The sequence below is a fragment of the Gossypium raimondii genome, chromosome 8 (genome assembly GCF_025698545.1).
Source record: "Gossypium raimondii isolate GPD5lz chromosome 8, ASM2569854v1, whole genome shotgun sequence".
Taxonomy (NCBI): Eukaryota; Viridiplantae; Streptophyta; class Magnoliopsida; order Malvales; family Malvaceae; genus Gossypium; species Gossypium raimondii.
The window spans coordinates 34,904,888-34,976,976 of record NC_068572.1 but is presented as its reverse complement, the minus strand read 5'-3'; the positions used below and the strand labels follow the sequence as shown (position 1 = coordinate 34,976,976).

The 72,089-nt window shown below is 34.1% G+C and overlaps 2 protein-coding genes and 1 non-coding gene across 3 annotated transcripts; 1 reads left to right on the top strand and 2 right to left on the bottom strand.

The window, feature by feature from the left end:
* Positions 1-35,959: 35,959 nt before the first annotated feature.
* Positions 35,960-36,066, bottom strand: LOC128032126 (small nucleolar RNA R71). Its single transcript, XR_008188256.1, has one exon. It is a non-coding gene; the product is annotated as a small nucleolar RNA R71 (small nucleolar RNA).
* A 14,380-nt stretch (positions 36,067-50,446) lies between these two features.
* LOC128043033 (uncharacterized) lies at positions 50,447-53,366 on the bottom strand. The gene is made up of 4 exons (XM_052634827.1): positions 53,018-53,366; positions 52,223-52,401; positions 51,110-51,190; positions 50,447-50,887 (listed from the first exon to the last, which is right to left on the bottom strand). Exons 1-4 carry the CDS (start codon positions 53,364-53,366, stop codon positions 50,447-50,449), a joined length of 1,050 nt encoding a protein of 349 aa, XP_052490787.1.
* A 13,590-nt stretch (positions 53,367-66,956) lies between these two features.
* Positions 66,957-68,780, top strand: LOC105791300 (transcription factor MYC2). The gene has a single exon (XM_012619320.2). The coding sequence runs from the start codon at positions 67,178-67,180 to the stop codon at positions 68,567-68,569; it is 1,392 nt and encodes a 463-aa protein (XP_012474774.1). The 5' UTR covers positions 66,957-67,177; the 3' UTR covers positions 68,570-68,780.
* The last annotated feature ends 3,309 nt before the right edge of the window (positions 68,781-72,089 follow it).

Genomic DNA, 72,089 nt, shown 5'->3' with positions numbered 1-72,089 from the left:
TTTATATATATGCATCGATAATTAAACATTATAATATCGGCAATACTATATCTTTTGTTATAAACTACAATAAAATAAAAGTTATAAATCATAGTAGTATATTATATATTAATTATTATCATATATTATTATTTATTGTTATCTTGGTTGAAATATGTTCTAAAATCCTATACTTATTGTACATTTAAAAGTTAACCTTACTACTATATTATAAAATGTTATATCATATCAAATAGTATATAATAAACAAATAGTTTATATATATGTATCAATGATTAAACATTATAATATCAAGTAATATTATATCTTTTATTATAATCTATAATATAATAGTTATATATGATAATGTACATTATATACTATTATTTATTATATTGTTTGAAATATGCTCTAAGTCCCTATATTTTCATACATTTGAAAGTTAGCCCTCTTACCAAAGTATATAACGTTATATCATATCATATCATATAGTATATAATATATAATATATTAAAAGTTTAAATATATGCATAAATGATTAAACATTATCATATCATGTAATATTATATTTTTATTATAATCTATAATATAATAATAGTTATATATACTAGTAGTACATTACATTTTATTGTTTATTATCATCTTGTTTGGAATATGCTTTAAGTCCTTATACTTTTCACAATATAAAAGTTAATACTCCTACTATATAACACCGTAAACCCACCTAGACGTCTAGACCAAGTTGGAGAGTTACATCATCAATACCAAAATACCACAATTATAATGCAATAAATAAACCATTCATCACATAATATCTATCACAACAATTAACTAAGCAAATAATCTTCACAAATACCATAACATCATCGAATAGCGAAGTTTCTAGTATTAATACTTAAAATAAAGATAAAAGCTTGACCGAGCTCTGCGGTAGCAACATTCAAATCGAGAACCACCGAAAAACAATTAATAACGAGTGAGTTGTGAACTTAGCGTAAAAGAAGTTGGTTTAATTAGAACACATTTATAAGATAGTTTCCAATTTCCAAGAATCGGTTTAGTATGAAGCAATTTGATTCGGATCCGGATGATTAATACATCTGCTGAAGCAATTTCAGTATCAATACAGAACAGATCAGATGCCGATACAAATATTCCTACCCCCATCTGCTACACTCCGTCTTCAGCCATCCCAACACACCGTTAAGGGCGTTCAATGCCCATCCAACCCTACACACCACAGTGATCGTCGACACGGTTATAGAGACTAACTTAGTCATTAGATCGAAATGCAACAAAGCGCCAGATTCAGATATTTAGATTTATACGCATTGTGGCTTAGCCACCAATTCAGAACAAATTACTTCCTTCTTCACAATATCCCAACCCATGCAAATGCAAAAAAAAAAAAATATCCACAATATATGCTCAGTCACTCTAAGTTATCTCACGATTAGATAATACAATTTAGTATCAGAATAACTACCTCATTACACATACAGTTATGTTATTCGTACATCTGTCACAGAGTATCAAAGAGTGCTCGTTCAGTCAAATTCAGATAATTCATATAATGGGGGAAACCAATATCAATCTTAGACAACATTTACGACCTTAAAAACGAGTTTTGGGCCATTTTTACATGCCACACGGCCTAAGCACATGCCCATGTCCTTGCCTGTGTGGCTCACAAAGTTTGGACACATACTTGTGTCCTTATCCGTGTTACTCACACGGCCTGGGCACACACCTATGTCCTCTGCTCGTGTGGTTCTGAATCGTAAACAAAAAGTTACACGGCCTGGACACACGCCCATTATAACACCCCTTACTCGTATTTGACACCGAAATAGGGTACGAGGCATTACCAGAACACATACACTTATAAACATGTTAAACCGAGTTATAAAATTTCATTCAAATTTAAACTCTTCAAATTTTTAACATGCTTTTATAAATCTTCACGTTATAATTTCAAAATACTATATTTGTAACAAATAGGGCTTCGAGACCCAATACATACTCATGCAATTTAATACTTCATTTCCATTTCATTTAATTCACGATTTTCATGTTCACGATTCAATTCAATTTCTCAATCCAATATACATTTCAATACCATAATAGTTCATTTAATTCAAATCATATCATTTGCAATTTCCATTTAATTCACATACAGTTTAATTTCATTAAGTTCAATACTAATACATATTTATCGTTTAACTTAACATCCCCTTTTTGCGTCATTTTACACTTCAAGCATGAACTTAGTATTTCATTACCTTTCCACTCTCGTTTCCTATGCATATCACGCAAGATATAAACATTACACTCAACCATAGTTGCAAGCTAGTTCTTTTTGAAGACTAACCACATGATAAACCATTTTAATAAAGATTACAAACTTTAAACCTTACCACCCTTTTATGATCACAAGCATATTTCCATCTAGGCATTTACCATCTCAATGCATAATTTTATAAATTTAATGTGGCGTAATCCAGCCACAACTTGGCCAAGGCCTAAGCATACAGACCAAACATGCTAGCCAAATAAACATATAGTATAAGTATTATAAGCATGGATAAGCACCACATTTATTTATGTATCAAACTTATCAACATGAGTTAATTCATAAACCATTTCTAACATTGCTACATACCAAATCATATACCAAGTATACCACATACACATACTATGAAACTTTATTTTCTCACATGAACTTTAACCATAACTAATAATGCACAATTATAAACATCATTTCTTTTCAATCGTTTATCGATTATAATCGAGCGTATGGCCAATTATGCACAAATCATTCATATGTACTTCCAATTTTCCTCCTCCTCCTCTCCATTCCATATCCTTAATGTACATAACACTCTTAGAAATAACATTTTCTATAGTTTCACTATTCACTTACATGTATACTCAAAACTATCTCTTCGAATCAGAGTCACTAAATTATTTTTACCCAGAGCTACAGAGCTCCAAATTAAGCACCGTTAATTTTCCCCGAAACTAAATTCACATATCTTCTTGCCATAAAATTTTCAGAATTTTTGGTTTAGCCAAATAGTACAGTTTATTCTTTAAAGTTTCCCTTGTTTCACTGCTTGATAGTTCTAACCTCTCTTCACTAAAAATTAATTATCTCATTGTACAGAATTCGGATATTGTTTGCATTTGTTTCTCTTAAAAATAGATTCACTGAAGATTCTAAACGTATAAACTTTATCCATAATTATTTTTTTACAATTTTTGAAAATTTTCCAAATTTATAATAGGGGATTCCAAACTCATTCTGACTCTGTCTAACTAAACATCAAATATCTCAAGATATGTAACTCTTTTGCTTTCTCTGTTTCTTTTATGTGAAAATAGACTCATTCAGCTTCAATTTCATATATTATTCAGCCTCTAATTCAATTTCCACCATTTTTGGTGATTTTTCAAAGTCACACAACTATTGTTGTCTAAAACTGTTTTATTGCTAAATGTACACTTTCATAATTTCACTTTTTCACTTTCAATCAAAATTCACTTTTCCATTTCTAGGTCGATATTCAATTCAATTCCACACCTATATTCATTATTCAATTACACTTAGTCAATTTCCCGATGAACACTTCAGAATAATAACAGATACTCGGTGGATTCAGCACATAGCAACCACCTTATTAATCAATGATGTCCGGTGGAATCAGCACATAATGTAATAGCCCGATTTTAGGCCTAGTCAGAACAGTGGTTTCGGGACCACAAATCTGACGAGGAAAAATTTATTTTTTATTATATTTTTATGGTCTAAAATTTCACGGAATGATTTTGTGAAAATTTTGTTCAAAAATTTCGACGTTTGGGCTCTCAATTTAGCCAAAAGGACTAAATTGTAAAAAGTGCAAAAGTTGAGTTCTACATGTTAGAAGTGTCCAATTGTTATGAAATTTTAAATTGGATGTCCTTAAATGGTAATTAGACCATTGGTTAACTTGTTGGACAAAAATGGACAAGAGATAAGTGAAATAGGAAATTTTTAAGTTGGGGGCATTTTGGTCATTTAGTAATTAAAAGAATTAAAAAGGCCAAAATAGCAAAAAATTTGTCCATCTTCTCCATGGTGAATGAAATCAGCAAGGGGGAAGCCATATTTAGGGTTTTCAAGCTTCCAAGCTCCATAGTAAGTGATTCCAATCCTCGTTTTTAATGTTCTTTACGTTTTTAGAGTCCCGGTAACTTGATTTAGCTTATTCTAGCAATAATTTAACCTAGGGTTCATATTTGGAAAAATACCCATAGGTGAAATGTGTTTATTTTGCTATTTTATGGTAGAATATGAAGCTTAAAATTATGTTAAATAACTTTTGCTAGCCGATTTTAAGTGAAAACGAGTAAATTGACATAATTAGTAAAAATACCTAATGTTCATAAGTAAGTGTTAGAGTGAGAATTTAATGTTGCCATAAAAGGGAAAAATGTTCAGCATGTCATAAAACATAAGAAAAAGGAATAAAGTTTAATTTCCGAGCCTAGGGGCATAATCATAATTTTGTGAAACTTTAGAGGCAAAACTATAATTTTTCCAAAATGTGATTTTTGGACTGGATTGAATAATGTGAGTGTTAAATAAGTTAAATGTGTTATTATAAGTCAAGAAAGACAAGGAATTGACTTTGATTTGTGAAAAAGGAAAAAAATGAGAAAAAGTGAGAAATTTCCCGATTTAATATTCGAAATAAAAAGGGATACGAATGAAGTGACAGAAATGATCACATGTGTGGCATGGAATGTGTGTAGGCCACTATGTGAAAGTGAAAGTGATGGTCACGTATGTAGTGCTATTTGCAGGCTACTACGTGTACCAGAATGATAGGTCGCATGTGTAGTACTATGTGCAGGCTACTATGCGTACTGGATAGCTTCGATCACGTGTGTAGTACTATATGCAGGCTACTACGTGTATCGGATAGTGATGGTCACATGTGTAGTACTATGTATAGGCTACTATGTGATCCGGTATCATTAATTATAAGGTGGTTGCTATGTGCTGATCCCACCAGATATCATTGATTACAAAGGGTGGTTGCTGTGTGCTGAATCCACCGTGTATCTGTTATTATTCCGAAGTGTTCATCGAAAAATTGACTAAGTGAAAATACATGAGATCATGTAACGATTAAGTGTTACTGAATGATGAATATATGTGTGGAATTGAATTGAATGATGATTGAAAGTGAAAAAGTGAAATTATGAAAAAGTAAAATTAGCAACAAAACAGTTTTGGACAGTAACAATAGTGTGAGTTTGAAAAATCACCAAAAATGGTGGAAATTGAATTAGAGAGTGAATAAGATACGAAATGAAATCTTAATGAGTTTATTTTATATAAAAGAAACAGAGAAAGTAAAAGAGTTATATATTTTAGATATTTGAATTTTAGTGAGGCAGGTTTGGATTGATTTCGGAATCCCCTATTCTGAATTTGGAAAATAATTAAAAATTTTACAAAGATAATTATGAGTTATAATTTATATTATTATAATCCTTAATGAGTCTATTTTCAAAGAAAATAAATAGAAATATCATTTGAATTCTGTACAATGAGATAACTCATTTTTAGTGAAGAGAGGTCAGAGATGTTGAGCAGTGAAATAGGAGTGACTTTAAAGAATAAACTGAACTAATTGGCCAAGCAAAAAATTATGAAAATTTTATGGTAAAAATATATGTGAGTTTAGTTTCAAGAAAAATTAACGGAACTTAATTTGAAGCTCTGTATCTCTAGATAAAAATAATTTAGTGACTGTAACTCGACTAGACAGCTTTGAAGTTAAATATAAGTAAATAGTAAAATTATGTATAATGCTATTTAAGCATGTTATATACATAAAGGATGTGGGATGGAGAGGAGGAGGAGGACAATAAAGTATATGAATGAATTGTGTATAATTTGTTAAATGTCTGATTATAATCGATAAAATGTTGAAATATGAGTGATGCTTATATTGGTGCATTACTGGTCATGGTAAGCTCATGAGAGAAAATAAAGTTTCATAGCATATACGTGTGGTATATTTGGCATGAAATGATGTCATCAGTGGCTCATGAATTAACTCATGTTTTTAATTTATAGTATTCAAATATATACATATTTGTAATATTTTGCTATGTGATTCGGAAAAAGGGGAATAAATAGCATACTGAAAATTCGGCCATGGTGCTAGTTTATATTAAAGGAGTGTTTTATAACGTATCTTAAGTAATGGAATGTTATGAATTTTGAGATTAATTTGCTAGTCAAATAAATGACAAATGAATTGATTGCGTATTCGTAATTTTGACATATGCTTGGTATATGAAACGTAATAATATATGCTTGAATAAACTTTAACTATTCAAATGACATGGATTTGATGGTGATAAGATTCGAACATTGAATTCATGAAGCACAGGTGATGTATTATTGTTGTGTGATAGCTTGGTTCGAGAAATTGGTTAGGTAAATGGTAAGTGAAAGCATTTATTGATATAGAAGAAATTTTGGAGTGAATATGAAATTTAGCTCAATTAAATGATTTCATCAATTAAACATTGTGTATACCAGAATGTGTTAGTGAATAACATATTCGTAAATTGAAATTCGAAGTTCAGTTAGTGATATATGAAAATAACATGAAAATATTTATGATTGTGATTAATATTGATTCTGACTTAAAGTGGATTCTTCAATATTGGATTGATTTAACGGATATATTGAGCATATGAATGGGTATGTATTGGGCCTCGTAAACCCTAATTAGCGACTTGAAGATAATAATTTGAAATTTTTTAATTTGGATGAAATTTTATAACTCGGTTTAATATGTTTATAAGTGTATTTATTCTGGTAATGCCTCGTACCCTATTCCAGCGTAGAATACGGGTAAGGGGTGTTACAATGTGACATCACCAGATTCGACCCTAATGTTTAGGTCGGGTTCGGGGTGTTACACATAACAGCCACCTTACTAATCAATGATGTTCGGTTCACATAGTAGCCTGCACATAGTACTACACACGTGATCGAAACTATCTGGTACGCATAGTAGTCTGCACATAGTACTACACATGCGACCTATCATTCATGCAGCGTAGTAGCCGCACATAGTACTACATACGTGACCATCACTTTCACTTTTACATAGTGGTCTACACAATGCATGCCACACATGTGATCATTTATGTCACTTCATTCGTATCCTTTTTTATTCCAAAGGTTCATTCAGGAATTTTTCACTTTTTCTCACTTTTCTTTTATCGATCAATTTCAATTTCTCGTCTTTCTTGATTTATAACAATACATTTAACTTATATAACATTCACACTATTCATTCCAGTTCAAAATCATACTTTGGAAAAATTACATTTTGCCCTAAAGTTTCACAAAATTATGATTTTGCCCTAGGCTCGTAAAATAATTTTATTCAATTTCCTTGTATTTTAGGCCTAGATGAACCATTTTCATAACTATAGCAGTGCACAACACTCACTTATTCACACACTTGTGACATATTTTATAACTTTTCCAAATTAATCCTTTTAGGCATTTTAATCGAAAATTACTTAGTACAAATCGTTTATCACACTCCAAACATTCATATTTTCCCATAGAACATCAAAATACATGCATATTCTCCATAGGTAAATTTTAAACATCAAATCTAGCTCAAATAAATGGTAGAAATCGAAATCATATTACGGTAATCTAAAAACGTAAAATCATTAAAAATGGGGTAAGGATGGACTTACTATTGAGCTTGGAAGCTTGAAAACCCTAACCATGGCTTCCCCTTGCTAAATTCGCCTATACGGAGAAGATGGACAAAAATTGGCTTTTAATTTTGTTTTTAATTCATTTTAATAACTAAATGACCAAAATGCCTTTAATGAAAAACTTTGGAAACATGCCTAACCATACCCATTTTTGTCCACCAACTTAACCAATGGTCTAATTCCATATAAAGACCTCCAATTTAAGATTTCATAACAATTGGACACATCTAAATATAGAACTCAACTTTTGCAGGTTTTATAATTTAGTCCTTTTGACTAAATTGAGTAGCCAAACGTCAAAATTTTCAAACGAAATTTTTACGAAATCATTTTGTGAAATTGTAGACCATAAAAATATAATGAAAATAAATTATTTTCTCGTCGAATTTGTGATCCCGAAACCACTATTCCGACTAGCCCCAAATTTGGGCTGTTACACCCGTGTCCTGCCGTGTGACTCGCACGACCTGGACACACGCCCGTGTGGCCTTAAGTCACAAACAGTGAGTTACACGGCCTAGACACATGCCCGTATCCTTTGCTCGTGTGAACCCTGCACTAACATGGCCACACACAACCTGGACACAAGCCTGTGTGCCTCTCCCGTGTGGCTCCAAATTGATGAACAGTGAGTTACACGACCACCCACACGCCTGTGTGCCTGGTCGTATGGCGTCGACAACCATGTTTTTTGGGGACCAAAATTTGCAAAAAAAAAAAAAAGGTTTTCGCCACGCACCTAAAGAGATTTTGAAGTAGAAACAATAAGAAAAAAATCCCGAAACTGAAAATTCGACACCACTAATTCGAAACAGTACGTGAAGGACCACTTCCCTCCGTATTCATACCTAAGGAACGTATTAATGACTGAAACTGACAATTCGACACCACTAATTCGAAACGTCGCAGAGACATAAGGTTTTCTGACAGAACTTACACAAAAACCTTCTAGTTGTACTCCGAACAACTTAGGAGATAAAATGTTGAAATATGAGTGATGCTTATATTGGTGCATTCTTGGTCATGGTAAGCTCATGAGAGAAAATAAAGTTTCATAGCATATCGTGTGGTATATTTGGCATGAAATGATGTCATCATGGCTCATGAATTAACTCATGTTTTAATTTATAGTATTCAAATATATACATATTTGTAATATTTTGCTATGTGATTGGAAAAGGGAATAAATAGCATCTGAAAATTCGCCATGGTGCTAGTTTATATTAAAGGAGTGTTTTATAACGTATCTTAAGTAATGGAATGTTATGAATTTTGAGATTAATTTGCTAGTCAAATAAATGACAAATGAATTGATTGAGTATTCGTAATTTTGACATATGCTTGGTATATGAAACGTAATAATATATGCTTGAATAAACTTTAACTATTCAAATGACATGGATTTGATGGTGATAAGATTCGAACATTGAATTCATGAAGCACAGGTGATGTATTATTGTTGTGTGATAGCTTGGTTCGAGAAATTGGTTAGGTAAATGGTAAGTGAAAGCATTTATTGATATAGAAGAAATTTTGGAGTGAATATGAAATTTAGCTCAATTAAATGATTTCATCAATTAAACATTGTGTATACCAGAATGTGTTAGTGAATAACATATTATAAATTGAAATTCGAAGTTCGATTAGTGATATATGAAAATAACATGAAAATATTTATGATTGTGATTAATATTGATTACGACTTAAAGTGGATTCTTCAATATTGGATTGATTTAACGGATATATTGAGCATATGAATGGGTATGTATTGGGCCTCGTAAACCCTAATTAGCGACTTGAAGATAATAATTTGAAATTTTTAATTTGGATGAAATTTTATAACTCGGTTTAATATGTTTATAAGTGTATTTATTACGGTAATGCCTCGTACCTATTCCACAGTAGAATACGGGTAAGGGTGTTACAATGTGACATCACCGATTCGACCCTAATGTTTAGGTCGGGTTGGGTGTTACATAATGACCACCTTACTAATCAATGATGTTCGGTTCACATAGTAGCCTGCACATAGTACTACACACGTGATCGAAACTATCTGGTACGCATAGTAGTCTGCACATAGTACTACACATGCGACCTATCATTCTGGTACGCGTAGTAGCCTGCACATAGTACTACATACGTGACCATCACTTTCACTTTTACATAGTGGTCTACACACAATCTGTGCCACACATGTGATCATTTATGTCACTTCATTCGTATCCTTTTTTATTCCAAAGGTTCATTCAGGAATTTTTCACTTTTTCTCACTTTTCTTTTTATCGATCAATTTCAATTTCTCGTCTTTCTTGATTTATAACAATACATTTAACTTATATAACATTCACACTATTCATTCCAGTTCAAAAATCATACTTTGGAAAAATTACATTTTTGCCCCTAAAGTTTCACAAAATTATGATTTTGCCCCTAGGCTCGTAAAATAATTTTTATTCAATTTCCTTGTATTTTAGGCCTAGATGAACCATTTTCATAACTATAGCAGTGCACAACACTCACTTATTCACACACTTGTGACATATTTTATAACTTTTCCAAATTAATCCTTTTAGGCATTTTAATCGAAAATTACTTAGTACAAATCGTTTATCACACTCCAAACATTCATATTTTCCCATAGAACATCAAAATACATGCATATTCTCCATAGGTAAATTTTTAAACATCAAATCTAGCTCAAATAAATGGTAGAAATCAGTAAATCATATTACGGTAATCTAAAAAACGTAAAAATCATTAAAAATGGGGTAAGGATGGACTTACTATTGAGCTTGGAAGCTTGAAAACCCTAACCATGGCTTCCCCCTTGCTAAATTCGGCCTTCTGGAGAAGATGGACAAAAATTGGCTTTTAATTTTGTTTTTAATTCATTTTAATAACTAAATGACCAAAATGCCTTTAATGAAAAACTTTGGAAACATGCCTAACCATACCCATTTTTGTCCACCAACTTAACCAATGGTCTAATTCCATATAAAGACCTCCAATTTAAGATTTCATAACAATTGGACACATCTAAATATAGAACTCAACTTTTGCAGGTTTTATAATTTAGTCCTTTTGACTAAATTGAGTAGCCAAACGTCAAAATTTTCAAACGAAATTTTTACGAAATCATTTTGTGAAATTGTAGACCATAAAAATATAATGAAAATAAATTATTTTCTCGTCGAATTTGTGATCCCGAAACCACTATTCCGACTAGCCCCAAATTTGGAATTTATTACACCGTGTCTGTGTGTGACTTCATACGACCTGGACACAGCCTGCATGGCCTTAAGTCACAAGCAGTGAGTTACACGGCCTAGACACATGCCCGTATCCTTTGCTCGTGTGAACCCTGCACTAACATGGCCACACACAACCTGGACACAAGCCTGTGTGCCTCTCCCGTGTGGCTCCAAATTGATGAACAGTGAGTTACACGACCACCCACACCTGTGTGCTCGGTCGATATGCGCGACAACCATGTTTTTGGGGACCAAAATTTGCAAAAAAAAAAAGGTTTTCACGCACCTAAAGAGATTTTGAAGTAGAAACAATAAGAAAAAATCCAAACGAAAATTCGACACCACTAATTGAAAAGATGCGTGAAGGACCACTTCCTCCGTATTCATACCTAAGGAACGTATTAATGACTGAAACTGACAATTCGACACCACTAATTCGAAACGTCGCAGAGACATAAGGTTTTCTGACAGAACTTACACAAAAACCTTCTAGTTGTACTCCGAACAACTTAGGAGTCGTAACTATTCCGATACTCACTCTTCAAACTTAACCGAAAAAGAAAACTTCAACGAAGTAAAAACAAAAAGAGAAAAAATAAAAAAAAATAAAAGAAGGGAAAGGGAAAAGGAATTAACGTTAATTGAAAATTAACTTCTAGGTAGATTTCTAGCGTTTGCCAAAAATATTCCCTATCGTCCTCTCCGGGACTCGAACACAAAACCTAACAGAATATAGACACTCAACCAGTGAACCAGCAGGCTCATTCTTGACATAGATTTACCCTAAATTAAACTTAAATGTGTCATTCCACGATAGCAGTTACCTTAAATTAAAACAACAAAATTCTTAAAGATGCAACTCGAACTCCTGACCTCATACACATAAGCAGGGCACAGAACCATAGATACAAGGATTTAATTACGACAGAATTTAATAGTCAAACCTTAAAATTTTGGGGGTTACATACTATATTACATAATGTTATATCATTTCATATAGTATATAATATATTAATAGTTTATATATATGCATCAATAATCCAACATTATAATGTCATGTAATACTATATCTTTTATTATAATATGTAATATAATCGTAGTTATATAATAGTAGTAGATTATATATTATTTATTTATTGCTATACTGTTTGAAATATGCTCTAAGTTCCTCTACTTTTCGTAAATTTGAAAGTTAGCAGTCCTATTATATTATATAATGTTATATAATATCATATAGTGTAACACCTCTTGCCCAACCTGATCAGCAGGTTTGAGATACAAGATGCCACATCTATTGTCAGAACAACTGTTAAATAAAGCGTAAATAAATCATTCACACATACATTCGTATTATAAATACATTCACATCATGATATACAATTAATCAGAGCCTTAATCGAGCTTACAAAGCTTTTTTGTTGACCTGAGCACGAAATATGACCAAATTACACTGCCTCTACATCGTGACGTCGCCAAACAGTTTGTCACTTCGTGACCTCAAGCCACTTTACGTTACGACGTGACTCACTGTCGGTTGACGTTGCGACGAGAAAGATTGCTCGTCGGGACTAGGACTCTGTATTTTGTTAAAATTTTGGTCATTTGGTATCTATTTTATGGTTACCTCACAAATTACACAATTGGTGCATATTTTCCTAACTTTTCCTACATAAAACATTAAATTTAACTATTTCCAATCAACCAATCCAATATACTTCAACCTGACATCAAAACATATCAATTCAACTTGTTCAATTTCAACCTATTCATCCTTTCAATGCCATCTCCTTAACCAAGCCAATTCATACTCAAACATGCCATTTTAAGTACCATTCACATTTATCAACATGTTACCAAAACATACATATGCAATTAGGCTTTAACCTTACCAAAATGAAACATTAAAATGTGTTTCAAACTAAAACTATCATATCAAGATTCTACAATACATGATACCTATATATATGCCACAAAATCAAGTTTAAACAATTGAAAGACTACCAAATCAATAATGGGATAGTGTGAGCTTCCCGTTGATCCGCTAGACACATTCCACAAGTTGACAATGTACAAGGAAGAAGGGAGGTAATAGAGTAAGCATATTGAATGCTTAGTGAGTTCATAGGCATTAAATAAAAAACTTACCTTGATAAACAATCACATACAGTAAGCTACCAAAATGTTCGCATAGTTTGGCTAAACATAACATATCACTAAAATAAATAAGGTGAGTATTTATCATACCATTAATGTCACTATAGGTAACAAGTTTAAATCTCATTCCAATCGGGAATAATGAAATCACATCTATACTATAAACTTTATTTTCACAACATTCAATAATTCATCATTTGAATACAGAATTCATTCCATGTCATTTAAAGTTCTCATTTCTTATAATCGTTATCTCCGTATGAAACCTAGTAAACGGATTCGATTACACAAATATCTTTGATAATATTAATTGCTTGTCCGAGCTGAAAACATATTTGTGACAAGTTACTAGTTCAGACTAAACATTTACAGCGACATTAGGTTACAGGTTTAGGCTAAACCTATGTCACATGTATCTTCATGTCACATCCCAAAAATCAAGTTAGTAGAATCGAGTTTGAAGATCAAGGGTTAGCGAATTGAAAACTGGGGTTAGGTTAGATAATTAAAATAAATAGGAATATATAAAACAAAATGCTAAAATAATTAGAATTAAAAATTAAGGTTAAGAAATTAGCATTAGGTGTCTGAGAATAAATTTCCTTAAAATGTATTTTTTAAAACATGATCAGATTTGAAAATAATATTAAAAATAAATTTTAATTTAAAACAAAGACTGTTTTGTAAAATGGAAGAAACAGGAGGTGACAAAAAAGGGCAATTACACAATTTTTAAAATTTGGTTGGCTCTTTAAAGACCACTCACGTCTTCAAATTTCTTTTAAACTCTAAATATGAGGTTTCTCTCTCAAATTTATTTATCCTTTTTGGTTTCCTAGCCATCTAAACACAATTTCCTTCCTCAATTTTAAAGAGAACTCATATTTTCTCGTTCAATTTCACCATTGTTCTCCAACACATTTTTGGCTGAATTAGCTCCATAACTTGTTGTTTTGTCCAAATTGAGGTAACATTCTTACTTTTTATGGTTAAACTAAATGTGTTGTTATTTCAATTCGAGTTTTAATTGATTTAGTCAAGATCTCCAAAGATCTAATGAATTTAAATCGATTTTTAGCTTAAAAATGGAAGATCTTGTATTACAAATCTAAGCTTCTATTTTAAAGTGATTTCTAACTCATTTTATCTAATTAAAATCTATTTGATCTCAATTTAACAAATCCTTAAGCAATTTAAACAAATTGAATGTTTTCCTTTTCAAATGATCACATAAGCTTAATTTTCCTAGAAAAATTAGATCCGTGTAATTAGAAAATATTGATGGTTTAGATATGTAATTAGATGATATTTAGGATATATGATGTCTACATTTAAGCTTAAAATGAGATTTGAGTGGTTAAATATCTATTTCAGTAAAACTAGCTAAGTTTTCGGTATTGTGAATGAGAGCTTTTGTTCTGTTATTTTGGAGTAATTTAATTGTGTGCTTTTATTTAAGATATGGTGTGCTTTTATTTGGGATGTGTTTAAGATATATGAATTTTCCATGTATGTTCTATACTCTGTTAATTTTGATGGCACGTTTTTGTGTACCTTGCTGAAAGAAAACATGTGATATTTGAATATGTTAATTCGTTTAATATTGATTCTGATATGAAACCATGCATGTAATTTCATGGAAAATCTGATATGATTCATTGACATCTGAGAAATTTGTTCTGCATAACGTGGATTACCATGCCTTTTCTTCTGTTATTGTACGATAGCATGTCTTACATGCTTATCACTCTGATTCTAAATATGCATGCCATGATACATTGCATGGGGTTGGGATAATATGAAAGGAGGAAGTTTCTGGCAGTTTAATGATCTGCATTATTTGGTGGTTTATCCACAATACTATCTGGCGGCTTCTCTGCAATTCTGGTGGCACTGCCCACAATTATCTGTTGGTGTGATTTGGTTGGATGAGTTCTGGGGAAACTCTATTTTGGTGTGTAGCGGAGTTGGGTAGGATGCTTTCTGATAAATCTGCAGTCCGATTTTTTAATAACTCCGCATTTGCATAAACATACATCCTCCATTTGGTTATACGATCATTATGAAAATCTCTGTGATACTCTGATTAGTTCCACTATGGTCATATGATGTTATGAAATTCTCTACATTACTCTATTTTGTATATTGTGAGTGTTTAATCTCTGTTTGTGTTTTGTTATACATTGAGATTTATAGCTCACCCCTTTGTTTTATCTCTATCTATTCAGATAAACATCCGATATAGGACTGAATAGTGTGTGGGAGCTCAGATTATTTTTGCACTTAATGTAAATATGGTGAATTTCGAAATTAACTATGTTGATCTTTTAGGTTTGTAATCTGTTCCTGAACTCATTTTGGGTTTTGTTTAATTCGTCGATAATTGACATATTTTAATGCGAGAACTGCAAAATCACTTAAGTCGACAAAACATATTTCGATTTTAAAAACTAAAACTCTGAAAAAGGTTTTTCGCTGCAAATTTAGAAATTTCTTAAGTGTTTTCTGAAAAAGAATAAATAATTTCTAGTGAATGTTTATGAAAGTCATATTTGCTACCTACTTACTGAAATCAATTTTCCAAACGAGTTGATGTAATTTCTCCGGATTCGGTCATAACTTCTAGGCCGAGTTTGGGGTGTTACATTTAGCCTTAGTAATGTACTAGCGAAAGAAGGTAGAAAGGTCAAGAAATAGTCCAAAGATACGCGAAACAATATATGCCATGTAGAATAAATGAAAAAGATATCTTAGTTTAGCTCACTAAGTTCTTACGAACTTTCTAAAGTTATTTCTATTTTCGGTCTATAAAGGAATGTACGCAAGAGAGCGATGCCAAGGCTACGACAAGGAAGTGGCGTGCTGGGTTGTTATGTATACAAAGGAAATCAACTGGCATATCTAAGTCTGCACATAAGTCAATTGAGTATAAATTCAATATGCTTATAGTTAGCGCCTGTGCCTAAATAAATAAGTAGTACTCCATGATGTACACAGTAGGCTAAGAGAGAAAGTAGGAAAGTATGATATTTTTTGTTTCAAAATGATAACCATACATTGTATTTTGACAAGAAACTCTATAGTAGTCATAGATAGTAGTTTGTACATAGGCAAATGTAAATGTACGCCAATAAGAAATTATTACATTTATAGAGACATTTACATGAATAAGAAAGAGGAATTTTTCAATGACATTTGTAAGAAGGACATAACACTCAAGATTCGGATCCGTAGATTAGGTCGGGTTAAGGGCGCTACATTACTTCTTTACAAAATGGTCTTATCAATGTCTACAACTCCGATAAATCTAATTGAGTGTTTCTCTTTCTTTTAACAAACCTAGTTCATTTCGGTTTGTTCTTAACCATCTTACTTTGTAACTTAACGGTATGGGACCATAATTACGGGGTACCATACTATCGATAACTCATATCCTAGAAATCATGTTACTTACTCACAATTCTCATTCTTTTAACCTTAGTAATCTGACATGGGACCTTCATTCTCTTCTATTCATTTTGTAGTTCATCCACACTATACGCCAGAATGCATTTGGGTGAATACTACTCCACCAATCGTACTTTTCTAAGACTATGTGCCAAATCTTGTGTCCACCAACGCTGAGGCGTCATAACATGCTCAAGGAACATATATTCTGTGTAAGTTTCCAACACTACACACCCTCAAAACTTTCCCTTAATGTCTTATTTATCATGAATGGTATTCAAACATTAGGGCTTCATCGGACGGGATGTTATGGTGGGCACTTCTTTAAACACTAAATGAATAATAGTAAGTTCAAAAGACACAAGGAGATGACTAAGTAGTTCAGTTTCCCTATGTCTGGAGAGCCTAGATCAGTGAGAAATATGCACTCTATTTAACAATTACAAAGTGAACCTACTCAATCACACACACATTGTGATAATTTTTCACACTATTGTAATTTGAAGCCAAAATATTCTCATCATTATGAAAATCTCGTGATACTCGATTAGTTCCACTATGGTCATATGATGTTATGAAATTCTCTACATTACTCTATTTTGTATATTGTGAGTGTTTAATCTCTGTTTGTGTTTTGTTATACATTGAGATTTATAGCTCACCCTTTGTTTTATCTCTATCTATTCGGATAAACATCCGATATAGGATTTGAATAGTGTGTGGGAGCTCAGATTATTTTTGCACTTAATGTAAATATGGTGAATTTGAAATTAACTATGTTGATCTTTTAGGTTTGTAATCATTCTGAACTCATTTTGGGTTTTGTTTAATTAAATCGATAATTGACATATTTTAATGCGAGAAGCGCAAAATCACTTAAGTCGACAAAACATATTTCGATTTTAAAAACTAAAACTACGAAAAAGGTTTTTTTTGCAAATTTAGAAATTTCTTAAGTGTTTTCGAAAAAGAATAAATAATTTCTAGTGAATGTTTATGAAAGTCATATTTGCTACCTACTTACTGAAATCAATTTTCCAAACGAGTTGATGTAATTTCTCCGGATTCGGTCATAACTTCTAGGCCGAGTTTGGGGTGTTACATTTAGCCTTAGTAATGTACTAGCGAAAGAAGGTAGAAAGGTCAAGAAATAGTCCAAAGATACGCGAAACAATATATGCCATGTAGAATAAATGAAAAAGATATCTTAAGGTTTAGCTCACTAAGTTCTTACGAACTTTCTAAAGTTATTTCTATTTTCAGGTCTATAAAGGAATGTACGCCAAGAGACGATGCCAAGGCTACGACAAGGAAGTGGCGCGCTGGGTTGTTATGTATACAAAGGAAATCAACTGGCATATCTAAGTCTGCACATAAGTCAATTGAGTATAAATTCAATATGCTTATAGTTAGCGCCTGTGCCTAAATAAATAAGTAGTACTCCATGATGTACACAGTAGGCTAAGAGAGAAAGTAGGAAAGTATGATATTTTTTGTTTCAAAATGATAACCATACATTGTATTTTGACAAGAAACTCTATAGTAGTCATAGATAGTAGTTTGTACATAGGCGAAATGTAAATGTACGCCAATAAGAAATTCTGTTACATTTATAGAGACATTTACATGAATAAGAAAGAGGAATTTTTCAGCGACATTTGTAAGAAGGACATAACACTCAAGATTCGGATCCGGTAGATTAGGTCGGGTTAAGGGCGCTACATTACTTCTTTACAAAATGGTCTTATCAATGTCTACAACTCCCGATAAATCTAATTGAGTGTTTCTCTTTCTCTTTTAACAAACCTAGTTCATTTCTGGTTTGTTCTTAACCATCTTACTTTGTAACTTAACTGGTATGGGACCATAATTACGGGGGTACCATACTATCGGAGTAACTCATATCCTAGAAATCATGTTACTTACTCACAATTCTCATTCTTTTAACCTTAGTAATCTGACATGGGACCTTCATTCTCTTCTATTCATTTTGTAGTTCATCCACACTATACGCCAGAATGCATTTGGGTGAATACTACTCCACCAATCGTACTTTTCTAAGACTATGTGCCAAATCTTGTGTCCACCAACGCTGAGGCGTCATAACATGCTCAAGGAACATATATTCTGTGTAAGTTTCCAACACTACACACCCTCAAAACTTTCCCTTAATGTCTTATTTATCATGAATGGTATTCAAACATTAGGGCTTCATCGGACGGGATGTTATGGTGGGCACTTCTTTAAACACTAAATGAATAATAGTAAGTTCAAAAGACACAAGGAGATGACTAAGTAGTTCAGTTTCCCTATGTCTGTAGAGCCTAGATCAGTGAGAAATATGCACTCTATTTAACAATTACAAAGTGAACCTACTCAATCACACACACATTGTGATAATTTTTCACACTATTGTAATTTGAAGCCAAAATATTCTCACCACTATGATCACCCCTTTGTGATCGTAGTACATAAAACCACAACAGAAGGTTTTTGCTGTAACGCCTCAATAATCTTAAGTTGGAATGGTTAAATTCTGTCATAGTTGAGTGCTTGGTTTGGTGGCTAGAGGTGTAGGGTGTAAGGTGTGGGTTACAGGTTCAAGTCTTGGTCAAGTCGTTCTATAGTTTTTGTTAATTGTGGCGTCAGGGGTAGTCTTTGAGTTAAACTCAAAGACGTGGTTGGATGGAGAGAGTAGTTAAGGGTAGTAGGTTAATGGTTCGTTAGGATTAGATTTTATTTATTATTTGTTTTATTTGAAAAACAAAGAAATAGATTTGATAAACCCAAAATCCCTCCCCTTTCCTTCACGTTGCTTTTTGTTTCCCATAGTCCTATTTTCTTTTCTTTTTTTCTTTTTCCATTCTTTACGTGAGTTTTGAGAAGAAATTGGCAAATTGTCCATTTGAGTACTTGGTCTGTAGTGCCTTGCTTTCTTTAATTTTTGTTATTCAATTCGGTAGGGGGTTTTCGATTGTTTAGTTTTCTACGTGGTTGGTAAAATCGTCTCTCTTTTTAAGGGTTATGGAATGGTTCTTTTTAAACTTTCGTTTTTGTTAAGATGCGATGGATAAAGTGTAATCGATTGATTGGCTTTTAGGTGGGGTTCACAAAACGAACGATCTACCGGCAAGTTAGGAGTTGTGTGGCGTTGTTCGCTCAAGGGTAAGTGTTTCCTATTGATTTGGAGAGTTGTTAAGGGTTGAAAATAGGTTGAGTTAATTGTAACATTTTTGTGAATCGGTTTTGGTATTTATTTAAGTGACTGATTTGGCGAACTAATGGTCGTTTTTAGGTTTTGTTTTGGATGACTCGTGGGAGTTCTGGCATCAAAATCAAGTCAGGTGTGTAACGAGAATCTCAAAAAATGATGACCGATGAAAGCCAAAATTGGGGCCTATCGACGCCATACGACCATTTTCCAAGTCGTGTAGTAAGTCGTGTGCAACACACGACCGTGTGCGAGGCTGTGTGTGACACATGACCAAGGTCATTTTACGCCGTGTAGGCCACACGGACGTGTGTGAGCCGTGTGCCAGACCATGTGGGCCACATGGGCTAGGCTATTTTGGGCATGTGAGCCCACACCGGTAAACCACACGGATATGTGGGCTCAAATTTCAAAATTTTTCCCTAAGGTTTTACAGGTCGTCTCGATCGACTGTGGGCTTTTTGTAGGGTCTGTATGTGTGGGATTAACCTTAAAGCATGAAATATGTTACTCTGTTAGATTGATTTTGATATAAATAACGTCTATATAAGTATTATGTAATACGGTATGTATGATCTATTCTGTTAAGTATAAATATGTGTAATATATGTTATATGAGCATGCATGACATATTAATTCTGGTATCTGTTATTAATGTTTGTATTTGGTTAGGGGTGGGATATGTGTTATGTGGAGGAAGTATGCTGTTTGAGGCGATGTCTTACCAATATACTGGCAGCGCTATTGCGATTATTCTGAAAAGTGTCATGTGGACACTATGTGGTGTGAAGGGCTGGGACGGTGTTTTATACCCCACATGGTGTGTTGGGATGCTCAGAGTTAGTGTATAAAAGATGCGGGTTTAGGGTTTAGGGTTTAGAGTCGTATGGACATTATGTTATGAATCTGGTTCTATAAAAGATTTATATTTGTATCTGTTTTGTCATGTGATTGAATCTGAATTTATGTTTATGTTGAGTTACGCACTGAGTTTATAAAACTCACATTCTGTTGTTTGTTACTTTCAGGTAATCTTCAGACTTAGGCGGGTCACTGCGACGAGAGCTCGGATATGCCACAATTGCGTAAAACCTTATAGACATAATTTTTTTAATTGAAATTTTAGTTATGAGAGTTTTGTAATTTTAGGACTTTCTGGACATTTGGGTTTTTAATTTTGATTTGGATTTTAATTTGGCATATCTTGCGATGACGTTTGATAAAATGATTTTTGAAAACAACTGATTTTCTACAATCAATTATTTTAGTGGAAATAAACTCATATTTTCAAAATACAATGATTTAAGCACTTTCGCTACAAATTATTTGATTTACTTGAAAAGATAAACAGTTGACGGTTTTAACTGATAAGTATAACAACACGTTTTTTCCTTAAATAAGTGGACTCTTTTAGTAACAAAAATATACAATGTTTCCAAAATGATAAGGTTAGATTTATACTTTTTCTTCGTAACATTCTCAGATTTAGCCATAACATCTAGGCAAGGTTTGGGGTATTACATTTAGAAGTATTAGAGCCATGTTGCAAAACTCGGGCTGTGAATTTGGGTTCAAGAATTGTAAAAACTGTATTTTCGAGTAAAGTTTATTTTTGAAATCTGAAAAACAAGTTTATAATATACTGAGTCTCCGGCGGTGATCCTGTAAGTACTTCTAACTTAGAAATACTTTTGTTTAAAAACTTTCCGAACTTTCTGAAACTATTGAAACTACTTCTGGTGATTAAAAATGCATTGAGTTAGTTAGAGGCTAAAATTTCCGAACTTTCTGAAACTACTTCTGGTGATTATTTGAAGCATAAGATACTGCTAATAAATTTTGAAACTAATTCATAAAACTTCGTAATGTAGATAAAACTTTGAATATGATGAGTACTTTTAGAATACGTGGTTGTGGTCATCGTGGGTGCGGCAAGTGCCATAGAGAGACTCAAGTTGAGTCATCCTCGATAGGCAGTACGTCTAATCTAGAAAGGAGTGAGACACAGGCTACACCTACTACTAAGACTGGGTCTCAAAGCCGTTCAGCTAGGGACGATGCATTGTCCCAAGCCATGCTGAGAGTATTGGAGAAGGTCGTCAGACCCCATTCTGGTTTTGAGAGCCGTGGGTCATTAAGTGATCGACTTCGACATAATGGTGTTGAGCTGTTTAGGGGCGTTACTGGATTTGCCCCGACTATGGCCGAATATTGGTTTGAGGCCACCGAGAGGATAATGAATGATATTGACTGCACCCCTATGCAGAAATTGAAGGGTGCAGTATCTCTAGTTCGCGATAAGGCATACCAGTGGTGGTTAATGGTTGAGGAGGGTACTCAGCCGGATCGGGTTAACTGAGAATATTTTAAGATCACCTTCCGAATGAAATATGTGAGGGAGAGTTGTGTGGATGCTCGTAAACGCGAGTTCATGAGCCTCACTCGGGGGGATAGAATTGTGGCTGAGTATGAGGCCGAATTTTTTAGATTGAGTCGCTACGCTCGTGGGATGATGGTGACTGAGTATGTGAAATGTATCCGTTTTGAGGATGATCTAAGAATGAGAGGGATTCAGAGCCTTTTAATTCTGTTCAGAGGCCTAAAAAATAAGTTATATCTAATGGGCCTTGTAGAGTTAGAGTTTCAATTACTCCTATTGTGGCTCAGCTGTGTAGTAATTGTGGTAGACGCCATCCGGACAAGTGTTGGAGGAGGTTAGGAGCGTGTTTGCGATGTTGGTCAATGGAGCACCGTATTAGAGATTGCCCATAGTGTTCCAATCAGATGCAAGCTCCAACTTCGGGTTTTTTTCAGCCTCAGAGGGTAGTTCAACAGCTTCCTAGAGGTCATGCTCTGGGTAAGGGTGGTAATGGTATGGGTAGAGGACAAAGAGCACCGGAAAAAAATACTAATTAAATTGAGGCGAGGTAGCCTGCATTGGTTTATGCTGCTCGAGGTCGCGAGGACAAAGATGTCGCTTGTGTGATTACGATTACGTTTTTATATTTGATGCCCCTTATTTTGCACTGATAGACATAGGATCAATACACTCCTATGTAGCTAGTTCTGTTTCTGTAAACTTAGGGGTTCCTGTTGAGAGCACTTCTGGTAATATTTCTATACTATGTCCTTTGGGTTAATCTATTCGGGTGAATAAAGTGTATAGGACTATACCGTTGGAGGTACAAAGGGTTGGGTTTTCGACTAATTTGATGGAATTATCGTTTGAAGAATTTGATCTGATTTTGGGAATGGACTGGCTTGTGAACGAGCGTATTTGGCTTTTGTAAGTGATTCAGCTTCTTTGGACTCTTCTGTTGGGAACATCTGAACAGTCAAGGAATTTTCAGATGTTTTTCCCAAGAAATTACCAGGTTTGCCTCCGACTCAGAAAGTTGAGTTCGGTATCGAGCTTCTACCAAGTACAGTTCTGGTGTCCATCACTCCTTATCTCATGGCACCGAAGGAGCTGATGGAGCTAAAGGCTCAACTTCAAGAACTCTTTGATCGTGGGTTCATACGTCCTAGTATGTCTCCATGGGGGCACCGGTTTCTTTTCTAAAGAAAAAGGATGGTACCATGAGAATGTGTATCAACTATGGTCAGTTGAACAAGTTAACGGTGAAAACAAGTACCCACTTCGGATGATCGAAAACCTGTTTGATCAGTTTCGTGGGGTTTCTGTGTTTTCTAAAATAGATTTCCGTTCTGGGTATGATCAGGATAAGGTTAAGGAAGTTGATGTTCATAAGATAACATTTAGAACTCATTATGGGCACTACGAGTTCTTAGTCATGCCTTTTAGTTTGACGAATACTCTGGCTGCATTCATGGATCTGATGAACCGGGTTTTCCAACCGTACTTGGATCAGTTCAACGTAGTCTTTATCAACGATATTTTGGCGTACTCTAAGACCAAAGATGATCATGATGAGCATCTTAGAGTAGTCCTTCAGATACTTCCTGAGAAACGGCTCTACACTAAGTTAAGTAAGTGTGAATTCTGGTTAAGAGAGGTATCTTGTCTAGGGTATGTGGTTTCTGCGGAGGGGATCTGAGTTGATTCTAGAAAGATCGAGGCTATACTTGATTGGAAACAGCTTAGGAATGTTTCTGAGATCCGCAGTTTTTTGGATTTATTGGGCTATTATCGGAGGTTTGTCGAGGGTTTCTTGTTAATTGCAGCTCTTCTAACTAAGTTATTGCATAAGAATGCCCCTTTAGTTTTGACTGATGAGCAACAATTGAGCTTTGAGAAGCTCAAATCTATTTTGACTCAGGCTCCTATTCTGATACAACCTGAATCTGGTAAGAAGTTCGTGGTATATAGTGATACATCGCATGTTGATTTGGATTGTGTTCTGATGTAAGATGGTAAGGTTGTGGTTTATGCGTTCCAACAACTTAAGTCGCACAAGAGGAATTATCTGACGCAAGATCTCGAGTTTGTTGTCGTTTTTTTTGCCTTAAAGACCTAGAGGCACTATCTGTAAGGTAAGAGGTGTATCATCTATATCAATATAAGAGCCTTAAGTAGCTCCTTAGCCAAAAGGAGTTAAACCTTAGGTAGCGTAAATGGATTGAACTGCTCAAAGATTACGACTGCACTATAGAGTATCATCCCAGTAAAGTCAATATGGTCGTTGTCACTCTTAGTCATAGAGTTATGTCTGATTTGAGGGCAATGTTTGCTTACCTAAGTTTGTTTGATGATAGGAGTCTATTAGCCGAGTTGTAAATTAAGCCGACTTGGATATATCAGATTCGGGAGAAACAGTTGGGAGATGATTCATTGATTTTGCATTTTCGTCAAGTGAAGGATGGTAGTACTTCAGATTTTAGGTTAAATAGTGATGAGATTCTGTGTTTCCGAAGACGGGTTTGTATGCCTAACAACTATAATTTGAGATAGTCTATTTTGAGGGAGGCACATAATAACCTTTATGTTATACATCCCGGTGAAAATAAGATGTATCGAGATATTTGTGAACTGTACTAGTGGCCTAGTTTGAACTGTATTGGGTTCAAGTTTGGACTTCTATACTGCGTTCCATCCTCAGACAGATGGTCAATCTGAGAGGGTAATTTAGATACTGAAGGATATGCTTCGAAGTTGTATGATTGATTTCTGAAGTAGTTGGAAAGATTTTCTGCCATTAATCGAGTTCGCCTACAATAACAGTTTCAGTCTAGTATTCAAATGGCACCTTACGATACCCTGTATGGTCGTAAGTGTTGTACTCCTTTGTGTTAGACTGAGTTGGGTGAGTGACAGATTTTGGGTCCTGAATTAGTTTCTGAGACTGAAGATAAAGTTAGACTGATTTAGGATTGTCTTAAGGCAGCTTCTGATAGACAAAAGTACTATGCAGATCTGAAAAGGAGGGACATTTAGTACTCTGTGGGTGATTTCGTATTCCTTAAGGTATCTCTGTGGAAAAAGGTTCTACGATTTGGACGTAAGAGCAAGTTGAACCCTAGATTCATTGGGCCGTATCAAATTCTAAAGCATGTAGGACCAGTTACTTATCAGTTAGAGCTACCTCTAGAGTTAAACCATAGTCATGATGTGTTTCACGTCTCCATGTTGAGGTGGTATTGGTCTGATCTCTCTCATGTTGTTTCTATTAAAAAGATTGAGGTTAGACCAGACTAGACTTTTGAGAAGGAATCGGTTAAGATTCTGGATCGAGAAATTAATTTTTTGAGGAGGAAATTTATTCTGTTAGTGAAGGTTTTGTGGCGGAATCATGGCACCCAGGAAGCCATGTGGGAACCTCAAGGCGCGTTTCATCAACAATATCCACATTTGTTTAAATCAGGTAAATTTCGAGACCGATTCGAGACCGAATTTTCTTTTAAGGGGTAGATTTGTAACGTCCCAATAATCTTAAGTTGGATTGGTTAAATTCTGTCATAGTTGAGTGTTTGGTTTGGTGGCTAGAGGTGTAGGGTGTAAGGTGTGGGTTGCAGGTTCAAGTCTTGGTGAAGTCATTTTGTAGTTTTTGTTAATTGTGGCGTCAGGGGTAGTGTTTGAGTTAGACTCTAAGAGGTGGTTGGATGGAGAGAGGAGTTAGGGGGTAGTGGGTTAGTGGTTGGTTAGGATTAGATTTTATTTGTTATTTTTATTATTTGTTTTATAAAAAAAAGAAATAAATCTAATAAACCCAAAATCTCCCCACTTTCCCTCACGTTGCTTTTTGTTTCCCATAGTCCTATTTTCTTTTCTTTTTTTTTCCATTCTTCGCTTGAGTTTTGAGAAGAAATTGGAAAATTGTCCATTTTAGTACTTGGTCTGTAGTGCCTTGCTTTCTTTAATTATTGTTATTCAATTCAGTAGGGGGTGTTCAATTGTTTAGTTTTCTACATTGTTGGTAAGTTTGTCTCCTTTTTTAGGGTTATGGAATAGTTCTTCTTAAACTTTTGTTTTTGTTAAGATGTAGTGGATAAAGTGTAATATATTGATTTGCTTTTAGGTGGGGTTCGCGAGACAGACGATCTACCGGCAAGTTAGGAGTTGTGTGGCGCTATTCGCTCAAGGGTAAGTGTTTCCTATCTATTTGAGGAGTTGTTAAGGGTTGAAAATAGGTTGAGTTGATTGTAACATTTTTGTGAGTCAATTTTGGTTTTGATTTAAGTGACTGATTTGGTGAACTAATGGTCGTTTTTAGGTCTGGATGACTCGTAGGAGTTTTAGCATCAAAATCGCTTCAGGTGTGTAACGAGAAACTCAAAAAATGGCGATTGGTGAAAGTCGAAATTAGGGCCTATCGACGCCAGATGGTCGTGTGCTAGGCCTTGTGCGAGACCGTGTGTGACATACGACCAAAGCCATTTTGGGCGTGTGGGCCCACACAGGCATGTGGGCCCAAATTTCAATTTTTTTCCCTAGGGTTGTACATGTTGTCTCGATCGACTGTGGGCTTTCTGTGGGGGTCAGTATGTGTGGTATAAACCTTAAAGCATGAAATTTGTGACTCTATTAGATTGATTTCGACGTAAATAACGTCTATATGAGTATTATGTAATACGGTATGTATGATCTGTTCTGTTATGTATAAGCATGTGTAATATTTGTTATATGAGCATGCATAACATATTAATTTTGGTATCTGTTTTTACTGTCTGTATTTGGTTATGGGGCGGGATATGTGTTATGTAGAGGAAGTATTTTGTGTGAGGCAATGTCTCACCAATAGACTGGCAGCACTACTAATTATTCTGAAAAGTTTCGTATGGACATTATGTGGTGTGTAGGGCTGGGTGAGTGTTTTATACCCCACGTGGCGTGTTGGGTTGGTCGAAATTGGTGTGTAGAGGATAGGGGTAGGACTATGCATATTTGTATCTATTTAATTATGTTATGAATCTGATTCTGTAAAAGATTGATATCTGTATCTGTTTTGTCATGTGATTGAATCTGAATTTATGTTTCTGTTAAGTTACGCACTGAGTTTATAAAACTCACCTTCTGTTGTCTGTTACTTTTAGGTAATCCTCAGACTTAAGCGGGTCGGTGTGACGGGAGCTCGGATATGCCACGATTACGTAAAACATTATTTACATAATTTGCTTAATTGAAATTTTGGTTATGAGAGTTTTGTAATTTTAGGACTTTCTTGTCATTTGGGTTTTTAATTTTGATTTGGATTTTTAATTTGGGATATCTTGTGATGACGTTTGATAAAACGATTTTTGAAAACAACTGATTTTCTACAATCAACTTTTTTAGAGGAAATAAACTCAGATTTTCAAAATACAACGATTTAAGCACTTTCGCTGCAAATTATTTGATTTACTTGAAAAGATAAACAGTTGATGGTTTTAACCGATAAGTATAACAACATGTTTTTTTCCTTAAATAAGTGAACTCTTTTAGTAACAAAAATATATGATGTTTCCAAAATGATAAGGTTGGATTTATACTTTTCTTTTGGTGTAATTTATAATGGTTCTGTTAAATTGTAACAAAATTTGTCCTATTTTACAAAAATAAAAGTTGAGGGCTAATTAAAGAAAAAAAAGAGTAGGAGTCAAATAGCTGAAAGTTGTATATACTACAAGTAAAATTTGTGATTATACTTAGTTTTTAAATAGAGTTAATGGGAAAAGTAATCTAAATTATTAAGGATAAGGAATTCGAAAAGAAAGAGAGCGGTTTTCAACAAATAAAAATGAGTTTTGATAGGGATAATCCTTTTACCATATTTGACACACATTACCGGATTGTATTCATGATTTTTGAGACATATGGAAAAAAAACTAAACTAAATTCATATCATCCATTAGTATACACTATTCTTCAAAAATGAGGACCTTTGAAGTATTTTTAGGTGTATCATCTTCTTTAACAAATTCAGTTTTCTTTTTAATTTTATTGATAAAACCAAAACACTTGGACTTCAATCAATAGATTTTTGTAATTAATTTTAAAAGATATTTAACAAAAGGTAGTTAGTATTCAAAGTATTTGAACATGTTACATCACAAGTTTGAAGAAAGCTCTCTCTAGCATCTTTAGAAAATTGACATATTAACTAGATGTGAAACTGAAGCCTAAAAGTTGAAAAAGGGGATTAATTGTATATAATATCCCTCTTAGGAAGCAATGAACCGAAATCCATTCCATTAAAAGAAACAAGAGCGTATGGCCTACGGTGCTACCATTGTTTTCAAAATGATTAATTATCCGTTTATGAAGAAAAATGAAGTTCATTGTTCCCAGCCATGGGCGCAGCAGCCCACACAATTCATGCGCCAAATATCTCTATCTGTCATTCTACCTTCAAATTGGACCCACACTACTCTTTGCCTCTTCCTTCGCTTATGGACAAATAGATGATCTCACCAAGGAAAAAGCAACATGGTGAACTTTTTCACTCTCCCCTTTCAAACATTTCCTATAATTTTTGAAATTCATAAGAATTTCTAATTTTAATTTTTCTTAAATAAAATTAAATAATTTATTCAAATTCTTAGATTTAACTCCCATTGAATTTGTTCCACAGGGGAAAAAGCAAAAGCTGACATCAGTTATACGTTTTTATTGGGTTTACTTTCCCAAGTCTATCTATGTTTGTCAAATACTCAATCCCTCATTGACGACACGATCACTCCGCGCCAACCTTAGAATTTGTACTTTTCAGACTTTCTTTTGTGACTTTAAAATTTAGAAAATTGACAGTATAATTGTAAGATTTTGAGTTTTTCTATTGCTTTTTAAATAAATGAATTTACTTAGATCAACTTAGATTAAAAATAATTATTTAAACAATAAAATTGAATTGACAAGTGATAAGGTATAACTGTAAGGTACAATAAACTTTTAAACGAGGAATCTATATTTAAACTTTAGAAACAACATTATCGAAGACATAATCTCAAACTATGAATATAGACCGTAAAATTTATATAAAAATATTTTTAAAACCATTTACACTTGACAAACAAAAAATTTAGATTTAATTTTGAGTTCGCTACGATCCAATGAACTCCACCGTAATTAGTTGAAAATAGGCCGAGTAGACAGATCCAATGAACTCCATATCAATTAATAGGAATTTCATTAATTGGGAAAACTAAATTGGGAGATTCAGAGTAAAAAATTCAACGATTTTAGTGAAGAAAATGATGGGTCGGACCCTCCACCATGGCAAGGTACTTTTTTATTATTATAAATAGTCAATATACATCTTCAAACACACATGATACATGCATGCATGCATGTCCACACCTATGCATCCTGAGTGAGATCTGTAAATGGGAAAGGACACCTACACGCAGATATTGACATGATTGTCATCATGAACTTTTCGAATAAAAATTTAAAAATTATAATTTATTTCATATATCTAAAAATCGTTCCTCGTATTTTTATTTTTAAGAATTTAATTTTTTTATTTTCGAAATTTAAAAATTTAAGTCAGTTTATTCAATTTATTAGTGTGACATTTTAAAATTAACAAAAAAATCTTGATATCCATGTAACAAAAATAAATAACATTGTAAAGGATCCGAATTTAACAAAAAAATTAACAATGTTAAAAGTTCTTAAAAATTCACATAATCATTTTAATTAAAATAAAATATTTAGACTATCTAATGACATTATAAAAGTTGAGGTACCAAATTATATCAAAATTAAAGTATATAGATCAAATCTCAAATTTAAACCAATTATAGAGATCAAATTGAAATTTAACAATTCTTATTCTCTAAAAGAAGTAGAGGATTGGAACTAGAATTTACCCATTATGCTTTCATGTACAAAAGAAGCAGAGAACAATAGACAGGTGTACATTGTGAAAGGCCTTAGGGCCTTTTATATATACTAGTATAGATATAATCCTGTCTAGCAAAATTAATAATTCGAGATAAAATTTTCTCTAAACCAAAATTTATTAATAATAAAATGAAGTAAAATTAGCAAAAACATAATGAGCCAAAGAGCTTACAGCTCAATATTTAACACTAAAATTACAACAAAACAACACCTAACCAAACCTCTTTAACAACATATAAAAAGGATAAAGTAACATTGTCAAAGAATCAAAATTCGACATTATCAAACTTACACTGCTTCAGCACTTATCCTATAAATAGGCGGACTGCAAAAAATTGACACACCAAGATCAAGCCTCCACTTAATATGCATAGAAAGAATTTCAACCAAACAGACTACAAAATGCCAATCTCTAGGGTAAAAGCATTCCATACTCATTGAATAAAAGGATACTTTTACAAAGAAAATATCATTATAAAAAATTTGTGAAATAACAAATTCATTGTTGAGAATTTAATTTCTTAAGTGAAGTAGTGCCTAAGGCAATAGGCACCCCTTTAACAATCAAATGAAAATAGTAAAGAAACATAAAACAAGAAGGTTGTTTACGCAATTCGGTTTCTCTACATCTACGAAGTCTAGCTTAGTAAGCAATATGACTCTCTTCAACAATTACAAAGTGAACCTACGTACTCAATCACACACCCCGTGATAATTTCCTTCACCCTTGTATTTTGAAGATGATAAATCTAAAATATAGAGTTATATACGGTACTTTTTAACTAGTAATTCATGCAAATTCTAAGTAATTGACAATAAAATTTGTAGTTTTTATTACAAATTTTACAAGTTGAGTAAAGTTAAGGAACTTAACCACATGCTACTTTTACATATTTTTGCAAATTTGAAGTAGTTTTGTGCACTGGAAGGAAATTAGAGCCCGAACCTGTTGAAGCTCAATGTTGTAGCATTTTCACAGCAAAGGGACTTATGTGTTGGGTCGATAAATTACCAGCTTGGGACGACCCAAATAAAGATTATTGGACTTCTAATTACATCTTAACCCAGTTCTTATTTGGGTCACTGAAGCTGGATAGCCTGCCACGAAAAATTGGGCCCAAACTGTCCACTATGGGAGGAAAGAACCTAGACCATTCACAAGGAGGCCCAAATCGTTCATTCAAGGGCAAAATTGTCCTAAGACCGTTTCTCCTCCTTTTTTCTTGAATCAAGGAACCACCAAGAGAGAATATGCGGGACAACAACCACTAATGGAGAGAATCAAGGGACGACATCTTCCTCCTCCAAAAATAACAAATTCAACCCTTTCTCTTCCACTACTTAAGGGCTGGCAACAAAAAGTAGATTTTCAAGGGATTCTCATACTATTTTTAGCATGAGACGTTAGGCGCATCTCCACTATAAATAGGGCTTCATATCTGTCATCCATCAATCATTCAAGAATCCCTCTTCTCTCATTTCATCCTCTCATATCTCATTTTCATCATTTATGCATTCTCTCTACATTTGAGAGAAAGTGGAGTGAGAAGTTCTAGAGTGTTAAAGCTCTCAAGGTCGACCACCTAAGGAGTAAATTTGCAAAGTAGAAAAGGAAAAGAAAGGAGGAAACAACCACGAGCAGTGTTACAAAGAACCACCGGATTTTACTTGGAGTTTTTCTTCCATTTAATCTTTATTTTTGTTCTAAGTTGGAAGACATGCTTATAATTTATTCGATTGATTTTATTTAATAATGATGACTTAGTTTTGTTTATGCTAGAATGATGGCGAATTCTTGAATTATGTTGTTCATAATATTTTATAATGTTTTATACCTCAATTATTTATTCATTCAAATAAAATTATAGACATGTTGCTCATGCATAATAAATGTTTGATTGCATCTAAACTAGTTATTTAATTAGAACCGAATGGTAATTAGTAAACACAATATATTAAAAAGGAAAGTAGATTAATTTAGGATATGTTAGTTGTAAGATTATTGTAATTATAGAATAATTAACTTGTATAGATTAGGAAATGATTAAATTACTCCTAGATTGTTGAAACATTATTACCTATATATAGGTGTTGTATCATAATTGTAAAGATATAAGAAATAATATTCTTTTCTTATTTCCCATCTAGTTTCTACTTGGTATCAACGCTGGAAATTTTTTCCTAGCTCCTATAGAAACCCTAAAAATATTTTCAACCGATCTTAACCATGTCAAAAACTTCATCAAACTCTACTTTCTAATCTGCCCAACCAAAACCTATTAGAAATCATGTTTTCAACTCTGAATCGCATTCTATTCAAATCACCAATATCAAATTAAATGGTGATATTTTTTTGCGTTGGTGTCAATCCTTTTGAATGTATATCCGAGGGCAAGGAAAGATTGACTACTTGATAGGAGATAAGGAAGCACTAGCAAAGTAGGACCCTTGTTATCCTTTTTGGGACGCTGAAAATTTTATGGTTATGACATAGCTTATAAATTCCATGGAGGAAGATACCAGTTCCAACTATATGTGTTATTCTACAGCCAAAGAACTCTAGGATAATGTTAATAAGATGTATTCTAATTTGGGAAATCAGTCCCAAATTTATGAGTTAACTATAAAACTTGGAGAGATTCATCAAGAAGAGGACAACGTCACCAAGTATTTCAATTCATTGAAAAGATTATGGCAAGATTTGGATTTGTTTAATGATTATGAATGTAAGTCTCTAGAAGATTGCAAAAACTATAAAAAGATTGCAGAAGATCACTGCATTTACAATTTTTTTGTAAGATTAAATGTTGAATTTTATGAAGAAAGGGGAGAATTATAGGTCGGCCTCTACCTCCCATTCGTGAAGTATTTACAAAAGTTAGAAGAGAAGAAAGTCGCAGAAACGTGATGCTTGGAAAAAGAGAGACTGTTGTACCACTTGAGAGTTCAACCCTAATGGTTTTTTATGCCAATAAAGCCCAGTTGAGGTAGTAAGGGCAAAAGTCTCAAGTGTGGTGTGGTTTCTGTAAAAAACAACACGCCATACTTGAGAAACCTACTGGAAAATTCATGGCAAACTAACAAATTGGAAGATAAAATTAGAATGAAACAACAACTAAGCAAACCTCTTAACAACATATAAAAAAGATAAAGTAGCATTGTCAAAGACCCAAAATTTGCCATTATCAAACTTACACTGCTTCAACACTTATCCTATAAATAGGCAAACTGCAAAAAATTGACACACCAAGATCAAGATTCCACTTAATATGCATAGAAAGAATTTCAACCAAACAGACAACAAAATGCCAATATCTAGGGCAAAATCATTCCATACTTATTGAATAAAAGGATACTTTTACAAAGAAAATATCATTATGAAAAAGTTGTGAAAAACCAAAATTGTTGTTGAGAATCGAATTGCTCAAGTGAAGTAGTGCCTAAGGCAATAAGTACTCCTTTAACCACTAAATGAAAATAGGAAAGAAACATAAAACAATAAGGTTGTTTACACAAATCGATTTCCCTACATTTGCGGAGTCTAGCTCAGCAAGTAATATACATTCGCTTCAAAAATTACAAAGTAAACCTACTCAATCACACACCCCATGATAATTTCTTTCACCCTTGTATTATGAAGATGATAAGTCTAAAATATAGAGTTATCTACGGTAATTTTTAACTAGTAATTCATGCAAATTCTGAGTAATTGGCAACAAAATTTGTAGCTTTTATTAGAAATTTGTCAAGTTGAATAAAGTTAAGGGAACAAAATATATTTTTACTTAAATACATGCTAATTTTACATTTTTTTGCAAATTATAAGTAGTTTTGTGCACTGGAAGGAAATTAGGGCTTGAAGCTTACTTGTTGAGGCTCAATGTTGCAACATTTTCATAGCAAAGGGACTTATGTGTTGGGCTGATAAATTACCAGCTTGGGATGCCCCAAATAAATATTATTGGACTTCTAATTTCATCTTAACCCAGTCCTTATTTGGGTCACTGACGCTAGATAGCCTGCTGTGAAAAACTAGGCATAAACCATCTAGTAAGGAAAGAAAGAGCCCAGACCATGCACAAAGAGGCCCAAACTATCCATCCAAGGGCAGAATCATCACAACACCCTTTCTCTTCCCTTGTCCCTTAAATCAATGAACCACCAAGAGAGAATAAGGGGGATGACAACCACGAGTGGTGAGAATCAAGGGGACGACATATTCCTAATCCAAAAATAGCAAATTCAACCCCTTCTCTTCCATTATTCAAAGGTCGGCCACATGAGGGAGATTTTTAAGGGATTCCCATACTATTTTAGGATGGGACGTTAGGGACATCTCCACTATAAATAAAGATTCATATCCCCCATCCCTCAATCATTTAAGCATCTCTCTTCTCTTATTTCATCCTCTCATCTCTCATTTTCATTTCTACATTCTCTCTACATTTGAGAAAAAGTTGAGTGAGCAATTCTAGAGTGTTAAAGATCTCAAGGTCGGCCACTTGATAAGTAAATTTGCAACGGAGCAAAGGAGAATAAAAGAGGAAACAACCATGAGCAATGTTATGGAGAACCACCAAATTCTACTTTGAGTTCATTCTTCCTAAATTAGAATACATCTTATTAACATTGAAAGACATAATGCTTTTAGAAATTCTAACGAATGATGCTTTATAACATAATCTTTAGTTAAATATGACATAGACATATAGATATTGACTAATAGATAAACATAGAACTTCGACTGAAGCTTATGACTAAAGATTTTTAATTAATAAACAATTGAGTTGCCATGGATTTTTCTGGAACATTTATTAAACATTGTTGTGAATAAATTAAGTTGAGGAGTGTATTTATTCTAGCTTACTCATGTCATACTTGTTAAACCCCGTGATTTGCTGCTCCATTTTTCACTTGCATTTTCATTAGCCTTTGCATATTTAGTCGTTTATTTTAGTTAATTAGTTAATTCAAAGTTCATAGTTTATTTTTTTTCACCATGAACTTGCTAATTTATAATTTCATGATAATTTGTTTTACATATACAGTCCTTGTGGAGGCGATACTCTAACTCACTACTTTATTACTTGTTGACGACTGTGTATACTTGCACATCAATTGCATATATATAAGCCATGCAATAAGTTTTTGGCACCGTTGTTGGGGACTTTATTTTAGACACTATTTGTGAAATTGAATTTTTGCAATTTAGTTTAAATTTTTTTAGTTAAGTTTTCTTTGTTGTGTTTTTTTTTTCTCTCAGGTACCAATAGTTTATGAACATAGATCGAATAATCAATCTACTACTTGTTGACCCTGAAATTAAATGAACCTTCAAACGTAGAAGGGAACAAGTAGCCCAAAGACAAGCTACGAAAATGGATCTTGAATAAAAAATCAAAATCAATGAGATGTTTACAACGCTCATAATCCGATCATTGTTGCTGATGACAGAGACCAAGCCAACCATTAGTATGCCGTGCCTTTATTCAATGAACTCAATGTTGGAATTGTAAGGCTCGAAATTGAGGCCCCTCAGTTTGCATTGAAGTTGGTTATGTTCCAAATGTTGCGAACTATGGGCCAATTTAGTGGAATTCCTACTAAAGATCCTTATATGTACCTCCGCTTATTTGTGGAAGTGATTCATTTAAGCTAGTCAGAGTGACTAAATTCACCTTGAGATTGAAATTATTCCCATACTCGTTGGGAGATAGAGCACGAGCATGGTTGAATTCCTTATTGCCTTATTCAGCATAAACATGGCAAGAATTGACTGAACAATTCTTGATGAAGTATTTTTCACCGAGCAAAAATCCCAAGCTCAAAATTGAAATCACTACATTTCAGCAACTCGACGAAAAATCTCTCTATGATGTATGAGAGTGATTCAATGAGCTATTGTAGAAATTTCCTCATCATGACATTCCTCAATGCATTCAGCTGGAGACATTTTACAATGGTCTCAATGCACATACAAGAATAGTGATAGATGCTTTAGTCAATAGAGCTCTTCTTTCAAAACCGTATAATGAAGCATATGGAATTATTGAAAGGATATCAAGCAAAAACTATTAGTGGCCGACCAATCACGAAGAAGAGTGGTTGCAGTTCACGAAGTTGATGCACTTACATCTTTGACAGCCATGTACCCTTTTTGACTTCCATGATTAAGAATATTACTGCTAATGGTTTTAGTGCTAACATGTTAGGTCAGCAGCCAAGCCAGTTTGAAAACATTTCCTGTGTTTATTGTAAAGATGGTGACATGTTAGAAAACTGCTGACCAGACCCAGAATCAATCTACTACATGGGTAATCAAAATCATAATAGAAGTGGAGTAGGACCACAATCAAATTATTGCAATCCTTTATAGAAAAATCATCTAAATTTCTCATGGAGTAATCAAGAGGCTGGTCTTAGAAACTCCTATATGCAATCTCGACCAAAGCAATCGCTAGGGTTTCCTCAACAAGTTCAGAAACCTCTACCCACTGAACCTCCGAACAACCTTGAGAATTTCTTGAAGGCCTACATGGAAAAGAATGATGCCTTGATCCAAAGCCAAGCAGAAACATTGAAGAATTTAGAGAACCAAGTGGGATAGCTAGCCCATGAGATCAGAAGTCAATCCTAAGGTTTTTTTTTACTAAATCACATTGAAAATTCGAGGAATACAAGCCAACAACAGTGTAAAGTAGTCACCTTGAATAGTAGAAAGGTGTTGGAACCTAGGGTTGTTGAAGTTGAAGACAAGCTCGCTGTTGCTCAAAATAAGGAGGAAGTTCAACCAAATTGTAAAATTCCCATAGTACAAAAGCTTGCCCCTGTGAACCCTATCAAAACACGCCCACGACAAACACAGAGACATCATAACCTCAGAAAAGTTGTCCGGTTAAGGTTAAAACTCCACCACCACCTTATCCGTAGAGATTCCAGAAGAAAAAGCAAGAGATACAATTTAAGGAATTCTTAGATGTGATCAAAGAGTTAGATATCAATATCCCTCTCGTGGAAGCTCTGGAGAAAATGTCAAACTATGTCAAATTTATAAAGGACAACCTTTCTAACAAGAAGAGGTTGGGGGAATTTGAGACAGTCATTTTGACAAAAGAATTCAGTGCATTCTTGCAAGACAAACTGCCTTCGAAAATGAAGGATCCAGGGAGTTTTACCATATCATACTACATTGGAGACTCTTATTGCAGATTGGCCTTATGCGATTTGGGAGCAAGTATAATTTGATACCCATGTCTGTGTTTAAGCGATTGGGTATTGGTGAGGTTAGACTGGCGACTGTTACACTTTAACTGGTAGACATATCGATAGCACATCCAGAAGGGAAGATTGAAGATGTTTCGGTATGTGTTGAGAAATTTATTTTTCCTATTGTTTTTTTTTCATTTTGGATTTTGAAGGAGATAAAAATGTCCCCATCATTCTCGGAAGGAATTTCTTGGCAACTAGGAAAATGTTGACAAATGTTGTAACGCCCCTAACCCTTATCTGTCGCTGAAACAGGGTTACAGAGCATTACTAGAGTTTACAGATCAAATACAAACATTTCATAATATTTAACATTTCATATCAAATACAGAGCATTACTAGAGTTTACAAATCATAAAGTCCCTTGTATGAGCCATCGAGGCCCAAAATATAAATTAGAAACAAGTCGGGACTAAATCGGGTACTCGAAGAATTTTTCGCAAAATATCAAATTTTTCTGAGGTGCAGGGGACACAGGTCCATGTGGTCAGGCCATGTGTATCACACGGTCAAGAGACACGGGCGTGTGTCTCAGGCAGTGTGGGAATTCGAAATAGGGATACACGACCGTTTCCCAGCCCGTATCCAAATTAGGGTGCTTACAGACTTTGGTCACACGGCCAAGCCACATGTCCTGTGCATTGTTTTACAATTTTAAAGATGCAAGGGACACACGGCCAAACCACACACCCATGTGCTAGGCCGTGTGTCACACACAGCTGAGACACACACCCGTGTGTCTACCCGTGTGGACGAAAATAGGCCAATCGCAATGCCACTTTTCTCACCCAATTTGTCTTCTACCTACGTCAACACTTTAACAATTTCACCAACCAATACAAGACATTTAAATCAAGCCAAAACCAAGTTTAACACATATCATAACACCCCATATGTCCAAGTATTCAATCTTACTTAATTGACCATATAAACCTATATGCATATTTCTCTAATCATATTATCTCAAACCATACATTATCAGACTCATATATTATCCATTACTCAACCACATTAAACACAACAAACATATTAAGCCACACATACATATACATATCAAAATATGTCCAATTCAAGCCTTTCCAATGGTTATTTACAACAAAATATATTTTTAATCCAACATTGGCTAAATTACCCTATACATGCCATTATATCCAAATTTAGTTTTCTATATATATACCGAAATGGGCCGACGGATAGTGTGATGTAGCTCCGACTAGCTACCAACCTTTACGAGCTTCAGAGTATTATATGACAGAGAAAATAAAATAGAATAAGCATTTAATGCTTAGTAAGTTCTTATAACAATAATTAACTTACCATACATTTACATTTAAGGTAAGCATACATATTACAACCAAAGCAAATTGGCTAGCAGCCTAAACACATAAATTCATCAAAAATGTTAGTCATTTATTTCACATCAATGTCAAGAAACATTTATGAGCTCATCAAATATCAAATTTCCAAGTTCATAACTTTCTACATCATGTATCCATATAACATGTACAATTTATTTCCATATATTTCAGATATATTCGGGTAATGATTCATTTCAAATCCATGTTATCTCATATCAGGATTTTTGCCCATTGAATCATTGAAAATATTGATGGATACACGGGTAGTACACACAAGGTGTACAAAACAATGATCCATCAATTTATAGACATGAATACTCATGCAAACATGTAAACAGGAAGCTCTTTCGAGCCATATAACGGGAAGCTCATGTGAGCCATGTAATGGGAAGCTCTAGAGAACCATTAATGGGAAACTCATATGAGCCAATATCAGGAAGTTCATGTGAGCCAACATCGGAAAACTCCAGAGAATTATTAATCGGGAAGCTCCAAAGAGCCTATATTTGGAAGCTCATAAGAGCCATAAACAGAAAGCTTGCAAGAACCATATAACAGGAAGCTCATGAGAGTTAATGTCGGGACGCTCTTTCAAGCTGTGGTGTGTCCGCAACACATGCAAGAACACAACCAATTGGGATGCTCTGAAGAGCTATTAACGGGAAGCTTGTGAGAGCCATATATTAGGAACCCTATATCCATCAAATTTCATTTGTTCAAACGGAACTTAATTCTTACCAAACATTTTCGGATGTGATTGATTTTCATACATGATAATTACACAATTCACATACATAACATTCAATTCAAATACATAATTATACAATTTAGTTACACGAACTTACCTCGACAAGTGTTCGTGCACGCAAAATCTACTAATCCGACACTTTTTCTTTTCCTCGATCTAATTTCGTATTTGGTCAATTCGGATCTATATGAATGAATTTAACATTAATTTAATACAATTCATACTCAATTCAATCCAATACACATCTTTGGAAAAATTACCATTTTGCCCCTAGCAAATGAAATTTAATAAAAAATTACCATCTTTTTAATTCTTTACAATTTCATCCCTAGGCTTGGAAAATGAAATTCATGCAATTTAATCCTTATTCCAAGCCTAGCAAATTTTCATATATATCAATAGCAGCCCATGAATTTCCATAAAATTTAGAATTTTCCATGAATTCAACATCTTTTTAATTTGATCCCCAAATCATGATTTCATCAAAATTCTTTAGCAAAATACTTTTAAATACTCATCAACATCTCAAATTCATCATCTAATAACTAAAATCATATAAAATCATCAGTAGTAACTTTCAAAATTTCAATAAAATCAAAAACTAAGGTAAAAGTTAATTGGATCTAATTGTAACAATATCAAAAACATAAAAATTTCAAGAAATGGGTAAGGATTTGACTCACATGAAGAAAAAATTGAAGAACCACCTAAACCTTCTTCAATGTCTGTTTTAAAATCGAAAATGATAATGAAAATGTCTAGAAACCTTTAATTTCCATTTGTTTTAGTTTAATTTCAACTTATTTACAATTTTACCCTTAATTTAGTTTTATTTTATTGTTTTCTCATGTTATGCCGCCTCATCCATCCACTTTAGGCATATTTTTGCCTTAAGTCCTCCCATATTTATTTTTAAGCTATTTAGTCACTTAACTATCATAATTAGTAAGTTTTGCATATTTTTCAATCTAGTCCTTTTTAACAAATTAGACATGTAATCGGTAAAATTTCTTAATAAGATTTTCATACGACATTTCTATCATACTATAGACCATAAAATAATATTAAAATAAATTTTCTTTTGACCTCAGGTTTGTGGTCCCAGAACCACTGTTTCTATTTTACCGAAAACGGGCTGTTATAGATGTCCAGAAAGGGGAACCCACTATGCGAGTACATGACGATCAGGTAACCTTTAATTATATTCAAATCCATGAGGTTTCCTGATGCAAGTGAGGAATGTTCTACTACATTTGAGATAAAGTCATTGGTCCCTATAGTTGGGACCTTAATTCAGTATATGATCCATTACAGCATCTTTTAGCATCTAACTCGCCAAGTGACAATGAATATGGTGAAAGTGTGACTTTCTTGGAAACCAGTTCAAAATAATTCATTCCAAAGCCCCGATTTGAACCATTGGAGTTAGTGTTTCTAGCTTTAATTGAAGCCAAGGAATTAGAGTTACCTGTGATTTTGAAAAGGTACAAGAAGGACATCGGGTGCCATATTGCAAATACTTGAAGTAACAGTTCTTTTTGGTATACACAAAGGAGATTTCTAGAAGTTGATAAAGATGGGACCAGTAAAGGATAGAGAAGATCGATCTAAATGCAGGTATTTGATCTAGGGAAACTCAAGTCCTGATGGTTAGGGTCATTTACCACTACAATAATATTTTCCATTATTGAGGGCAGTGGAGATTGACCCAATCTCGGGTATTTGATCTAGGTAAAATTAATCCTCGATGGCCAAGAATTTACACTATCAATCAAATCTTCATGGATAAAGGTAAGTTTAAGGTAAACGATAATCCTTTAAAACATTTTTGGAGAAAATTAATTGAGTAGAGTAATACTTTTACTCGATCCATAAGAAATTCTAGGGCTGGTCGGCTGCTAATTTTAAAGAAAATATTTTTATGAGCAACCTATAAATAATAAGACTAATAATAGTAATAAAAGAAATCCCTAATTAATAAAAAATTAGGTTAATTTTTTACCTAAGTAAAATTAGGGCTTACTTTTTATTATTATTATGTTTTTCCCTTATGTTTTTTTTTGTTTTGTTTCCTTTTCCTAGCGACCACCACCCTCCTCTCAAAACCACCGCCGCTCTTTCCATTCCACCTTTAGTCGTCACTCACGTCGCCCAAGGTAGTAGCCCACCATGCTAATCACCACCCATGACAACAATCAACCGTACCATCCGCAATAGCTATAACACTCCAAACTTGGCCGAGTAGCTTCAACCCGAATCCAGCATGACACATTAGCCACCAAAGTGACTCTCCGTTAACTACTAACCTATCCTCCAAAACACCACTTAATTACAACATGAAATACGCTAAGCTATTACACATTAGCAGAATAAACTTATACATAGTATATAAAACATGCAAGCTTACAAAACAAATAAAGGAAAAGATCCCCTGTCAAATAGTAAAAAGACTTAAGGGTTCGAAAACACAACTTTAAACTTGCACACATAAGATGACAAAGGTTCACCTATCAAGATAACATATGAGTTCACAGTAAAACATAAAAGCATGAGTTCCCATAAAATCACATGTTCACACACAATATTGTAGATTTTCTAAATATTAATAGTTCGCAATATATAGTATGGTTTCGCAAGTAAATAGACTTCACAAACAAAGGAATCATGCATGCAAGGGTTTTCATAAATACATGGGTTCGCATACCTAGATGGACTCGCACAATTTTCCTGAGTTCGCTAAGTAGAAAGACTATCTCTATCAAGGGTATGCATGTAATTTTCGAGGTCACAAAAAATAGTACTTAATAAATTTGACTCGCATATTATGACAAAAGGAAATACACGTAAAACTTATGCATGAATAAACATCAACTTGATTCATAATAAAAGATAAAAAATATTCTAAGACATGGTCTGCAAAGATAAAATAAACTTAAACTTTAAAGAATTTAATTCCAATAACAAAGTCAACTTATGATAAATCTAAACCCACATAAAATAATAAACCCCACCACTTAATTCCCAGGATCACTAGTATCTATTCAGGGATGAACCTCGCCAAGTCATCTACCTTGCCACTGCCATCCGAGACCTACTTACTTGCAAAGTAAGAGAGGAATGGGTGAGTTCATTGCAAATCTAGTGAATAATCAGGAATCAACAGAGTATGCTTAAAACATAGAGTTTAAAATAGAAAGAAGACTTGTCTAAAAATATTGTCGCATGCTGGGTTCGCAGTGAAGGTGCGAGACCTAGTTCGCAGAACCTGTTTGTCATAAAATCATATAAGTTTGAAAACAACTTCGCATATACTTACTGAAAATCATACTTAAAACTTAGCTTGCACTTGTTTGAAAATAGATATTAAAATAGCATGAAACATGCTCACACACTTGCCTTATTAGAATGCTAAAGAAACATAAAACATGTTCTCGCCCTCACTTATCTTATCAAAACCTTATCTCGTTGTATATATAAATCTCCTTATAACACCTTAGAATGACACAAAGAGCCCTTATAACATGTCTCATAAATGCAGCGTGAAGTAATACACTATCATGCACATCAACATGTCCCAGTGAATGAAGCATAGCTTGACATTCTCTTATCACTCCACATGTCGTAGGGCATCAACGCCCAAAATCATAGAATTGAAAGGTGAGTACTCACAATCCTTTGGTATACCAATATATCCAAAATAAGGCTTGCAAAGGAGCAAGCACAAAGACTTATCACAAAGAGCTCGCACAAAGAGCTTACTTACCACAAAGAGCTCGCATAGAGAGCTTGCTTGAAAACACTTGCTCATGTAGAGCTTGCACAAAAGCTCGTAAAACACAATTTATAAAATCATACTTTAAAAACACATCTTAAAAGATAGGCTCTTTTAGGACCTCGTATAAAACATATCTTTAAAATCATAGGTTAAAAATATATCTTGAAAACAGAGCCTCAAAACTTGTAAACAGAGTTTTGTATAAAAATTACTCTTGGAATTTAGTTTTAAAAGAAGAGTTCTCGAAAATAAAAATAGTTCGCACATGAGATACGAACCATAAACATTCATGCTAAAAAACATATTAGTTAGAACACTTATTGAAATTTTTAACCACTCACCGAAAAACTAGGAAACTAAAAAAGCTTAGCTTCATCTGTATCCTTGCTGGTAGATGGTCTAGCTAGTTTGCAATATAAACAAACACAAAGATTACTAAGCAGACAAAAATTATAGAATTCACATGTGCAAGTGAACCTAGCTTTCTGGACAATCAACTCTAATAGGATAGAGGCTTTCCTTGGGTGATATAAAATTGGTTCAGAACAGAGACTTGATGATAGAATATTTGATGAGAGAATTCTCATGGAATAAGGGTCGTATTTATAGGCACTAAGTGTCTTGGAAATCTTAGGGAACCCTACTTAACTTAGAAAAAGTGTTACTTGCACAAAAAGTATTCCTAGATACACCATGTCTTTATTTTCTAATTTGAGTCTAACTTTGACTTTGATTGGCAAACCCTTAGTTCGCAACTCAACTGGCAAACACTAGCTTGCCAAAAAGACTGGCGAACTCCAGTTTGCCGAATAGACTAGCGAGCACTATTTCAATAAATCTAGCGAACCCCCTTACCGCACTTTTTGGTGCATATTGTTTCGTTGAATCTTTGGTGAACTCCCCAATTCGTCCAAGCACTGGTGAACACCCATTTCGCCGACACACTGGCGAACACCCAGTTCACCGAAACATTAGTGAACCTTGCTGGTGAGGCCAAAACTTTCAGACTCAATCTCAGGATGTTACAACAGCGGCAACTCATGGCAGCAAATCCTTTGGCGATTCACGACAATAGCAACCCCTCAACTTTGATGTTTCACAGCAGCTGCTCCAAACACCAGCCATCATTACACACCAATGAGGTAATCGAGGATTTTTTCTATTTTTTCGATCAGTTGATAGAGTGGTTCTGTGTACATGATCCTGTTCATTCATTTTTTTTAGTATTGATTATTTGTGTCAAAGTACTATGTCTCAAAAATAGAAAAGTTTGATTATTCAGAGTGATAAAATCCAGCCTTGGTTCTGAACTTCGAGTGCAAAAGCATGATATATCACAATCTTTAAGAAATAAATCGATGCTCCCGGATAAAGGTTTCCAGCTTGCTAGTGACAACGATGTCGATGTGTCGGCATTCATTTTAGAAACCGTAGATGAACTAGGATGGAAGTTGTTTTGTGATGTCCAATCTTTTTTTGATGAAGGCATTGTTCGAGAATTTTATTAGATGAACTAGGACGGAAGTTGTTTTCTGATGTCCAATCTTTTTTTGATGAAGGCATTGTTCGAGAATTTTATTTTCATTTTAATTTGTCTATAGTAACAGCTCTCCATGTGTGAAAAAAGGAATTATTTCTAACATCATTAGTAAAAAATGACCTATTTGACCTGCCTAATATTGAGAATGATGATTACTCAGCAAATGTTAATGCAAAAATGATTCAAGATGTTTTGAGAGTAGTCACAATTGTCGAAACTAAATGGACAACTTCAAGACAATGTACTTATTATTGCTGGAGGAAATTTCTGACCCGAAAGGAAAAGGTATGGTTCTATTATATTAGGACAAGTTTTATACCTATGACAAATAGTTTTACTGTTTAGATGGAACAAATGCTTAAGTTAAATTGCATACTGACCGTAAAATCGATTATTATGGGAAAAATAATTCTTAAATAAATTTGGGAATGTGTTGCAAGTAAAACAGGTTGTTATTTTCCATCACTCATCACTCTGTTGTGTTGCCAAGCAAAAGTACCAATACGAGACACTATAGAAGAACATTTTAGCAAAGGTATGATTACTGCTTATGATATTTTGAGGGTAGTAGGTGACATTACTCGAAAGAGGCGAATAATTTAGCTTGATAAAGATGACACAATAGAACTGACAGAGGTTCCAAGCAGTACAGAACCACCTAATAATCTCGTGCCTAACCCTTTACCGAATCAATTTTCTGCTTACCCATGACCACAGACAGATCAATCGGCCATAATGGATTTTTTGCAGCTCATGCATATGCAGTAACAAGCATACTGGAGATATATTAAAATTTGAGATGACTTGAATTGCACTGCATTCCAAAAAATATTTTAGGCCTTTTGACTTTTCACCTGAGTTCCCAGATTTCGTATTCGAGCCATGAAACCTGACTCGTAGAATTGAACTTGAGGATTCTGCTACACCTAGGCAAGATGTTGATAACATGGATAAAGAGACAAATTCGGACAGTGATAGGTCAACAAAAAATTGAGGGGGGTTTCTTTTTCATTTATTTCTTTAAGATTTTTAAATACTTTTGAACTTAATTATTTGTTATTTTCTGCATAATAAATTTTTAAGTTGCAATTATATATAAAATTGAGCATATTTACATATTCTCACAAATTATTAACACAATTATTGATATAATATTATTTTATATTTATATATTGCATACGTAAATAATTATATTTATCTAATATAAAAATAATTTGATATATTTATTTCTTTAGATGTGTATGATTAAATCAAAATTAAAGTTTCATGTATACATTTGAATCACAATCAAAATTTAATGTGTATAATAGAACATTAAATTAAAGTTAATATATAATATTGATATTTTTCCTTTAAAAAACTTTTGTAAAAACTTAGTTTAAAAATAATAAAAAAATATTGTATTAAAATAAAAAATTAACTACTTACCCCAAAAATAAATAAATAAATAGATTTTAATTTGTTCTATGGACAACACCTGAATTTCATGAAAGGATAGTATAAAATTATTGTTAACGATCAGATTTCCACAGAGGAAACGGAGACAAATAAACAATGAAAAAATAATTGATTATGAAAATTTATAGAGACGTATAATAAGAGGATTTAGGTGTGTAAGTTTATGACACAAACAAACAAAACAATCATGTGTATGATTGTTAACATCCTATTCCAATAGAAATGTAATTGGTGGTCCAAACATTCCTCCCTTATTGTATCCTTAAAGATGGTAGTACACACGGTAAAAAGATTATTGCCTATGTCAAAAACTTTAGCCTTGCTCATAAGTCATGACATCACTTCTGACGATCGATACTAGATTATTACAATGTAGACACATGTCCAATGCCCCCAAAATGAAAATACAGATTGATTGTTTCAATTTTTCAATCTTGTTACATATTTTCCTACTTGTAATCTTACTTTTTGATGACATATATGTTTATTAACAAGTGTTTCTTTTTTCTTCTTTTTTTTTGTCAACGACGTCCAAAAGTAAACTCGTGCGTCCTTCCCTGACCACACACACTATTCAACCATTCTTAATTTCCTCTGCTTAATTTTTTTTTTCGGATTCTTTTATTGCATTCAAACCTAAATAACTAAATAACTATTGGCTAATGAAACCCTACCATTTTTTCTCTTTTTGTGAAAACAAAATGAGAAAGAAATTGATTAATATGGAACAATAACCTCCAAGTGTGGATATGTTTTACTTTTTAAGGTGAAAATGTATCCTTCAAAGGGCACTAATGGTGATGGCGTTTGGAAATGGTCTCTTCTCTACGAGTGAACGTGATTCATTCCAACTAAAACTATGTTTCTAAATGAGAGAATAACCGGACACTTGAGTGGACTAATGATAAAATTTTTAATCAAATATTTAGATAACATGAATTTAGATTTTTCTATCAAATATTGTCTGCCCTTAATATCGTATTTGGTAAAAAAATGCTTAGTTGTAAACCTGTGACAACTTCCATTGAACAAAATCCTATGTTATATTACTGTTTAGGTGAATCTCCAATTGACAAAGTAATATATCAAACACTTGTGGGAAAATTGATTTATTTATATCACACTAGACCTGCTATTGCTTATGCAATAAATGTGGTGAGTCAATTCATGCATAATCCTTGAAAGTCTCATATAGAGGCTGTTGAACGCATATTGAAGTAATTAAAAGATGCTCTAGGAAAAGGGTTAATTTTTAAGAAACATGATCATTTGAGAATAGAGGGTTATAATGATGCAGATTGGGCAGGATCAATGGATGATAGAAGGTTGACTTCAGGTTATTTCACTTTTGTTGGAGGAAACCTTGTAACTTGGAAATGTAAGAACCAGTCGTGTAACATCCAAACTTGGCCTAGACGTTATGGCCGAATCTGGCAATGTCACATGGAAAGGGATTTGAAGACAAGATTGTCGAGCTTAAAAACCGTTACAGTAAGTTAGCTTTTATTTAATTCAAAAAAAACTAATTGATTTGCTTTAAAACTTGTCTCTTAGCGAAAGCTTTTGTAACCAATTAATTCAGGGAAAATCGTTTCTATTTACGAAGAACCTTAGTTTTTAGGGAAAAAAAATATGTTTTGTGGAGTTGCAGTTTTTTAAAAAAATCCATAAAAAACAGTATAAAGTCTCAAATTTAAAGCCAACCAGTCCATAGTCTAGAAGATACATCAAAAACCCCAAATAAGTAATAAATTATAGGCATTAGTGGGAAACAATCTAAAATTTACATGTGACCACCGTCAAGTCCTCCGCTCCACCGACCCGTCAGGTTTGGGGATTACCTGTACAGATTAAACAGATAAAGAGTGAGTTTTCGCAAACACAATGTTGTAATCCCCACAGAAAACATGCATATAGATAATCAACAAAATTAGTTAGATACAGTCTGGGGCCTAAACCCATCACAGAATCAGTTTGGACTTTAGCCCATTCAGATACAGTCTCAGAAATACATTAGGGCCTTGGCTCATATCAGATACAGAATGCAGATACAGTAAATCAGAATCCTACCCACCAGCCTCTACATACCATCTCCGTCCAACCCTACGAACCATGTGGGGATTAAATCAACCCACCCATCCCTACACACCATGTCGTACCGAAATGCGGCACATAATCAGAAGGTTGCAGCTGGGTTGCCCAATAACAGACTTAGTAGCCTTTCAAACACTTCCTCCAAATACCATCAACCCACCCCGATGCAATGCAACATACAAAATTTTTCATGCCATTATGCAATTAATAGTACATATATTTAGATATCATAAGTCATGCTCGATATACAAATCAGACAGACAGATCACTCATATAGGGGTCGAAGTAAAGCTTACCGACCCTACAGTAGGTCCACAGTCGACTTGGCCGACCCATGCAACCTTACTAAACTTTTCAGAAAAATGGGCTCACATGCCCATGTGGCCCACTCGGCCCAAATTGGCCTTGGCCACGTGATCCATTTTAAATGTAACCCGTGCTAGTTAATTATTCATATATATTTTCACTATTTACTTATATGTTCCTTCAAAGTTGTCTACTTGAGTCACTGTTACTAAATTATTTATATCTTGAGCTAAAGAATTCTAAATTAAGATCCACTTGATGTCTTTGAAATTAGACTCAAATACCTTTCTACCATAAAAAATTAAAAATTTTTGGTTTAACCAATAAGTACAATAAAATCTTCAATCTTATCCATGTTCTGCTGTCTGAAAGCTTTGACCTTTCTTTGCTAAAAATTAATTATGTCTTAGTACAAAAGTTTGATAATGTTACCATTTGTCTCTAATGAGAATAGACTCATTAATAATTAAAACATGCAAATTTTAACCCTTAATTATTTTTCTCCAATTTTAATTAATTTTACAAAGTCAAAACAGGGGAATCCTAATTCAACCTGACCTTGTCTCACAAAGTTTATTATACCTCGCGATTTACAATTCCATTACTTACACCGTTTCTTCTATGAGAAATTAGACTCATTAAGTTTAATTCTATATTTTGTTCATCCTCTAATTCAATTTCCACAATTTATGGCGATTTTTCAAATTTAGCCTACTATTGCTGTCCAAACAGTAAGCAATTTCGGCTTTTCACCGAATCCCTTTTTTTACGTTTCGGGTACACCTGGTTTTGTTTGATGCTAAAATAGTCCCTGAGCACTCCAAATCCTATAATCAAGACAATCAACATCAATTTAATGGATTTACAAGCAAATTAAAAACCAAGAACGAAAAGAAACCCCACTTACCACTAACGATAACTCTCTGTTTAACTATTGTTAAGATGAGAACACTGAATTCACCAGTCCGAGCCTCCCCCTACGCCCAAATCACAGAGAAAAAACATTGCCACTTCAATCGTTAAGAGATTCATGATAGAAACGAAGAGAAACACTTAGCGAAACTAAGCGAGCACTAACCGCGTACGAAAACGAAGAAAAATAAATAGATTAGGGAAAAATCAAGAAAAAGAAAAAGTAGAGGAAGATGGAAAAACCTAGAGAATTTCGACAAGAGGAGAGGGAGAAGAATAGACGGTAGAATTTTTTTTTGGAAAAGTGAGTCTAAATTCAATTATGGGAAAAAAATCCCGATAACCCCCAAAATCCCTTTATCTTCTCCCCTAATTCCCACTACACATCCACTACTCAGAATCCCTCTATTACACAACTCTATCCCGAAATCTGAGTAAAAAAAATAATACCCTTGCCTGCATAAGGATTTGAACACGAGACCTCCACCATAATAACAAACCATTTAACCACTAGACCAGCAGGCCCATTCTGATGTAATTTACCCAACAATCAAATAAAAGACTACTAAACAAGAGTAAAGCCTAATTCATTCAAAATACCAAAATTTACCCACGCGAAGGCTTGAACTTGAGACCGCCCAAACACTCCCAGAACATATAACCACTAAAGCTGACAAATATTTGTGTCATATTTTCACAATAACGAAGTTAGAAATTTTGGACCGTTACAACTCTACCCCCTAAAAGAAAATTTCATCCTCGAAATTTTAGCTGATCAGAACAAATGAGGATATTGCTGACGTATCGCATCTTCAGGCTCTCATGTGGCCTCCTCAGTGCTATGATTACGTCACAGAACCTTCACTAAGGGAATAGACTTTTTCTGAAGGACCTTTACATCACGCTCCAGAATCTGAACCGGCTCCTCCTCGAAGTTCAAGTCTGGCCTAACCTCAATCTCCTCAATAGAAACAACATGTGAGGGATCAAAATAGTAGCGCCTCACTATCGATACATAAAAAACATCATGAATATGGTCTGACTCTGGAGGTAACTCCAACTGATAAGCGACAGGTCCCACATGTTTCAGAATGTGGTAAGGTCTAATAAACTGAGGGCTCAGCTTGCACTTGCGACCGAACCTTAGAACCTTTTTCCATGGCGAGACCTTGAGAAAAACTAAGTCCCATACAAAATACTCAATCTCATGCCTCTTCAAATCTAAATACGATTTTTGCCTATCAGAAGCCGCTTTCAAACGATCCCGAATCAATCTAACCTTATCCTCTATCTAAGAGACCAACTCAGGACCCAAAACACATCGCTCACCTAACTCAGTCCAACATAAAGGAGTGCGACACTTATGACCGTACAGTTCCTCGTAAGGTGTTATCTGGATACTAGATTGGAAGCTATTATTATAGGTAAACTCTGCTAACGACAAGTACTCCTCCCAACTGCCTTGAAAATTAATAACATAGGTCCTCAACATGTTCTCCAGTATTTAAATCACCATCTCTGACTGACCATTTGTCTGAGGATGGACAGCAGTACTGAAGTCTAATCTTGAACCCAGAGCCTCATGAAGCTTCTTCTAAAACCGAGATGTGAAACGAGGATCCCGATTGAAAATGATCGAGACAGGTACCCCATGCAGTCTCACTATTTTTGATATGTGAGCTTAGCTAATTTCTGAAGAGAAAAGTTTGTCCTTACTGGGATGAAGTGAGCAGATTTGGTCAATCGATCCACGATGACTCAAACTGAATCCTTCTTAGTGGATGTTAGAGGCAACCCACTAGCGAAGTCCATCGTTATTCGCTCCCATTTTCATAATAGTATCTTAACCGGCTGCAGTAACCTAAAGGTAACTGATGCTCAGCCTTAACCTGCTGACAAGTCAAACAGCGAGCAACAAAGTCAGTAACCTCACGCTTCAACCCTGGCCACCAGTACGATTCTCAAATATCTCGGTACCTCTTGTTCCCACCGGGATGCATAGTATAAGGACAACCATGTGCTTCTCTCAGAATCGACTGCCTTAAATCCTTATCATTCGGTACACAAATTCGAGTGCGAAAATAAAGTACCCCATCATTGTTTATCTCAAAATTAGTAGTGCCACTATTCTCAACCTGACGAAAGCGCAACCTGAGAGACTTATACCCCAACTATTTACCTCGAATTTGTTCAATCCATATCGGTTTGACCTGAATTTCTACCAACAGACTTCCATCATCGACTAGGCTAAGTTGAACGAACAACGCTCTCAAATCGGTCATAGCCCTATGGCTCAACGCATCAGCCACCACATTGGCCTTGCCGGGATGGTACTCAATGGTACAATCATAATCCTTAAGCAGCTCAACCTTCTACGCTACCTAAGATTTAACTCCTTCTGAGTGAGGAAATACTTGAGGCTCTTATGATCAGTGCAGATAATACACTTCTCACCGTACAGATAATGCCTCTAGATTTTCAATGCAAAGTTTACGATGGCCAACTCCAAATCGTGCGTCAGATAGCTCGCATCGTGTGTCTTAAGCTGACGAGACGCATATGCAACCATCTTACCATCCTACACCAACACACATCCCAAACCGATATGTGATGCATCACTATAAACCGTGAACTCCTTTCCAGGTCCAGGCTGTACCAAAACAGAAGCCTCAGTTAGTATAGTCTTAAGCTTCTCAAAACTCTCTTGTTGCGCATTAGTCCAGTCAAACAGTACACCTTTACTTAACAACTTAGTCAAGAGTCCTGCGATCAGAGAAAATCCTTCCACAAACCGTCGGTAATAACCTGTTAGCCCCAAAAAGCTGTAGATCTCAGACACATTCTTAGGCTACTTCCAGTCCAATACAATCTCAATTTTTTGAGGATCGACTCGAATCCTCTCAACAAACACCACATGACCCAAAATTGTTACTTAATATAACCAAAACTCGCACTTGCTGAACTTAGCATAGAGTTGTTTTTCCCTCAAAATCTGAAGAACAATCCTAAGGTGCTCGTCATGCTCATCCTCAGTCCTGAATAAACCAATATGTCATCGATGAACACCACTACAAACCAATCTAGGTAGGGCTGAAACACTCGGTTCATTAGATCCATGAAAGCTGTCGGTGCATTAGTCAGTCCAAATGGCATCACTAGGAACTCGTAGTGACCATAAAAAATCCTAAATGCGTCTTATGCACATTAGCCACCTTAACCCTCAATTGATAATACCCAGAACGCAAGTCAATTTTGGAGAACACAGATGCCCCTCGGAACTGGTCAAACAAATAATCAATCCTCGGAAGTGGATACTTGTTCTTAATAGTCAACTTATTTAGTTGTCGATAGTCGATACACATCCTCATAGATCAATCCTTTTTCCTAACAAATGGTACCGGTGTCCCCCACGGGGACACACTAGGACGGATGAACCCACGATCCAATAACTCCTGAATTTGAGCCTTAAGCTCCGTAAGCTCTTTCGGTGCCATTCGATAGGGAACGATGGACATCAGAACTGTACCAGGGAGAAGCTCAATCCCAAACTCCACTTTTCGATTCGGAGGTAAACCCAATAGCTCCTCAGGAAAGACGTCGGAAAAATCCCTCACAGTTCTGATGTCCTTAACAGTAGAGTCCCCAAAAGCGGAAACACTTACGTAGGCCAAATATGCCTCACATCCCTTGCGAACCAGTTTCTCAACTACCAGTGCAGAGATCACGTTAGCCAAGTAATTTCGACGTTCTCCAATCATTACTACTTCCATATCCTCCCCGGTGATTTTTGCCTTCTCGACCAGGGTAGAAAGATCTCACTCCCTTTGCGGGGCTATCAAAACTCTCAAATTATCTCTGAGACCATCCTCAATATGAACACATTGCTCATACTCAAATGCCACCATACCTCGCACATAGCGGCTCAGTCTCAAAAACTCGGCCTCATACTCGGCCACTGACCGATCCCCCTGTGTAAGATTCAGAAACTTCCTCCTACGTGCATCCACATAACTAGTTCTAACATATTTCCCCTAGAATGTCATCTTAAAGAACTACCAAGTCAGACGTTCGGGCTGAGTGCCTTCTTTAACGGTCAACCACCAGTGAAAAGCCTCGTCCCGCAGCAGCAAGACTGCACCATTTAATTCTGCTTAGGGGTGCAATCTAGATCATCCATGATCCTTTCCGTGGCCTCAGTCCAGTACTCGGCCATATTAGGGGTGACCCTAGTGACACCCCTAAAGAACTCAGCTTCATTGGACTGGAGTGGTTCCACAATCGACCCTCGGCCCCCAAATCTAGTATTGGGCCCAACGACTCTCTCCAAAATCCTTAGCATAGCCTGGGACAATGCACCGTCCCTAGCCTTGTAATCTTGACACCAAGTCTCAGTAGCGAGCGACACTGGCGTCTCACTCGTATCCAAATTTGGCAGGCTGCCTGATGATGAGGACTCAACTCGAGCCCCTCTACGGCCTTTACCTTGGCCTCTAGTACCCCGTCTACGGATACCTCGTGTGCTCATATCTAATTGAATTCATTTGGTATTACAATTTTTATGAATCAGTTACAGTTCCAGTGTTTATTAACAAATGTATCATGTAAAACAATATCGATTATTCAGAGTTCATTTTCGTAAATCGTAGTCTCACTACAGTTTCCAGTTTCTCTACAATTTTCAGTATACACTAACTAAAGTGTTTTCAATACAATTTACTACCTATAGTAGTTTTAGAATATACTATCCATAACAGTTTCAATTTAAAATAAATCACAGTTCAGAATACTTCCAAGATCAATGTCGGAGACTCGGTGTACCACTTACATAGTAAAAATATTTCAAATCATTTGGAAATCAATTAATTTTTCAAAAGCCCAATTTCTATAAAACCCATAATCCACAGCCGATTTTTGCAACCTGAATCTGATACCACTAAATGTAACACCCCAAATCTAGCCTAGACGTTATGGCCGAATTTGGCGATGTCACATGAAAGGGATTTTAAGACAAGATTCTCAAGTTTAAAAACCATTACAGTAAGTTAGCTTTTATTTAATTTGAAAAAAACTAGTTGATATGCTTTAAAACTTGTCTCTTAGAGAAAGCTTTTGTAACCAATTAATTTAGGGAAAATCGTTTTTATTTACGAAAAACCTTAGTTTTTAGAAAAAAAAACTGTGTTTTGTAGAATTTTAGTTTTTAAAAAAATCCATAAAAAAATATAAAGTCTCAAATTTAAAGCCAACCAGTCCGTAGTCTAGAAGATACATCAAAAACCCAAAATAAGTCTAAAATTTACATGTGGCCACTATCGAGTCCTCCGCTGCACCGACCAGTCAAGTCTGGGGATTACGTGTACAGATTAAACAGAGAAAGAGTGAGTTTTCGCAAACTCAGTGTATAATCCCAACAGAAAACATGCATGCAAATAATCAACAAAATTTAGTTAGATACAGTCTGGGGCCTCTACCCATCACAGAATCAGTTTGGGCCTTAGCTCATTCAGATACAGTCTCAGAAATACATTAGGGCCTTGGCCCATATCAGATACAGAATGCAAATACAGTAAATCAGAATCTTACCAACCAGCCTTTATACACCATCTCCATCCAACCCTACGAACCATGTGGGGATTAAATCAACCCACCCATCCCTACACACCATGTTGTACCAAAATGTAGCACAAAATCAGAAGGTTGTAGCTGGGCTGCCAGATAACAGACTTAATAGCCTTTCAGACACTTTCTCCAAATATCATCAACCCACCCTGATGCAATACAACATAAAAAATTTGTCATGCCATTATGCAATTAATTTTACATACATTCAGATGTGATAAGTCATGCTCGGTATAGAAATCAGATAGACAAATCACACATATAGGGGTCCAAGTAAAGCTTACCAACCCTACAGTAGGTCCACAGTCAACTTGGCCGACCCGTGCAACCTTACAGAACTTTTCAGAAAAATGGGCTCACACATCCATGTGACCCACTCGGCCAAACTGGCCTTGGCCACGTGATCCATTTTTACTGTAACCCTTGCTAGTTAATTCTTCATATATTTTTTCACTATGTACTTATATGTTCCTTCAAAGCTGTCTACTTGAGTCACTGTTACTAAATTATTTATATCTTGAGCTACAGGATTCTGAATTAAGATCCGCTTGATTTCTTTGAAACTAGACTAAAATACCTTTCTACCATAAAATTTTTAGAATTTTTGGTTCAACCAATAAGTACAGTAAAATCTTCAAACTTACCCCTGTTCTGCTGTCTGACAGCTTCGACCTTTCTTTGCTAAAAATTAATTATCTCTTAGTACAAAATTTGGATGATGTTACAATTTGTTTCTAATGAGAATAGACTCGTTTATAATTTAAACATGTAAATTTTAACCCTTAATTATTTTTCTCCAATTTTAATTGATTTTCCAAAGTCAGAACAGGGGAACCCGAATTCAATCTGACCTTGTCTCACAAAGTTTATTATACCCCACGATTTAAAATTCCATTACTTACACCATTTCATCTATGAGAAACTAGATTCATTAAGATTTAATTGCATATTTTGTTCATCCTCTAATTCGATTACCATAATTTATGGCGATTTTTCAAATTTAGTTTACTGCTGCTGTCCAAACAGCAAACAATTTCATCTTTTCACTGAATCTCTTTTTTTTGCGTTCCGAGTACACACCTGGATTTGTTTGATACTAAAATAGTCTCCGAGCACTCCAAATCCTATAATCAAGACACTCAACATCAATTTAACAGATTTACAAGCGAATTAACAACCAAGAACGAATAGGAACCCCCGCTTACCACCAATGATAACCCTCCGTTTAACTATTGTTAAGACGAGAACACTGAATTCACTAGTCCGAGCCTCCCCCTACACCCAAATCACAGATGAAAAACATTACAACTTCAGTCGTTAAGAGATTCATGACAGAAACGAAGAGAAACACTTAGTGAAACTAAGCGAGCACTAACCGCATGCGAAAACAAAGGAAAATACATGGATTAGGGAAAAATCAAGAAGAAGGAAAAGAAGAGGAAGATGGAAAAACTCAGAGAATTTTGGCAAGAGGAGAGGGAGAAGAATATACGGTAGAATTTTTTTTTTGGAAAAGAGAGTCAAAATTTGGTTATGGGAAAAAAATCCCGATAACCCCCAAAATCCCTTTATCTTCTCCCTTAATTCCCACTACACATCCTCTACTTAGAATCCCCCTATTACACAACTCTATCCCGAAATCTGAGTAAAAAAATAATACCTCTGCCTGCATAGGGATTCGAACACAAGACTTTCACCATAATAACACACCATTTAACCACCAGACCAGTAGACCCATTCTAATGTAATTTACCCAACAATCAAAAAGCCAACTAGACAAGAGTAAGGCCTAATTCATTCAAAATACCGAAATTTGCCCAAGTGAAGGCTTGAACTTGGGACCTCCCAAACACTCCCAGAACATCTAACCACTAAAGCTGACAAATATTTGTGCCATATTTTTACAATAACGAAATTAGAAATTTTGGGATGTTACAAGTCGTTAGAAGGTCAAGTACAGAGGCAGAATACAGAGGCGTGGTTTTTGGAGTATGTGAATTGTTGTGGTTGAAGAAATTGCTTGAAGAATTAGACATTTATCCTCAAGGTTCAATGAGCCTATATTGTGATAATACTTCAGCGATTAAGATTGCTCGCAACCTAGTTCAACATGAACCTATACTGTGCCTAGTTTATGCATGTTGTTGTGGCAACTATAGGAATCTTACTCCCTACTCCCTACATAGCACTAAATTTTGTGTAATCACTAATGAAGAATTTTGTGTCCATAATTTGATTCATCAAACAATCTTTCCAAGACAACTGCAAATTCAATGATAGTCTACCCAAGCTTAGGTCGTGTAAAGATTAATGTCAATGTTACATGGGGTGCTAGTACATGCATAACTATCAAGGGGCTAGAACTTAAGTCTTGCAAACCCTATAGCCTTAGAAAATAATTAAGCAATTAATCCTTAGCAAGTGTTGAGATACTTAATCATTAGATAATTATTACTCTAAATCCATTAGGGTGATGAAAACTTTGTGTTGCAAATTTCACCACGAAACTCAACACCCATGAATGTAGAGGTAATTATAAAAAATGTATTATAAAAAGGGATAAAAATCTCAAAATTATACATTAACTTAGAGTTAATGTGCAATTTTATACATGAACTTTAACTTTGTGTTGCATGAAATTTTGATTTAATCCAATTCTCACAAATTATTAACACAATTATTGATATAATATTATTTTATATTTATATATTGCATGCTAAATAATTATATTTATCTAATATAAAAATAATTTGATGTATTTATTTCTTTAGATGTGTATGATTAAATTAAAATTAAAGTTTCATGTATACATTTAAACCACAATAAAAATTGCATGTGTATAATTGGACATTAAATTAAAGTTAATATATAATATTAAGATTTTTCCTTTACAAAAACTTTTGTAAAAACTTAGTTTAAAAATAATAAAAAATATTGTATTAAAATAAATAAATCAACTACTTATCCCAAAAATAAATAAATAAATAAATAGATTTTAATTTCTTTTATGGACAACACTTGAATTTCATGAAAGGATAGTATAAAATTATTGTTAACGATCAAATTTCCATGGAGGAAACGAAGACAAATAAACAATGACAAAATAATTGATTATGAAAATTTATAGAGACGTATAATAAAAGAATTTAGGTGTGTAAGTTTATGACACAAACTAAAAAAGCAACCATGAGTATGATTGTTAACATCCTTTTCCAATAGAAATGAAATTGGTGGTCCGAACATTCCTCCCTTATTGTATCCTTAAAGATGGTAGTACACACGGTAAAAAGATTATTGCCTATGTCTAAAACTTTAGCTTTACTCATGATTCATGACATCACTTCTGACGATCCATACTAGATTATTAGAATGTAGACACATGTCCAATGCCCCCAAAATGAAAATATAGATTGATTGTTTCAATTTTTCGATCTTGTTACATGTTTTCCTACTCATAATCTTACTTTTTAACGACAGATATGTTTATTAACAAGTGTTTATTTTTTCTTTTTTTTTTGTCAACGACGTCCGAAAGTAAACACGTGCGTCCTCCTCCGACCACACACACTATTCAACCATTCTTAATTTCCTCTGGTTAATTATTTTTTTTTAGATTCTTTTATTGCATTCAAACCTAATTAACTAAATAACTATTGGCTAATGAAACCCTGCCATTTTTTCTCTTTTTGTGAAAACAAAATGAGAAAGCTATTGATTATTGTGGAACAATAACCTCCAAGTGTGAATATGTTTTACTTTTTAAGGTGAAAATGTATCATTCAAGGGGCACTAATGGCGATGACGTTGGGAAATGGTCTCCTGTCTACGAGTGAACGTGATTCATTCCAACTAAAACTATGCTTCTAAATGAGAGAATAATCAGACACTTGAGTGGAGTAATGATAAATTTTTTCATCAAATATTTAAATAACATGAATTTAGATTTTTCTATCAAACATTGTTCGCCCTTAATATCGTATTTGGTAAAAAAAACAAAAAAAAAGTTATCAGTGAACAAATATATTATGCCCACATGTATCTCTCCTTGAAAATCGTAAGAATAAAGGGGCATGTTCCATGTGCTCATCATAGTACCAACAATAGACATGCGGGGTCAAGTAAATTCTTTTGATGTTTTTGGTTAAATTCATTTAATACGTTCATTATTGTCATCTAACAATGAATTTTGTTTGTCAATTATCAATAGAAAATTTATATGGTTTGATTAATTATTTATCTTCATATTACAATTTCAATCCTCATTCGTTTTATTAAGTATTTAACTTTAATCTAAATACTTAAATAAATATTTACTATCACTTTGAGATAACCCATATTAAGAGAGAGGGGGTTTCAAACAAAAAATTATGGGAAGTCAATGGTAATATTAATGTTTAAGCATTGATCCTTGAGATGTCAACAACTGAGCCTCAACCATTACTCCAATAAGGGTATTGGTTGCATTTAGAGTGAGTGTTCAATTGAATTAAGTGAAAATAATTTAAATTAGTTGAACTGATGAGTTGTATTTTATCATCCTAATTAGCTTTTAATTTTTTAATCAAGTCAAGTGAAATGAAATTTGAATCAAGACGAGTGAAATTATTCAAGTTCATTTTAAAAAAATTAAATAGGTCAAATTAAAATATCGTTGACAATATAACTAATTCCAAATTAGAATGCATAATTTAAGATGACATATATTTGAAAACTATTTCAAAACATCATAAGAGGGAAAAAAACAAGAAGATAATTTAGTATCATAAATTTGATTTAGTAATTATTTGTTCAAGGTCTCAAATTTATCATTTTGGATTTTTTAAATTTTATATACTTTTAATTAGTTAAAATGTGTCATAGATCTCTGTACTCTTCACAAATTTGTAATTTAGTCTTTGTAATTTTATTTTAGGAATATAATCCTCTACCTTTTAGATCCCAAAGTTCAAGTCTAATTGTTAACTGTTAAATCTTTTTTGTTAAATTGGTTGGTGTGACATTTTGAAATAAAAGAAACACTTACTTGGTAGTAATATAACTAAAAATGTCGTTGTAATTAATTTGAATTTAACAAAATAACTTTAGCAGTTGAACTTGAATTCGAAATCTAAAAAGTAGGAACTAAATTCCTAAAAATAAATGTACAAGGACTAAATTAAAAATTACAAAGAGTACAAGAACTTATGGTATATTTTAAGATTTAAAATTGATAGAAATTAAGGAGTTGATTGACACAAATTTGATAAGATTTTAGTTTTTCTTTCTTTCTTTAGGATTGAGCCAATCCTTGATTATAGGGATTCTTTAACTCTTTCCTTGTAAAGCTTCATGTGTTGTAGGTTATATATACTGTGACTCTTCTATTGTTGGAGAGAGACATAAATTCTTTCATAAATGTGTTAATTTAGATGGTGTCAAAGCCTCCTTCAATTTCTTTTGGAATTGAAGCTGACACAATTTTTATTTTTGTTTAACGCTTCCGTTGTAAGCTTCGTCCTTGTACCACGATCACTATGCCTGATTCTAAAAAGGGTGACAATGGTTCTCATGAGAAAAACAACCCTACAACTGTTTTTCCAATACAGGAAAGTTCTCTAATCACCCCGAGACGCCTTAATAGAACCAATTATATTGAGTTCCCATAATAAGATTCGTTGAAGAAAGTGTTGGGGTTTTATTTTAGGTACATCCCTTACTCGTAATAGTGAATGGATAATTGATTCGGGTGCAACAGATCATATGACTTGTGATGGACAAAAATTCAGTCAATTATCTAATTGTTCTATGAATATTGTTACTAATGCTAATGGAATTTCTTCTCCAATTGTTGGTATTGGTACAGTCCCATTATCTCTTTCTTTTGATATAAAAAAATGTTATATTTGTGCCATCATTAATTTGTAACCTTCTTTCAGTACAAAATTTAACCAAATCTCATAATCTTTCTTGTATTTTTTTTCCCACTCTTGTATTTTTTAGGACCTTCACACCAAGGTGAAGATTGGCAGTGGTAGAAAAAGGGGGAGGATTGTACTATCTGGAAGATGGTTTTCAATATTTTAGTAAAGGGCAAGCTTATGTGGTATAAGAGAATTCAGTTGACAAGAAAAAAGGAACAGATCTAGTTATGGCATAAACATTTAAGGCATTCATCTTTCTTTTATTTGAAAAGATTATTTCCTTCATTATTTGTTGGTTTTAGTGTTTCAAATTTTGCTTGTAAAACTTGTGCCCTTGCAAAAGGTCATCATGCTCAATTTCCTTTAAGTGAAAATTAAACAAGTATGCCATTTTCCTTGGTTCACTCTGATGTTTGGGGGGCAGCACCCATTTCAACTCTTAATGGAATGAAATGGTATATTTCCTTTGTTGATGACTGCACTAAGATGACATGGATTTATCTAATGAAAAAGAAAAATGATGTAAGTTCTATTGTTCGCCTTTTTCATCAAATGATTTTAACTTAATTTGGTATGTCAATAAAGGTTTTTAGATCAAATAATGGAAGGGAATATTTGAACCAAGAACCAAAAGAATTCATGGGCTCTATTGGCATGATTCATCAAACAACACGCCCTTACTCACCACAACAAAACAAAGTTGCAAAACGAAAAAATAGACAACTTTTGGAGGTCACTCTATCCTTTTTTAATTGAAGGACAAGGTCCATCTTACTTATAGGTTAAAGCCTTAAGTTCTACAATTTACGTAATTGATCGTACTCCTTCAAGTACTCTTGATTATCGATGACCTCTAGATGTATTGTCTGACCATTGCAATCTTCCACCTATTGTTCATCTGCCTCCCAAAATTTTTAAATGTGTTGTTTACGTTCATTTACATCCCCATAAGAGAAATAAGCTTGAATCTTGAGCTGTAAAATACATTTTTGTGGGATATGGAAATTATCGAAAGGGGTATAAATGCTACAATCCTTCCTCTAAGAGGCTTCATGTGACTATGGATGTTGTCTTCCATGAAAATGAGTTTTTCTACTCTGCAGATTGTTCACTTCAGAGGAGAAACATAATGAAGTGATTAATCTTGATAATGTAGTGTAGGAATTTATCCCATTTCATGAAAAGAGTATTGATAAAAATACTGCACCGAGAGCGCAACCCCATATTCCAAAAATTGTAGAGAAAAGTGATGAAAATACTGATCTAGAGAGTATAAAAAGAGGTGATGAAAATGAAAACACTGAGCTGAGTGGATGTGATGAATTACTAGATGATCTTCTCACAGATAGTACTGATCCTTTTATACCTCCAAACCAACCATGTCAATCTTCACCTGAGGTAACTTCTAAATACCATATTCCAGCTCGTGCTAACTGTGATATACCTCTTACTAGATATGAACCTGATATTAAAGCTAAAACAAAATATCTCATTGCTAATCATGTGTCTTATGACCATTTATGAAAGTCATATGCATCTTATTTATTTCAATTATCATCTATCTCTATTCCTAGTAAATTACAAGAAACCTTAGGAGACACAAGGTAGGCCTAAGCTATGGTAGAATAAATAACACTTGAAAAAAAAATGCTACTTGGGCCCTGGTGTGCCTCTTCCCAATGGAAAAAACAGTGGGGTGTAGATGGATATTTACTGTTAAATATAAAGTAGATGGAACGGTTTAAAGGTTTAAAGCACAATTAGTTGCAAAAGGATATACACAGTTTTATGGAGTCGATTATAAAGAACTTTTACGCCTGTTGCCAAGCTTGATATAGTAAGAGTATTGCTATCATTGGCTACTAATCAAGATTGGCCTTTCCTTCAATTTGATGTCAAGAATGTCTTCTTTCACGGAGATCTCGTTGAAGAAGTTTACATGGATCCTCTTCTTGGAATTGAAAATTACTTAGAGACTACAATGATGTGAAAACTAAAAAAGGCATTGTATAGATTGAAGCAATCTCTAAGGGCATGTCTTGGTACATTTACGAAATCCATAAAGTTGTTTGGGTACAAGCAAAGTAATGCTGATGACACATTATTTTTGAAACATAGACAAGGAAAGGTGGCTGTATTGATTACCTATGTGGATGATATGGTGCTAACATGTGATGATTTGGATGAGATAGAAAATCTCCACAAAAAATTTAGCCTCTAAGTTTGAAATGAAAAGGCTGGGTAATATGAAGTACTTCCTTGGTATTGAAGTAGCTAGATTAAAGAATGGTATTTTCCTATTTCAACAAAAATATATTCTTGATTTCTTAGCTGAGACAAGAATGCTTAGTTGTAAACCTGTGACTACTCCCATTGATCAAAATCCTATGTTATATTACTGTTTAGGTGAATCTCCAATTGACAAAGTAATATATCAAACACTTGTGGGAAAATTGATTTATTTATCTCACACTAGACCTAATTGCTTATGCAATAAATATGGTGAGTCAATTCATGCATGATCCTCGAAAGTCTCATATGGAGGCTGTTGAACTCATATTGCAGTATTTAAAAGATGTTCTAGGAAAAGGGTTAATTTTTAAGAAACAAGATCATTTGAGAATAGAGGGTTATAATGATGCAGATTGGGCAGGATCAACTGATGATAGAAGGTTGACTTCAGGTTATTTCACTTTCGTTGGAGGAAACCTTGTAACTTGGAGAAGTAAGAAACAACCAGTCGTTACAAGGTCAAGTGCAGAGGCAGAATACAAAGGCATGGTTTTTAGAGTATGTGAATTGTTGTGGTTGAAGAAATTGCTTGAAGAATTAGACATTTATCCGCAAGGTTCAATGAACCTATATTGTGATAATACTTCAGCGATTAAGATTGCTCGCAACCTAGTTCAACATGAACCTATATTGTGCCTAGTTTATGCATGTTGTTGTGGAAGCTATAGGAATCTTACTCCCTACTCCCTACATAGCACTAAATTTTGTGTAATCACTAATAAAGAATTTTGTGTCCATAATTTGATTCATCGAACAATCTTTCCAAGACAACTACAAATTCAATGATAGTCTACCCAAGCTTAGGTCATGTGAAGATTAATGTCAATGTTACATGTGGTGCTAATACATGCATAACTATCATGGGGCTAGAACTTAAGTCTTGCAAACCCTGTAGCCTTAGACAAAAACTTAGCTTCAAATCTGCCTAAGTCAGCCTAACTCTCAAAATATGATAATTCTGAATGGAAATTCTCTAAGGCACCAAAATAAAGCAAAAGCAAACTCTCAAGCGAAAAAGCAAAAACCAAACAGAAAGCCATAAGAAAAATAAGCACACCAAGTGTTTAAGTAAATGCTCTCAAAATGTTTCTATTACTTTGAAGAAATACAACTAAATGGGGTGATTACAAATGAGGGGGAATGCCTCTATTTATAATTGAGCTCCCTTAAATCCAACAGTATAGTTTAAATTACATCGATGGTCAAGATCAAAGCCTATCTACAATATGAGAGTCCAAAAGGATTTAAAATTTATACAATCTTATCTATTATGAATTACAATATTTACCATGGTAACTCTAGTTTTATGGGAGTGTTCCACTGGGCCACCAAGGCTTCAAGTAGATAGGCTTTTCCACATGTTCTACAAACTAGGCCAATTCAAGTGGGCCAAAATGAGCTTCATTTATTCAGTTGACCACCATGGGACGTTCTATGTGCATTTGTCACGGGCTTTAATCCGTGACTTGTGACACATAAAGGGGCTTGGATGTATAGTGCTAGACGAGGATGGTTTGGTTTTGGGTGGAGTTGCAATGAAAGCCCTTGATTGTTTCGAGTCGAATTGAGCAAAGGCTTGTGCCTTGATGTTGAATCAAATTCTTACTTTATAATTTCTTAGTTTTCCCATGTAACACTAATATGTCTTTGCTAGAAAAATTTGTTACTAAGGCTCACTATATGTTTTTAGACTTTAATGCTTTACTTTGACTTGTAGATTGGCCAATAAAGTCATTGATATACTTAGCTACATGGGCTTAGTTTTTTTTTTTTTTTTCTGACAACGAGCACCGTTTTGGAGTGGATTACCTTCACAGTCTTCGTGATCTTGTAAATGCAAATATTATTTGATTTGATAAATGGAATTACCGTTTGTGGTCTTTAATTCAAAAAAGAATCTCAATTTTTTATTCATAACTTCATATTGCATTTTATCCCAAAAGGGAAAAAAAACTCTAGTACATGAAGTGGAAATTAAGACTCAGTTTGGTTTCTAAATATATTTTTATTTTGTTTTGTTTTTATTTTTATTTTTAAAAACATTTTTTTATTTTCTGAAAATTGGAAAACACATTAGTAAATAAAAATATTTCTTTTAATAATGAAAGCATGTTTGACACCTATCTTACTATAATAGAAACTTGAGAAATAAAATAAAAAATATTATATTTATGTGGATTGTATCAGAGTCACAAATTTATTATTTAAAATTTGCTGAAAAAAATATTTTTTTTTGCGTTTATATGGAATTGAACTAATGTCAATTCATTTATGATATGTTTGATAGGAGCATTATTTTTATTGTTGTAATTTATCAAATAATAATAAATTAATTCAATTGGTACTTAACCAAAGTTAGAAAACCATTGCTTTCAATTTCTTTTAATTTTATAAATAATTTTAATGAAAACAATTAAAAATTTTTTTTAATTTCCATATTTTTATTTTCTAAAATATTTTAAAACTTTCAACTAAACACGTTTTATTCAATATTTTCTTTTCATTAAAAACAAAAGGAAAACGAAAATCGTAAAACGAATAACTCTAAACATTTACACCTTGATACTGATTTTGAACTTTCTTATTGACAAATTGACATTTCTTTATAAAGGCCGGATAGTCAGTTAGTAGTTAAGATTTAGGGTCAAATAATTAAAAATGAGTGGATAATATAAGTTAAAAGCCTGTGATTTTCAGATTGTTTTCTTGGCCACATAACTCTTATAAAAGTTGGGACATTGAGTTGTTAAATCACTTATTTACATATATAATTAAAATATAATTTTAACTTAAAAATATAATAAAACATATTATGAAATTTTTGTGTTAAAATTAAATTCCATTATGCTTCTTTATTAAAAATGAGTAAAATTAATTCTTTTGTATTAAATCTATTAAAATTTTATTTATTTGACGCGTATTTCATGTTAACGTCTAATGACCAGCTTTTTAATAGTAGAATAAAAGATTAGTTTGCTCTTTCATTTCTTGTAAAGAAACTAATATCCCCATTTTTCTATATAGATGGTAAAATACAATTTGACTCTAATATAGGAGCTTTTTATACTTTTATCCGAAATATGTTATAAGTTCTTATGCTTTTCACAAATTTTGAATTTAATCTTCGTATTTTTATTTTTAAAATTTAGTCTCTCGCTTTTCATCTACTTTGTTAATACTATTAATTTTTTAATTGATGTGATATTTTGAAATAAAATATACTTACTTGATAGTACTGCAATTAAAATATATATTATAATAAACTTAAATTTAATAAAATTAATTTAATTATATTAGTTTTAAAATTTGAAAAGTCTTAAAAATAAAAAGTGATTATAACACTAGTACTAGAAGACGAGTTGAAGATTGAAATGTCCAGAAGTAGTGAATCGAATTTGGAAATGACTAGCGAAAGGTGCGACCCCAGAGGAAGCCTGAACCTCGCAACGAATAGAGACGATGCGCATCAATATCACATCACATCTTCAACTTTGGAGCTCAGCCTATAGTAGGATTTTTCACGTGATAAAGGTGCCAAGCATGCGCAAAAAACAGTTCCCACACGGATGGCCTTTTAATGCCCAGGAAATTCTTGTTTTCCCCGAACGCCCCCACACCATTGCCCTTTTGTCTTTGCTGCTGATCCCTTTAATTTCTCCTCGTATATTTTAGCTTGCTGCCGCCGAATCCCTCTTTGGGTTACTTAGCTTTTAGTAGTTTGGAAAACCTTATCAGAAAGAAATTGGGTTGGATCAGGGAGCAGCAGTATTATGTCATCATCTTCTTCATCTTCGATGATTAGCTTCGGCCTAGACGCCCCTCCGCCGACGCTGCAACAGCGCCTCCAGTTCATCGTCCAAAGCAGGCCTGAATGGTGGGTATACTCCATCTTCTGGCAAGCTTCCAGGGATGCTCATGGCCGCCTCGTGTTTTCTTGGGGTGATGGATATTTCCAAGGGACCAAGGGTTTTGCAGGCAAATCCGGAAATAAGCTAAGCCAACCCAGATTTGGGAGAAGAAGATCGGGGGAAGAGATTCAATCCGTTTTCTGTGAAGAGATAGACATTGAGAGGATGGTGGATGGCGATGTCACTGACTACGAGTGGTATTACACCGTATCAGTAAACCGATCTTTTGCTATAGGAGATGACATTCTTGGGAAGGCTTTCGGCTCAGGCTCCTATATTTGGTTGTGTGGAGATCAGGAGCTCCAACTGTATGAATGCGAGCGAGTCACAGAAGCTCGAATGCGAGGAATCCAGACCTTAGTCTTCCTTTCGACTTCCTTCGGGGTAGTTGAATTGGGATCTTCAGAAATGATCCAAGAGAATTGGAGCTTAGTGCAACTTGCAAAATCAATCTTCGGTTCTGAGATTAACTGTCTTGGTTCCAAGCATCCTGGCCTTGAATCTCAGCTCCAAATGTCAACCCAAACTGTCCCTTTTCTTGATTTCGGCAAGGTTGCAAGTGATCAAAAGGAGTGGATTCTTGATGACCGAAAGCAACAAATTGAGGCCAAGAAGGACAATTGCGTTTTATTACGCCCCTTGTCATCGGACTCCGGTGCTGATTCTGAGATGGAGTTCAGCGTTGGGTCGAAGAAGAGAGGAAGAAAGTCGGGGACTGGAAAAACAACCCCTTCAAACCACGTGGAAGCAGAGAGGCTACGGCGTGAGAAACTTAATCATCGATTCTATGCACTTCGATCTGTGGTTCCTACCGTGTCCAAGATGGACAAAGCATCTTTGCTTTCAGATGCAGTAGCCTACATCAAGGAGCTCAGATCTCAGATTGATAAACTGGATGTTAAACTCAAAGTTCAATCCCAAAAAGCCAAGTTGAATGCCATCAATGTTTCGAATAACCAAAGAAATGCATCCACATTTGACAGTACAAGGCCGACCTATGATTATGGACCAAATACAATGGAAGTTGATGTCAAGATTATAGGGTCAGAAGCCATGATCCGAGTTCAGTGTCCAGATGTCAATTACCCAGCTGCGAGACTGATGGATGCCCTTAGAGACCTAGAGCTTCATGTGCACCATGCCAGTGTATCAACCGTGAATGAGCTAGTGCTTCAAGATGTTGTTGTCATACTACCTGCTGGATTTATAAGCGAGGAGATGTTGAGGACTGCTATCTTTCAGAGATGCAGTTGAATTTGCTGCTTCTTCACTGAAGTTATATATCAAACTTTTCCTTTCTTAATATGGATTATCATGAAGCCAAGCCATATAAATGTAACATTACTACTTATTCTCCTCCACTTTCAAGTGAAATCATTTTCTTCTTGAGAGTTCCTATCCTATGGCCATCACAATCGGCTTTATTAATCATAAGCTAATCACTCTTCCTGCTTTATAAACTTAATTTCTTTGCCTTTCAACTACCCAACGATATGCTTGTTTGATTACATATTTTTATGTATCCATCAAACAGAACAAATTCAAACCACTCTGGGATGCTATTAGACTAGGATTGCGTCTTTCATGTCTCCAAACAATTAAAACATGAAATACTTCTTTTAATCACATTTAAACAAGGCATCCATTACACAGTGATCCCTAGCGCAATTCTAAAACCACCCTAGTGTTTCAATCAGGTTATACAGATTTAGGGTTTCAGATAGAACACATTCGCAATGTCTTTATATAATAAGTTATATAATTTTCACATTCGAGGGTGAAGTAAAATGTTTTTTTTGTTTAAAATTTATTTAGTAATGAATATAGATGAAATGGTAATGAATTTTTATTTTAATACTACTCAACATGGATTTGTAATTTTAACTCTTTTATTTAAAGAATATATAAAAGGAGTCTATACTTTTATAACTAAGTTGGTGACCAATATTAATTATATATGATGAAATTGCACTTTAGTTCTTCAAATATGTTAAAATTATGATTTAGTCATCATGAAATATTAATAAAATTACATTTTAGCTTTTATAAAAATTATAATTTAATTTTAGCCTTGGAAAAATTTGTGGCCCATAATTATAATTGAGAGAAAATTAGAATAAAACTCAAAAATTCGCATTAAATAAATACTAGCTCCACGTGAGTGTTAAGTATTCACAACTAATTATGAAATATAGTGTGATAGTTGCTCACATCATCTTTTAATCGTATGATCAGAAATTTGATCCTCACTCATGAAAATAGAACACATCTTAAAATCGTTTATCTCTTGAGCTCATTTATGGAATTTACATGACATGTTAAATTACTCATGTATTGAATGTGTGGATATTTACAAATTACATAATATTTTATGTAACCAACAGCATAGCACGCCTCTAACAATTCAACCGTCGTATAATTATTTATTTTATATTCTTTTTAGGGTTAAATATAAAATTTGTATCCGAACTTGTCCACTTCTCCCATATTGATACTTATGATTTTTTTTTGTCTCAGATTGGTACCCGAACTTTTTTCCGTCTACTAGTTTGGTACTTTTTCTACTACTAGTTTGGTACTTTTTCTAACACCGTTAAGTTTGAGACAAATGGCATAATGAAATTGTGACATGTGGCATAATGACATCATGATGATGTCATTTTCTTTTTCCTTTTCTCATTTTTCCCTTTTCTTTTATTCTTTCCCATTTCTATTTTTCTTTTCTTTTCTTCTTCTTCTCCACCTCTCTTTGCCAACCCTAGCCGCCGCCAACTTTGTTCTCCGGTCAACTTTTTCCTTCTGCTATTTCATTTCCTCTGAGTCATCACCAATCGGAGAAGCACCAAACGATCCACCTTTCCTTTCTCTCTCCCGCTTCTTCTCCTCTTCTTTTCTACTTTATTTTTCTTTTCCAACACTTAGGTTCCAAGCCAAATCAAAATCAACCATATCCATACTTCAAAAACACATTTTAAACAAGCCTAAAACATGCCAAAACAATCAACCTAAGTGCCTAACCAATGTGTCCTTATTGACACCACAATTCAATTATCAACTTCAATTCACATGACACATCAACTAATTTGCATTCAAATTCATAAGTTCATATATAAAACTCATGCCAAACTTATCATTTCTTCTTAATCATTTACATTCATTCATGCCATGATTCAAACACTTAAATAAGGTTTATATCACATGACCAAAACAACTTTATATGAACATATTCACACCAAGATTAAAGACACCTACACAAGTAAGCTTATACCAAGCTTAAAACGTAACATTTGTAATAAGTATCTAAACAGATGCAAAAACACCTATTACATGCCATATAACCCACAATAAGCATATCAAAATCTATCAAAATGTATCTAGATAGTGTGATCTTCAAGTTGATCCGATCGTCCAACTCCACAAAATGTTATCTACAAGGAAATAAGATAAATAACACAAGTAAGCCTCTATAGAGCTTAGTAAGTTCAACTATTAAAACGATAAAGCTTACCAAATTAAACATAACAATACAAAAAAGTCAGAATATCCCGTCAGCCACAATCCATAATAGGTGAGTATATATACAAACGAGTACGAGATACCTATACGAGATCATTCATTAACAAGCCACAATGCTATCAAGAAATTCATGAATAATCATCCAATGAATTTAACAGCAAGACATTTAACACAAGAAACATTGCCCGATGAACATTATACGGGAGTACACAGTTATCCATCCGAAACACGCCAAACGCTCAAACGAGCCAATCCAACCAATAGCACGCCTCGACACCAAGTGCCTAGCCCGTAGGCTATCATCCCTTCGGAAACACGCCTAGGCACTAATTGTCAAGCCCAAAAGCTTTACATCTGCCCCTGGTAACACGCCAGAATCACTATAATATATCACGATAGTCCGCAACAAATGTTGGACTACAGTATATTAAGTGCAAAATTACAGGTCCAGAATCATCGTCTCATCTCAAAACAATCCCTGTACCACGTGCTCTATAACCTATTAGCATGCCAATCATACTCTATCCTACGTTCATCAGCTCAGGAGATATTACCACTAAACTAAGTCCAATAGTTTATTATTCTCATTCATACTAATTTAACATCGAAATATTTAATTTAACAATCAACAACTAAATTGTAGTAACGACAAAAGTTCATAAACTACTTAACAACCTTCCCTTTTCCCCAATTTTCAACTTGTTCTTGATCTATAATATAATTTATTTTAATTATTAATCTTAATTTCATATACTATTCAATTAAATGCATATAACTTCTTATTTACAATTACGCACATTTGACCCAAACATTTACACTTTATTCAATTCAATCCCTAAAATAAAATCAAGCTTAATTATACAATTTAATCCTCAACCCATAGAACCAAATTTTAACCACATCAAAACAGTTCATATATGCTGAAATTTCATAAGAAAACCATACGTATTTTTGTTTCTTTCCAATTAAATCCATAAACTTAAAAATCATATAAAATCTCTTAACAAAGTATTTCTAACTAACACCCAAGTATTGAAATCCACCATTCAACTTCAAAAACACCCTAAACTCATCAATGGAATCTTCCAAAACATTTGACAGTTTCGAGAACCGAGGTACGGGTTAACTGGACCTAGTTGCAATGATTTCAAAAATGTAAAATTCATGAAAAACAAATGATAAACTCACTTACATGCAAGGGAGAATTAGCAAACCAAAGCTTCTTCTTCTCCCAACAATGGCAATTTGTTCTCCAACC

Bases quoted from the DNA above. Each gene is read 5' to 3' on its own strand.
- LOC128043033 (XM_052634827.1), bottom strand. From the start codon at position 53,366: ATGGAAGTAGTAATGATTGGAGAACGTCGAAATTACTTGGCTAACGTG. The intron at 52,402-53,017 runs GTGTGTCCCCGT...TGGGGCTAACAG, and splicing joins TCGTGGGTTCATCCGTCCTA to GTTATTACCGACGGTTTGTG. The intron at 50,888-51,109 runs GTGATTTAAATA...TTGGTCTCTTAG, and splicing joins CAAATGGTCAGTCAGAGATG to ATAGAGGATAAGGTTAGATT.
- LOC105791300 (XM_012619320.2), top strand. From the start codon at position 67,178: ATGTCATCATCTTCTTCATCTTCGATGATTAGCTTCGGCCTAGACGCC.